Source organism: Trachypithecus francoisi, unplaced genomic scaffold, assembly GCF_009764315.1.
Source record: "Trachypithecus francoisi isolate TF-2019V2 unplaced genomic scaffold, Tfra_2.0 Lachesis_group5, whole genome shotgun sequence".
NCBI lineage: Eukaryota > Metazoa > Chordata > Mammalia > Primates > Cercopithecidae > Trachypithecus > Trachypithecus francoisi.
This window is the reverse complement of record NW_022681470.1, coordinates 131,904,791-131,974,179: the sequence shown is the minus strand read 5'-3', so window position 1 is coordinate 131,974,179 and position 69,389 is coordinate 131,904,791. Positions and strand designations below refer to the sequence as shown.

General features: G+C 54.5%; 3 protein-coding genes across 6 annotated transcripts; all 3 read right to left on the bottom strand.

The window, feature by feature from the left end:
• Positions 1-13,236: 13,236 nt before the first annotated feature.
• Positions 13,237-19,736, bottom strand: LOC117076516 (platelet glycoprotein Ib alpha chain-like). 4 transcript variants are annotated; one of them, XM_033200107.1, is made up of 4 exons: positions 19,492-19,736; positions 15,421-15,831; positions 13,656-13,821; positions 13,237-13,484 (listed from the first exon to the last, which is right to left on the bottom strand). In XM_033200107.1, exons 1-4 carry the CDS (start codon positions 19,583-19,585, stop codon positions 13,472-13,474), a joined length of 684 nt encoding a protein of 227 aa, XP_033055998.1. In that variant the 5' UTR covers positions 19,586-19,736; the 3' UTR covers positions 13,237-13,471. The 4 variants fall into 4 exon arrangements, with proteins under 4 accessions (XP_033055998.1, XP_033055999.1, XP_033056000.1 ...); XM_033200108.1 differs by having other exon boundaries at positions 13,239-13,526; positions 19,492-19,734; XM_033200109.1 differs by having other exon boundaries at positions 13,388-13,484; positions 13,661-13,821.
• A 1,642-nt stretch (positions 19,737-21,378) lies between these two features.
• Positions 21,379-43,192, bottom strand: IQCN (IQ motif containing N). The gene is given in 6 exon segments (XM_033200105.1): positions 21,379-22,411; positions 28,814-29,361; positions 29,364-31,848; positions 31,850-31,956; positions 35,352-35,484; positions 42,235-43,192. Coding segments are annotated over 5 exon segments (4,104 nt in total). The 5' UTR covers positions 35,365-35,484; positions 42,235-43,192; the 3' UTR covers positions 21,379-21,460.
• Positions 43,193-46,280: 3,088 nt separating this feature from the next.
• JUND (JunD proto-oncogene, AP-1 transcription factor subunit) lies at positions 46,281-48,176 on the bottom strand. The gene has a single exon (XM_033200104.1). It carries the CDS (start codon positions 48,013-48,015, stop codon positions 46,969-46,971), a length of 1,047 nt encoding a protein of 348 aa, XP_033055995.1. The 5' UTR covers positions 48,016-48,176; the 3' UTR covers positions 46,281-46,968.
• Between the last annotated feature and the right edge of the window lie 21,213 nt (positions 48,177-69,389).

Sequence of the window (69,389 nt, the reverse complement as noted above, 5' to 3'; positions counted from 1 at the left end):
GCGCGGTGGCTCATGCCTGTAATTCCAGCACTTTGGGAGGCCGAGGCACGCAGATCACGAGGTCAGGAGATCGAGACCATCCTGGCTAACACAGTGAAACACATCTCTACTAAAAATAGAAAAAAATTAGCCGGGCGTGGTGGCGGGCACCTGTAGTCCTAGCAACTCGAGAGGCTGAGGCAGGAGAATGGCGTGAATCCGGGAGGTGGAGCTTGTAGTGAGCCGACATCGGACCACTGCACTCCAGCCTGGGTAAAAAGTAAAACAGTAAAACAGTAAAACATGCAGTAAATAAAACAGTAAAACAGTAAAAAAGTAAAACACTAAAACATGCAGTAAATAAGCACATGAATAATAACGATAGTACTAATGGCTAACATTTTCTGCACAATCACTCTCTATGAATGCGGTTCCAATAGTACGTGGATGGGCTCATGAAGGCATAATAAAGCCATTTAGCACCATTATTTCCATTTAACGAAGGAGGAAATGAAGGCTCAGAGGTTAAGTAACTAGAGCCCAAGGTTGCAATTCATAAATAAATGCAATTCTGAGCTACAGTGCTGAGTTCCTTGAAGGAAGGACTGAATGAGAAATTAAATGAGATGCTGTTTCCCAGCAGGCTCTGGATAAATGCTGGGTACATTTTAAGAACAGGCAGAATCAGGCTGAACAGATGCTTTGGGAGTGAGCTCTTCAGCGCGGCAGATCTGGGTTCAATCCAGGCCACGTGGTCTAGGGCAAGGGGGCCTCAGTTTGAGCATCTGGGAAATGGAGATGAAAGGGGTACAATACCTCAGAGGTGTTGATGATAGAACAATGGGACCCACGTGTGCCAGACACAGGCTGCGTGCTGTCCGCGGTGCTGACCCCAGAATGGGGTACGAAACTGGAACTCACAGCTTTGGGGTAAGGGAATCAGAGAAGACAAGTGTGGAGATGGGAGAGTTGGGGTTCAAAGAGATGGCCCAGCCTTCCCCTGCTGTACTCCTGAACCTCACCAATGAGCCTATCTCCACCACCAGACTGAGCATTAAAACTGGGAAACTGGCCAGGCGCGGTGGCTCACGCCTGTAATCCTAGCACTTTGGGAGGCTGAGGCAGGCGGATTGCTTAAGGTCAGGAGTTCAAGACCAGCCTGACCAACATGGCACAACCCTGTCTCTACTAAAAATACAAAAATTAGCCGAGCATGGCGCTTTGCACCTGTAATCCCAGCTACTTGGTAGGCTGAGGAAGAATTGTTTGAACCCAGGAGGTGGAGGTTGTAGTAGAACTATCTGGGCACCAGATCTGGGCAACAGCACTCAGGCTGGAGTGCAATGGTGTGGTCTCCACTCACTGCAACCTCTGCCTACTGGGTTCAAGTGATTCTCCTGCCTCAGCCTCCCGAGTAGCTGTGACTACAGGCACGTAGTCCTCATCTCAAAAAATAAAAAAGTAAAAATAAAAATTAAAAAGCTGAGAAACTGCCAGGCATGGTGGCTAACATCTCTAGTCCCAGCACTTTGTGAGACTCAGGCCAAAAGTGAGTTCAAAAACCAGCCTGGGCACCCTGTCCCTACAAAACATTTTAAAAATTAGCCAGGTGTAGTGGTACATGTGCCTGTAGTTCCAGCTCCCAAGGAGGCTGAAGCAGGAGGATCACTTGAGCCCAGGAGGTTGAGACTGCAGTGAGATATGATTGCGCCACTGCTCTTCAGCCTGGGTTACAGAGGGAAACTCTGTCAAAAAAAAAAAAAAAAAATGGGGCTGGGCACAGTGGTTCACGCCTATAATCCCAGAACTTCAGCACTTTGGGAGGCTGAGGTGGGTGGATCACGAGGTCAAGAGATCGAGACCAGCCAACATGCTGAAACCCCATCTCTACTGAAAATACAAAAATTAGCTGGAATGGTGGTACACACCTGTAGTCCCAGCTATTCGGGAGGCTGAGGCAGGAGAATTGCTTGAAACCGGGAGGTAGAGGTTGCAGTGAGCCGAGATCATGCCACTGCACTCCAGCCTAGTGACGGAGTGAGACTATGTCTCAAAAAAAAATGGGGAAACTGAGGTCCAAGACCATACCACTAATCAGGACCAGAGCCAGGGCAAAGCAGGGTGGGAGGAAGAGGGTGAGGAGAATGGATGTGAGTTGAACTTGAACTTCTGTGTATGTAGGGGATGCAGCATAACTCATTTCCTTGCCTGTGAGTAGGGGATCCTCTGACTCTTGTGTTGCAGAGGAAGACATCAAAGCTTGGAGAGACAATGACCTGCTTGCTGGGAGTTACACAGCTTGGGGCTTGAGCCCCACTCAGACCTAATCCTTCTAGGACTGGTCCCCATATCTGAGCACAATTCTTCCCCACCCTCTCCCAGGGGCACCTGAATTTGAAGGCAGAAATGTAAGTGTTCTACAAGAGGTCTCCCTCGGGAGAGTTCCTGGTAGCTGGGAGGGTGTGTCGGGAAGGAAGAGGGTGGAGTGTGTGGGAACAGTGAGCACCTCCCAGATGGGAGGCCCCGAGATGTCAGCTGCTCATTTTCTTTTTTCTTTCTTTCTTTCTTTCTTTCTTTCTTTCTTTCTTTCTTTCTTTCTTTCCTTCCTTCCTTCCTTCCTTCCTTCCTTCCTTCCTTCCTTCCTTCCTTCCTTCAGATGGAGTCTCTCTGTCTCCCAGGCTGGAGGGCAGTGGCGCAGTCTCAGTCACTGTAAGCTCCACCTCCTGGGTTCACGCCATTCTCCTGCCTCAGCCTCCCGAGAAGCTGGGACTACAGGCGCCCGCCACCACACCCAGCTAATTTTTTTGTATTTTTAGTAGAGACAGGGTTTCACCGTGTTAGCCAGGATGGTCTCGATCTACTAACCTCATGATCCGCCTGCCTCCCAAAGTGCTGGGATTACAGGCGTGAGCCACCGCACCCAGCCAAGACAGGGTCTTTCTCTGTCACCCAGGCTGGAGTATGCAGTGGTGCAGTCTTAACTCACTGCAGCTTCGACCTCCCAAGCTCAAGGATCCTCCAACCTCAGCCTCCCAAGTAACTGGAACTACAGGCACACACCACAACTCCCAGGTAATTTTTGTATTTTTTGTAGAGACAGGATCTCACTATGCTGCCCAGGCTGGTCTTGAAACCCTGGGCTCAAGTGATCCACAAGCCTCAGCCTCCCAAAGTGCTGGGATTCCAGGCTTCAGCCATGGAAGCCAGGCTTGTCTGCCCATTTTCCTGCTGGGAAAACAAGGTTCCAGATGGGAGAACTCCCTGCACACATTTCTATTTGTTCATGTATTCATTGAACAAATGTAAAAAAATAATTCACCTCGTGTTAGAAAGAAAAGAAAACTGGACAACGGCCCGGGAATGAGGGAGTGGATAATGTTGCTGGCGTGAGTTAGGGAATTTTCTGAGGAAGTGACTTTGAGGTAAGACCTGAAAGAGGAGAATGAGCCGGCCAGGAGAAAGTTAGGGGAACAGCACAACAGGCAGAAGGAACAGCACTTGCGAAGGCCCGGAAGTGGCAGAAAGTTGGTAGGTTTAAGGAACGGGAGTTGGTAAGCCAGGTGCAGTGGCTCACACCTGTAATCCCAGCACTTTGGGAGGCTGAGGCGGGCAGATTGCCTGAGGTCAGGAGTTCGAGACCAACCTGGCTAGCATGGTGAAGCCCTGTCTCTACTAAAAATACAAAGTAGCCAGGTGTGGTGGCATGGTGCTGTAATCCCAGCTACTTGGGAGGCTGATGGAGGGGAATTGCTTGAATCAGGGAGGTAGAGGTTGCAGTGAGCTGAGATTGCACCGCTGCACTCCAGCCTGGGCCACAGAGCAAGACTTTCATCTCAAAAAAAAAAAAAAAAAAAAAAAGAATGGCAGTTGGGAGCCAAGGGCCAGAGTGGAGGGAAGTTCGTTGCTTCAGGTGCTGGGTGAGGACTTGGGATTTGATTCTGGGAGAATGTTGAGGCTTTGAGGAATGTGATCTACTTGGGGATTATAGGAAACCTCCTGTGGCCCACTTGGGGAGCAGGGCCTATCCCCTGGGGCAGAGGCTAGAACAGTGTCCAGGTGAGATATGGACCAGAGCGGGGCCTGTGAGTGGATCTGAGGTATGTTTTGGGAGCTGAAGGACAGGTCATAGCCACAGGGTGTGAGAAACAGAAGATTCAAGGGTGCCTGGTGATTTTTTTTTTTTTTTTTTTTTTTTTTTTTGAGACAGAGTTTCGCTGTTGTCCAGGCTGGAGAGTAATGGCGCAATCTCACTGCAACCTCTGCCTCTCATTTTCAAGCAATTCTCCTGCCTCAGTCTCCCAAGTAGCTGGGATTACAGGCGCCCACCACCATGCCCAATTAATTTTTTTCTTTTTTTTTTTTTTTTTGAGGCGGAGTCTCGCTCTGTCACCCGGACTGGAGTGCAGTGGCCGGATCTCAGCTCACTGCAAGCTCCGCCTCCCGGTTCACGCCATTCTCCTGCCTCAGCCTCCCGAGTAGCTGGGACTACAGGCGCCCGCCACTTCGCCCGGCTAGTTTTTGTATTTTTAGTAGAGATGGGGTTTCACCGTGTTAGCCAGGATGGTCTCGATCTCCTGACCTCGTGATCCGCCCGTCTCGGCCTCCCAAAGTGCTGGGATTACAGGCTTGAGCCACTGCGCCCGGCCCTAATTTTTGTATTTTTAGTAGAGATGGGATTTTGCCATGTTAGCCAGGCTGGTCTCAAACTCCTGACATTGGGTGATCCACCCACCTAGGCCTCCCAAAGTGCTAGGATTACAGGCGTAAGCCACCACACCTAGCCGTGACTGGTGATCATTAAGCATGATTATTCGTTTTTTAGAAAGCCAGGAGTCACACAGTTACCTGGGGAATGAGGCTGCCATTACTTGCATGGGGAAAATTGAGGGAAAGCACCAGGCTGTGGGTGGGTTCCAATTTCGCTGGAGCATCACGAGTCCCAGAGGGAGCCAGTGGAGGCGGCTGAATGTTTGGATCTGGAATTATGGGGGACCTGGCTCATTTGAAGGTGAAACAGACCTAACAGGTCTGGGGGCAGTTGCCAGCATCTGGCTGTTGGTCAGATGAGGGGCTGCTCCCGAGAGCCCTGATTCCTGGGACCCAGCTGGCTATCCCTCCCCCATCTGGAGTGGGGTGGGGGTAAGGATGGGTCTCCCAGGAACTAGGGATGGGGAATAGGGGTTTGTCCTCTGGTCTTGGCTGCAGCACACATCAACCTGCCACTCCTGATTTTTCATTTTTTATTTTTGAGACAAAGTCTCACTCTGTCACCCAGGCTGGAGTGCAGTGGCGCAGTCAGAGCTCACTGCAGCCTCGGCCCCCTGGGCTCAAGCAGTCCTCCCACCTCAGCCTCCCAAACTTCTGAGATTATAGGTGGGCACCACCACACCCAGCCGAGAGCTCCCTTTTGTTGTTGTTTTTTGTCGTCGTTGTTTTGGTTTTTTGTTTGTTTGTTTTGTTTTGTTTTTTGAGACAGAGTTTCTCTCTTGTCACCCAGGCTGGAGTACAATGACGCAATCTTGGCTCACCACAACCTCCACCTCCTGGATTCAAGCGATCCTCCTGCCTCAGCGTCCCAAATAGCTGGGATTACAGTCATGCACTACCACACCCAGGTAAGTTTGTATTGTTAGTAGAGATGGGGTTTCTCCATGTTGGTCAGGCTGGTCTCAAACTCACGACCTCAGGTGATCCACCTGCCTCAGCCTCCCACACTGCTGGGATTACAGGCATGAGCCACGGTGACCAGCCTTTTTTTTTCTTTTTCTTTTTCTGTTGAGATGGAGTCTCGCTCTGTTGCCCAGGCTGGAGTGCAGTGGCGCGATATTGGCTCAATGCAACCTCTGCCTCCCGGGTTCAGGTGACCTTCCTGCCTCAGCCTCCAGAGTAGCTGGGACTGCAGGCATACGCCACCATGCACTGCTAAATTTTTGTATTTGTAGTAGAGACAGGGTTTCACCATGTTGGCCAGGATGGTCTCGATCTCTTGACCTCATGATCCACCTGCCTCGGCCTCCCAAAGTGCTGGGATTACAGGCGTGAGCCACCGCGCCCAGCCTGTTGTTGTTTGTTTGTTTGTTTGTTTGAGACAGAGTCTAGCTCTGTTGCCCAGGCTGGAGTGCAATGGCCCAATCTCGGCTCACCGCCACCTCCACCTCCTGGGTTCAAGCAATTCTCCTGCCTCGGCCTCCCAAGTAGCTAGGATTACAGGTGCCTGTCACAACACCCAGCTTATTTTTTGTATTTTTAGTAGAGAGAGAGTTTCTCCATGTTGGTGAGGCTGGTCTCTAACTGCTGTCCTCAGGTGATCCATCCACCTCAGCCTCCCAAAGTGCTGGGATTCCATGTGTGAGCCACTGTGCCTGGCTTCTTTGCTGTTTCCTAAACCTGCCTTGGGGCCTTTGCACGTGCTGCGCCATCTGCCGGGAACGCCCTTCCCCCAGCTGTTGAAATGGCTAACTGCTTGTTTTGATTCATACTTCAGCTAAAATGTCAACTCCCCAGAGAAGGCCCTCCTGCCCAGCTCGAGCAGTCTCATGAGCGCTCACCCACCCCCACATTTTCTTCTTTTCTTGCCTCATGAGCCATGTCATTTCGGAACCTGTCACTTCAGTTCTGTGTCCTACACACTCAGCATGGGGCCTGGCACACAGCGGGTGCCATGTGCAGGCGAAACGACTGATGCTGTGAGCTGAGTGTGGGAGAGGCCATCGGAAGGTCCTCACTTTATTTTATTATTTTCATTATTTTTTGAGACGGAGTCTCGCTCTGTCGCCCAGGCTGGAGTGCAGTGGCGCAATTTCAGCTCACTGCAACCTTCACCTGCCAGGTTCAAACGATTCCACTGCCTCAGCCTCCCGAGTAGGTGGGATTACAGGCACTCACCACCATGCCCAGCTAATTTCTTTTCTTTTCTTTTTTTTTGAGACAGAGTCTTACTCTGTCATCAGGCTGGAGTGCAGTGGTACGATCTTGGCTCACTGCAACCTCCACCTCCCGGATTCAAGTGATCCTCCTGCCTCAGCCTCCCAAGTAGCTGGGATTACAGGCACCCGCCACCATGCCAGGCTAATTTTTGTATTTTTAGTAGAGATGGGGTTCCACCACGTTGGCCAGGCTGGTCTTGAACTCCTGATCTCAGATGATCCACTCGACTCAGCCTTCCAAAGTGCTGGGATTACAAGCGTGAGCCATGGCACATGGCCTAGAGCTCCCTTTTGATTTGTTCACCGTCAGCGGGACTCCGCAGTATGCTGGCCCTGGCCTTGACCCCAAGTCCCTGCTCTAAGAAACGCCCTAAATCTGTCCCTTGCCTGTTCCCAACCCTCCTGTAGCTCCTAGCACCCCTAGAACAAAATCCACACCCCCTTCGCTCAACCCCCAGGACCCAGTGTGTCCTGGCCCCTGCCCACTGCCAACTCTCACCTCCCTCCATTTCCCTTGGCTCACCGTGCCTCACCCAGCAGTCTCCTTCACAGTTCTTTAAACCTGCCTCAGGGCCTTTGCATGTGCTGTACCCTCTGCCAGGAACATCCTTCCCCCAGTTCTCGAAATGGCTGGTTGCTTGCTTTTATCCATTCTTCAGCTAAAATGTCAACTCCCCAGAGAAGTCCTTCCTGCCCAGCCTGGGCAGTCTCATGAGCCCTCACCCACCCCCACATTTTCTCTTTTTTCTTGGCTTAACATCTGTCACGTGAGCCCTGCCATTTTTGGGGCCTGTCACTTCCTCTGCCTCCCAGGTTCAAGCAATTCTCCTGCCTCAGCCTCCTGAGTAGCTGGGATTGCAGGCACCTGCTACCACACCTGGCTAAGTTTTGTACTTTTAGTAGAGATGGGGTTTTGCTATGTTGGCCAGGCTGGTCTCAAACTCCTGACCTCAAGAAGTCTGCCAATCCGCCTGCCTCGGCCTCCCAAAGTGCTGGGATTACAGTCATGAGCCACTCCGTCTGGCCTTTTTTTTTTTTTTTTTTTTTTTTGAGACAGGATCTCATGTAGTCTCCCAGGCTGGAGTGCAGTGGCATGATCACAGTTCACTGCAGCCTCGACCTCCCATGTTCAAACAGTCCTCCTACCTCAGCCTCCCAAGTAACTGGGACCTCAGGCATACACCACCATGCCTGGCTAATTTTTTTTCTTTTTCTTTTCCTTTTTTTTTTTTTTTTTTTTTGTAGAGATACGGGCTTACTGTGTTACCTAGGATGGTCTTGAACTTCTGGGCTCAAGTGATCTGCCTGCCTCAGCCTCCCAAAGCACTGAGATTACAGGTGTGAGCCACTGCGCCCAGACTACCCTTTTCCTCTCCTCTTCTACAGATGGCTGGAGTGTGGATAAATAAACTTTAAGGCATATGCAGCCTTGCCTGCCCTACCCGAGGCTCACCCTGAGCACCCTCATTCCACACAATGTTAGCCCAGTTTTTTAACACAAAAAAGCACTGGGTTCTGGCCAGGTGTGGTGGCTCATGCCTGTAATCCCAGCAGTTTGGGAGGCCGAGGCGGGTGAATCACTTAAGGTCAGGGGTTCAAGACTAGCCTGGCCAACATGGAGAAACCCGTCTCTACTAAAACTACAAAAATCAGCTGGGCGTGGAGACTTGTGCCTGTAACTCCAGCTACTCAGGAAGCTGAGGGAGGAGAATCACTTAAACCCGGGAGGCGGAGGTTGCAGAGAGCAGAGATCACATCACTGCACTCCAGCCTGGGCGACAGAGTGAGACCCTGTCTAAAAAAACAAAACAACAACAACAGAAACCACTGAGTCCTAGAGAGGTTACCAGCCACTCAGGTGACAGACCTGGAATTTGAATCCAGCCCCTGCAGGGTTTTCCTCTTGGCTCAGTTTCCCAGAATAGGGACATCGGCTGTGATACGAAGTTGTGGCCTCATAACCCACTGCCCTGGCCTGGGGGTAGCCAGGTCCCCTTTTCTTGGGTGAGTCAAAACCTTGTGTCTAGGCACAAGGGGTCTCCTGCTCCCAAAAGCAGTGGCCACAGCGCTGGGCTGGACACTTGGATCAGGTCCCCAATTCCCTGGTGGCCTCTCTGGGCTTCATGGGCCCCTGTGAGTTGGCCCCCAAGCAGCTCTACGTGTTTCCTTTTTTGGTGGGGTGGGGGTGGTGGGACGGAGTCTTGCTCTGTCTCCCAGGCTGGAGTGCAGTGGCACGACCTTGGTTCACTGCAACCTCCGCCTCCCAGGTTCACGCGATTCTCCGGCCTCAGCCTCCCAGTATCTGGACTACAGGCGTGAGCCACCACGCCCGTCTAATCTTTTTGTATGTCTAGTAGAGATGGGGGTTTCTCCATGTTGGTCAGGTTGGTCTTGAACTCTTGACCTCAAGTTATCTGCCTGCCTCGGTCTCCCAAAGTGCTAGGATTGCAGGCGTGCGCCACCGCGCCTGGCGAGCTCTGGGTGTTTCTGAGTAGGGGGTCTCTGGGATCTCCTCCCCTATGGCCTGGGGCCACCCCTATCCCCTACTCACCTTGCTCAGCAGGAAGGAGAGTGCCGTCCCGCTGTGCCTCATGCTGCCGGCATCTCTGGCCCTGCGGAGATGGTTGTGAGCCCTCCAGACCCCTGGGAGCCCAGGTACGGCCCTGTGGGACATCCCCTAGCCTAGACAGGAGCTCACTCCCACACGCTCTGCACCCTCCCTTCAGTCCTAAGGACATTCAATCAAGGCGGCATGGATCACACCACAGGCACCAGCGTGAGGAACCCACCCGGACCTTGCAGCGATCCCTATCCAGGGACAGCAGCCAGGTACCCAAAGCCCCTCCCCACACCCGTCCAGGTTCAGCAGCCTGGGTGGGGGCATCAGGACCGGCGAAACCAAGTCTCCTGGCCCCAGACCCATGGGAGACACATTCAGCTCCCAGAGCGGCTCTGATGGTTTCAGGGGAATGACAAGACCCCAGTCCCTCTCCTGAGACCCCCTCAAGCTCACGTAAGCTTGCTCCACGAGGCCCGGGCAGGTCTGGCACTCACCACCACTGCGGAGTCCCAGGACCTCCCGGGGAGTGAGGGAAGGAGAAGAGAACCTGACCTGGCCAAGAGGGAGGTCCAGGGCTCCCCCAACACCCACTCAGCAGAGCCCCTTAACTGGGCACCAGGCCAGGACATAACCCACACACTTTCCTTGGGTGAGGCTCCCAGTGGGTGGAGGGCAGAGTGTCCAAGAGGGCCTGATGGGGCAGGAGAGAGTGGCCAAGGGGGTGACCGGGTGTAGAGGGGGAGGGGTGGGAGAGGGCAGAGGAAGGAGGCGGGAAAGGAGGGAAGAGAGGCGTAGGAGTGAGGAGGCTGGGTGAGAGGTGTTTATTTATTTATTTATTTTGAGACAGAGTCTCACTCTGTCACCCAGGCTGGAGTACAGTGGCATGATCTTGGCTGACTGCAAGCTCTGCCTCCCAGGTTCATGCGATTCTCCTGCCTCAGCCTCCTGAGTAGCTGAGATGACAGGTGCCTGCCACCCTGCCCAGTTAATTTTTGTTTTTTTTTTTTCTTTTAGTAGAGATGGGGTTTCACCATGTTGGTCAGGCTGGTCTCGAACTCCTGACCTTGTGATCTACCCGTCTCAGCCTCCCAAAGTGCTAGGATTACAGGTGTGAGCCACTGCGCCCCGCCTGAGAGGTGTTAAGTTTAATTGTTCATGTGTTTGCATATGATGGCGGGGTGCACAAAGGAAGACAGTGGTAGGGGACCAGCAGCTCTGGGAATGGGGGGATTTTATCAACTTAGGGTCTAGTATATGTGCTTCCAAGCAGAGCCCATGGAGTGTAGCCTAGGGAGCTTGGGGGCTCCAGGAAAACTGCCCACTGCGCTGTGCCGCCCAAGGCAGACCAAAGACCCTCTCTGGTTGGCCCCCTATCCACAAACTGTTGGGGCTACAGATGCAGCTAGAAATGGGGCCCCCAGGAGGGTGATGGGTGGGGTGGGAGGTGGGAGGGGCTGTGGCCAGGGGAGAGGGGCTGATGTGTGGGACTGTTGGCCTCCAGACCTGCTGTGAGTTAATGTTTCCCCAGCATCGCCAGCTGCTCAGGAGGCCCCAACAGCGTCTCCCCTCCAAAGATATCAAAGCATGACCCAGCGTCAAGCCAGCGTTTGCCCCTCTGTGGTGGGTGACCTTGACCCCGTGGCCTCTCTGAATGTCCATTTAGGGGCAGCTCCAGGCTGGAGTCGGGGAGACGGCTTGGGGGCACCTCCCAGGACAAGGCACACAACTGACACCCAGCACCGAGCCTCGGTGTCCCCCTTCTGATAAAAACGTCTGGACAGGGGGTGGGCACAGTGGCTCATGCCTGTAATCTCAACATTTTGGGAGGCTGAGATGGGTGAATCACTTGAGGCCAGGAGTTCAAGACCACGTTACCATATTAGCCTGGCTAATATGGTAAAAATACAAAAATTAACTGGGCATGGTGGCGCATACCTGTAGTCCCAGCTACTCAGGAGGCGGAGGCACAAGAATGGCTTGGGGCCAGGCGCTATGGCTCATGCCTGTAATCCCAGCACTTTGGGAGGCCAACGCGGGTGGGTCACCTGAGGTCTGGAGTTTGAGAACAGCCTGACCAACATGGTAAAACCCCGTCTCTACTAAAAATACAAAAAATTAGCTGGGCGTGGTGGCAGGCACCTGCAATCCCAGCTACTTGGGAGGCTGAGGCAGGAGAATCGTTTGAACCCGGGAGGCAGAGGTTGCAGTGAGCCGAGATCGCGCCACTACACTCCAGCATGGGCAACAAGAGCGAAACTCTGTCTCATAAAAAAAAAAAAAAAAAAAAAAAAAGAATGGCTTGAACCCAGGAGTCCGAGGCTGCAGTGAGCCAAGATTGCACTACTGCACTCCAGCCTAGGTGACAGAGGGAGACTGTCTCAAAAAAGAAAAAAAGAGGCCGGGCGCGGTGGCTCACACCTGTAATCCCAGCACTTTGGGAGGCCGAGGCAGGCAGATCACGAGGTCAGGAGATCGAGACCATCCTGGCTAACACGGTGAAACCCCATCTCTACTAAAAATACAAAAAATTAGCCGGGCGTGGTGGCGGGTGCCTGTAGTCCCAGCTACTCGGGAGGCTGAGGCAGGAGAATGGCGTGAACCCGGGAGGCGGAGCTTGCAGTGAGCTGAGATCGCGGCACTGTACTCCAGCCTGGGCGAGACAGCGAGACTCCATCTCAAAAAAAAAAAAAAGGAAAAAAGAGAAAGAGATGAGGTTCTGCCACGTTGCCCCATCTGGTCTCAAACTACCAAGGTCAAGCAATTCGCCCACCGCAGCTTCTCAAAGTACTGAGATTACAGTGGTAAGCCGCCATGCCCAGCCCCCAAGTTTTGTTTGTTTGTTTTGAGACAGAGTCTCACTCTGTCGCCTCGACTGGAGGGCAGTGGTGCAATCTCGGCTCACCGCAACCTCTGCCTCCCAGGCTCAAGCAATTCTCCTGCCTCATCCTCCCTAGTAGCTGGGATTACAGGCGCCCACCACCACACCAGCCAATTTTTGTATTTTTAGTAGAGATGGGGTTTCACCATGTTGGCCAGGCTGGTCTTGAACTCCTGACCTCAAATGATCCACCTACCTTGGCCTTCCAAAGTACTAGAATTACAGGCATAAGCCACCATGCCTGGCCGCCAATTTTTTTTTTTTTTTTAAATTAGCCAGGCATACTATCCCCCTGTAGTCCCAGCTACTCAGGAGGTTGAGGCAGGAGGATCACTTGAGCCTGGGAGGTTGAGGCTGCAGTGAGCCGAGAGTGCACCATTGCACTCCAGCCTGGGCAACACAGCAAGATCCTATCTCAAAGAAAAAAAAAGTTACATCCTCAAAGAGGCCTCCCTACCTTCTCAGCAAACCTGGACACCACAACTCTTGTGGTTTGGCCACTGCAGCCCTTGTGGTTTGGCCACAGTCTCAGTCTGTGACTCCATGGCCTTCCGTGCCACCTGCAAATATCTCATGTGATCTCCTGATTCTTTTTCTTTTTATTTTTTTAGATGGAGTCTTGCTCTGTTGCCCAGGCTGGAGTACAGTGGGGTGATCTCAGCTCACTGCAACCTCTGCCTCCTGGGTTGAAGAGATTCTCTGCCTCAGCCTCCTGAGTAGCTGAGATTACAGGCACCTGCCACCATGCTCAGCTAATTTTTGTATTTTTAGTAGAGACAGAGTTTCGCCATGTTAGCCCGGCTGGTCTCAAACTCCTGAGGTCAGGAGATCTGCCCGCCTCAGCCTCCCAAAGTGCTGGGATACAGGTGGAACCACCATGCCCAGCCAAGTGATCTCCTGATTCTTATCTGTCCCCGCCTTGAGTCTGTGGCTCCCCTGAGAGTAAAGACATGGTCCCCACTGTGACTCCAGCACAGAGCCCAGCACATAGTAGGTGCTCAGCTAATGTTTGTCACACGAATCCATAACTCAGGAGGCCTTGGATGAATGGTAGAGGGTTTATTTCCTCAGGTTCTGCTCCTCCCCAGGCACCCCAGCCCCATCCACGCCCGCATCTCTGTTGGCTCCTCAGGGCTCACTCCTGGAGGTGGTGGGCAAAGGACAATCTGTCATTCATGGATCCCTGAGGAAGGAACACACAGGGAGGCATTCAGACCCAACGGGCTCTGCAGCCCAGGCTGGTCCTGCTTGGGAGGGTGGCTCCCCCAACCCTGCCTTGGCCCCAGGGCTGAGCCCCCAGCCAAGCTCCTACCTTACCATGGACACCTCATCCAGTTTCTCAAATGTGGACTCATCCCGGTGACAGAACCTCACAGCCATGACCACAGACCCGATGAGCAAAAGAGACACCAGCAAACACACGACCACCACCACAGCCGGGTTCCTGTGTAACTCAGGGGGCCCAGTGTCACCTGGAGCTGCGGGAAGGAGCTCAGAGTCAGCCCTGGGCCCTATTGCCCCCAAGCCTAAGACACCCACCAGGGCCCAGAGCCTTTTAAAATCTGTTCTCAGGAAGCTGAACTCTCTTCCCTCTCCAGTTGAGGCTGCCACATTTTAATCATTTATTTTAGAGACAGGGTCTCACTCTGTCACCCAGGTTGGAGTGCAGTAGTATGATCACAGCTCACTGCAGCCTCGATCTCCTGGGCTCAAGCGATACTCCCACCTCAGCCTCCCGAGTAGCAAGGATTACAGGCATGCACCACCATGCCTGACCAATTTTTTTTTTTTTTTAATTGAGACAGGCTCTTGCTCTGTCACACAGGCTGGAGTGCAGTGGTGTTATCTCAGCGTACTGCAACCTCCATCTCCCAGGATCTAGTGATCCTCCTACCTCAGCCTCCCAGGAGCTGAGACTACAAGTGTGTGCCACCACACCCAGCTAATTTTTGTATATTTAGTAGAGATGAGGTTTTGCCATGTTGCCCAGGCTGGTCTCGAACTCATTGACTCAGGTGATCCATCCGCCTCGGCCTCCCAAAGTGCTGGGATTACATGTGTGAGCCACTGAGCCCAGCCTAATTTTTAAATTTTATTTATTTATTTATTTATTTATTTATTTATTTATTTTTGAGACGGAGTTTGCTTGTTTGTTTTTTCCCTCCAAGACGGAGTCTTGCTCTGTCTCCCAGGATGGAGTGCAGTGGTGCAATGTCGGCTCACTCCAACCTCCATCTCCTGGGTTCAAACAATTTTCCTGCCTCAGCCTCCCAAGTAGCCTGGATTACAGGCACCCGCCACCATGCATGGCTAATTTTTGTATTTTTAGTAGAAATGGGGTTTCACCATGTTGGCCAGGCTGGTCTTGAAATCCTGACCTCAGGTGATCCGCCCACCTTGGTCTCCCAAAGTGCTGGGATTACAGATGTGAGCCACCACGCCAAGCCATTTATTTATTTGTTTGTTGTTTGTTTGTTTGTTTGTTTATTGAGACGGAGTCTCACTCTGCAGCCCAGGCTAGAGTGCAGTGGTGCGATTTCAGCTCACTGCAACCTCTGCCGCCCGAATTCAAACGATTCTCCTGCCTCAACCTCCCAAGTAGCTGAGATTACAGGCGTCTGCCACTGCGCCTGGCTAATTTTTGTAGTTTTAGTAGAGACGGGATTTCACCAAGCCAGGCTGGTCTTGAACTCTTGACCTCGTGATATACCCCCCCTTGGCCTCTCAAAGTGTTGGGATTACGGGCGTAAGCCACCGCGCCCGGCCATTGTTAGATTTTTTTGTAGAGACAAAGTCCTGCTATTTTGTCCAGGCCCAAAAACATAATGTATAACCTGTCTCCCCACCACAGCAAGTATTAGTTTCTCTCTTTGCCCATCGCTGCGTGCCCAGCCCCGACATACACTAGGCACTTAATAAATGCGCATAGCATGAAGGGCTTTAGACAATGGAGCAGAGACAGCAAGCCCTTCCTAGAGCATTCTCGGAGCTGTACCTCCCCCTAGTGGTCAGTTCTGAAACTGCAGTCTGTTACTCCCGCCACCTCCCTACAAACACCCAAATCTCTTAATACTTACCTGGGCCAGGGGGCTCCAAGGTCTGGTCAGTGGAGGTCAAGGGCTCCGTTCTGGGGCTGTGGGAAGTGGGACTCCAGTGCGGGGTCAGGGATTCGGAACTGGGGAGGGTGGAATGGGAAGAGGAGGTGAGCTCTCCATTGGGGGAACCAGAACTAGGGTGCGTGGTTGTCTCTGGTTGTGGGGACGAGGGAATCATCCTTGACTCTGTGGAGCTGGGGCTAGGCTGCATGGTAGGGGTTGCTCCTGAGCTTGAGGGGCTGAGGTGGGTCATGGAGCCTGTCTCCAAACTCAGGGGGCTGGAGTAGGTTTTGGGGGGTTCCCCTGAACTGAGGGTGTTGTGGGTGAAGGAAGAAGAAATCAGAGAGCTGAGAGATGATGTCTCCATACTGTTGTACTCTGAGGTCGTAATACCTGAAAAGAAAAACATCATTGGAAGCTGGGCTCGGTGGCTCACGCCTGTAATTCCATCACTTTGAGACGTCAAGTTGAGAGCATCACTTGAACCCAGGAATTAGAGACCAGCCTGGGCAGCATAGCGAGTCTCTCTCTCTCTCTCTTTTTTTTTTTCTTTTTTGAGATGGAGTCTTGCTCTGTCACCCAGACTGGAGAGCAGTGGCGCGATCTCGGCTCACTGCAACTTCCACCTCCTGGGTACAGGCAATGCTCCTGCCTCAGCCTCCCAAGTAGCTGGAATTACAGGCGTGCATCACCACGCCTGGCTAACTTTTGCATTTTTAGTTTCACTGTGCTGGCCAGATTGGTCTCGAACTCCTGAACTCAGGTGATTCACCCGCCTTGGCCTCCCTAAGTGCTGGGATTACAGGCATAAGCCATCGTGCCCCGTCTTTTTATTTTTATTTTTATTTATTTATTTTTTTTTGAGACGGAGTCTCGCTCTGTCGCCCAGGCTGGAGTGCAGTGGCCGGATCTCAGCTCACTGCAAGCTCCGCCTCCCAGGTTTACGCCATTCTCCTGCCTTAGCCTCCCGAGTAGCTGGGACTACAGGCGCCCGCCACCTCGCCCGGCTAGTTTTTGGTAATTTTTAGTAGAGACGGGGTTTCACCGTGTTAGCCAGGATGGTCTCGATCTCCTGACCTCGTGATCCACCCGTCTCGGCCTCCCAAAGTGCTGGGATTACAGGCTTGAGCCACCGCGCCCGGCCTATTTTTATTTTTATTTATTTTATTTATTTATTTTTTTTTTTTTTTTGAGACGGAGTCTCGCTTTGTCGCCCGGGCTGGAGTGCAGTGGCGTGATCTCGGCTCACTGCAAACTCCGCCTCCCGGGTTCCCGCCATTCTTCCGCCTCAGCCTCCGAGTAGCTGGGACTACAGGCGCCCGCCACCACGCCCGGCTAGTTTTTTGTATTTTTAGTAGAGACGGGGTTTCACCGTGTTAGCCAGGAGGGTCTCGATCTCCTGACCTCGTGATCCACCCGCCTCGGCCTCCCAAAGTGCTGGGATTACAGGCTTGAGCCACTGCGCCCGGCCTATTTTTAATTAATTTATTTGCCCAGGTCATAGGGAGACCCGAAAGATTTAGGACACCATATGAGCAATCAGTGGGAAACTGAGGCTCCCCCTCAAATTCATGCTCCTTGTCTGAAGTCCTACAGCCCGGTTTCAAGTGCAGATCAGCGTTCCTCTTGGCTCAGAGCTCTAGAAGCCCTTTGGATATGGGGAGTGACTGCATTCCAGGCAGCGCTGGGCAGCTCCTTTAAATTTTCTGGGACTCAGTTTTCTTTTCTGTAAAATGGAAATCACGTGGAGTTCGTGCCTCTGACAGTTCATCAGTGAGGTTCGTAGTGGGTGTACACAAGCCAGGTGCTCCCAGCTACTGGGGAGGCTGAGGCGGGAGGATCTCCTGACCCCAGGAATTCAAGGCTGTAGTGCACCATGACTGCACCACTGCACTCCCGCCTGGGAGACATAACGAGACCCTGTCTCTACAAAAAAATAAAACAAAAATTAGCCAGGCATGGTAGTACATGCCTAGTCCCAGCTACTCAGGAGGTTGAGGTAGGAGGATCGCTTGACTTCGGGAGTTCAAGGCTGCAGTAAGCCATGATCATGCCACTGAATTCCAGCCTGGGCAACAGAGCAAGACCCCGTCTCTAAAAAAAAAAAAAAAAAAAAAGCCAGGCGCAGTGGCTCAAGTCTGTAATCCCAGCACTTTGGGAGGCCAAGGCAGGCAGATCATGAAGTCAGGAGATTGAGACCATCCTGGATAACAAGGTGAAACCCCGTCTCTACTAAAAATACAAAAAATTAGCCGGGCGTGGTGGCGGGCGCCTGTAGTCCCAGCTACTCGGGAGGCTGAGGCAGGAGAATGGAGTGAACTCGGGAGGTGGAACTTGCAGTGAGCGGAGATGGCACCACTGCACTCCAGCCTGGGCGACAGAGCAAGACTCCGTCTCAAAAAAAAAAACAAAACACAATAGAATAGAAACATAGTGGGTGTACAGTGACACTCAACTATAAAGATCCACCTATGAGCTCAGAGAGGATCAGCCCTAATTTTCCCCAGGTACCCCTAGGCTAACCTCAACTTTGATGGAAGACACAAAGACACAGGCCCTGGGAACACGTCTCTGGAACACACCCTCCCGTACGGTAGTCCAACCACTTCCTGGCTCCCATCCCATCCCAGGCATGGAGTCCAGGGACCAGGCTGAGGGCGGGTAAATAGTTCATGAGCCACCTCCCACAATGACTTCGCACCCAGTTCCAGGTGTCTAGGCCTCTTAGGTGCTTACAAGTTCATTCATCAACTCTCTGCCCCACCCATCCACTCTGCTCTGGGCCAAACTTCGTGCTTCCTCCTTGACTCACCCCAGGCAGCAGAAACGCGGAAATAACACTGAACACTGGCCCTGAGAGGGGGCTGGGTCCATATGCTGCCCTCCCGGGATCTCTATGTAGCCCCCCAGTCCCTGTGGGGATGACAGCTGAGCCTAGAAGAGGCATGGAACTCGGGCTGGACTTCATTCCCATTTGACAGATGAGAAACTGAGGCCCAGAATAGTAGAGGGTCTGGCCTGAGGTGACTGGGGAGATGGGCAGAAGGCCCTTCAAGGAACTTTGTCCTCTGTTTCTGCTGAAATGAAGAAGATTCAGAGGCCATAGTGGACCCCAAGCCAAGTCAGAATTCTGGGGAGCTGAGTACTTAGTGAACTGAGGAAAAGCTGTGGACTTGAAAAAGGAAGAGTTGGAGGACACAAGCCCTGCTGAGTAGGGACTGAGTAGGCACTGGTGAGCTGCTGAAGAGTTGACCAGAAGGTAAAAATAAAGCTGTTTCTAGGCACTGTGTTGGGTGTTTGCTTTTCCCAGAGACTCCTAGACTGGGAGGCTCACATGAGCCAAGTCAACCAGTTCTAATCTGAGTCTGGGACAAGCTGGACTGAGCCTCAGTTTCCTGAGCTGTGAAATGGGAATACAAGTGGTGCCTTCTGAATGAAACCCTTCCCTGCAATGAGCATTTCAGCCATGGTGGCCTCTGCTCTGCTATTACAGGTCTGGGGGGTAGGACACCAGTCAGAGAGAGCGACGACACAGTGGCAGGTAAAGGGCAGAAGAAGGGAATGCAAGAAGTTCAAGGCTCCTCCCCTCCACCCTAGGCACTGTCTTATAGGAGAGCAAGAGGGAATTAAGTCAGACGCACAGAAGAAATTCTCATGGGAACCACAGATGTTTGATGACCAGGAAGTGAGTCCCTGTTCCCTGGAACACCCATGGCCCTGAGGTCTTCGCCATTCTCCCTTTGCGGATAGGCTAAAAGGAATAGATTTGAAAAGGAGCCTCAAAGTAGGTGTGAGGCTGTCTGTAGCCTCCAGCCGGTTCAGGGCTCACTGGAGTTGCAGAACCCACAGCCCAAGGGCTGGGGAGCAGCGGTGCCTCATCTGTCCTCACAGCTGCTCTGTTTCTAGGGGAAAGGCCAGCCTTCCCCAGAGCGCTGGCGGACCAGCGTGGCCTGAGGGAGGGGTCCAGAAGCCAGGTGTGTGACTGGGCTGTGCGTCCCCCACCCCCACCCTTCTGCTTTCTGGAAGCTGAGACTCCCTTTTACCAGCTCTTACCTGTGTAGGGAGTACTGTTAGTGTCACTCTCATTAGCTTTTAGTGGCAGCACCAGCACCAAAAGCAGAAGTGGCGGCAGCGGGGGGTGCGCCATTCCTGTGCCGGGAGGGCCTGCCACCGGCTCTGCACAGGTGTGTGGCCAGGCGTGTGCCCAGGTACCAGCTCCCTGCACCTGGGCGTGCGCTCCCTGCTGGCGGAGTGCGGGGCTGTGCAGGGGCGAGGCGTAGGTGGGGCTTCAGGGTGTGGGACCTCCCTGGGGAGCTCCTATTCCCCTGGGGTGTGGTTCTCACCCTCTTCACCTGGACTCCACCCCTTCTAAACATGACCCAGAAGCTCTCAAAGCCAGTCATCCACTAAAGACCCCTGCCCCTGACATCCCCTTTCCCCCTGCTTCTGGCTCCACAGCAGCCCGAACCCCTGCTGTCACTCCCTCTGCCCTCCTCCTGCCAGGCTGCCCCCTCTGGGAGCCCCTATTGCCCCCACCTCCCTCCTGTCCCTGAAACCGCAGGGCTGGGGATGCCCTTGTCCTCCTCTGTCCTCTGTCTCACCCAGACTGGGGCCTTTTGGGGACATGACTGAAACCTTCTAACCTTCTAGCATTTCTATTATGGATTTCTTTTTCTTTCTTTTCTCTCTTTTTTTTTTTTTGAGACAGAGTCTTGCTCTGTCACCCAGACTGGAGTGCAGTGATGCAATCTCGACTCACTGCAACCTCTGCCTCCCGGGTTCAAGTAATTCTCCTGCCTCAGCCTCCTGAGTAGTTGGCATTACAGGTGCCCACCACCACGCCCTGCTAGTTTTTGTATTTTTTAGTAGAGACGGGGTTTCATCATTTTCGTTGGCCAGGTTGGTCTCGAACTCTTGACCTCAAGTGTGATCCACCCACCTCAGCCTCCCTCCCAAACTGCTGGGATTACAGGCATGAGCCATGGGCCACTGTGCCCCCTTTTTTTTTTTTTTTTTTTTTAGAGACAGGGTCTCACTTCATTGCCCAGGCTGTAGTGCAGTGGCACAATCACAGCTCACTGCATCCTCGAACTCCCGGATTCAAGGGACCTCCCGCCTCAGCCTCCCAAGTAGCTGCGATTACAGGCGTGCACCCCCGTGCCTGGCTAATTTTTTTTTTTTTTTTGAGACTGAGTTTAGCTCTTGTTGTCCAGGCTGGAGTGCAATGGCACGATCTTGGCTTACCACAACCTCTGCCTCCTGGGTCCAAGTGATTCTCCTGCCTCAGCCTCCTGAGTAGCTGGGATTACAGGCAGGTGCCATCACGACTGGCTAATTTTGTATTTTTAGTAGAGATGGGGTTTCTCCATGTTGGTCAGACTGGTCTTGAACTTCTGACCTCAGGTGATCCGCCCGCCTCGGCCTCCCAAAGTGATGGGATTACCGGCGTGAGCCACCGTGCCTGGCCTTTTTTTGTTGTATTTTTTTTAGTAGAGATGGGGTTTTACCATGTTGGCCAGGCTGATCTCTAACTCCTGACCTCAGGTGACCCACTCGTCTTGGTTTCCCAATGTGCTGGGATTACAAGCATGAGCCACGGCACCCAGCAATCCCGTAGGATTTTTTAGGGGTGAGGGACTCGAGGTGGATGCTCTGGGCCAGGTCCCCGACACATTTCTAGAGTGCACTGGGGACAGTTTCCATCTGGGACGGGCTGGACACCAGCCCACTACCTGTAGGTGGATATGGCAGGGGCACAGCTGAGACCACATTGGTGGCCCCTGACCTCCAGGAAAGACTTGAGGTCCTCATCCTGGCCACAGACCCCAGATGCATATTGCATGGTTGGAGACTTCAGAGTTCTCTTCCCTCTGGGATGCTCCAGATTCCCCCACTATACCCAAGCCACTTCCATTAACCCAGAACACATCACCCAAGATGTAGGCTGTGGAGGACTTTATTCATCAGACCCAGAGAGCCACGAGTGCCTCCCATAAAGTCCCCACTGCAGGGAGCCGGGGTCCTAGATGCTGGGCCAATGCATGTGCTGTGAACTGGCCCAATGCATGTGCTGTGAGCTGGACCAGGGGTCTGCTGGTCCCAAGAGCGCCTCTGTGCTCTTCAGACAGCTCCGGGTATGGTGGCCTCGCCAGGTGGCTTGAACCATCTTCGCTGCCATTTGCTGCTGCCTCATCTGCTGGCGGATCTTAAAACCTCTCCAGGCGGACTGAATGGCTATGGCCGCTTTGTCCCGGCGACGTGGCTGCCTGGGACTCGGGGCAGCCCGCTGGTAGGCGGAGGCCCGAGACACTGCCCCGGGACCCCCAGCACCCCGGCCCATGCCCTGCACCACGCGGGTGGGCTGGGTGCGTCCGCAGGTATGACAGGTGCGAGGGCTGGAGCCCACTAGCATCACCACGCTGGGCGGGCTCCCGATCCTGGAGCTCAGGGAGTGGCAGACGCTGCAAGCTTTTGCCTGGCAGGACTGGAAGCAGCGATGGTCTGATACTGTCCTGGCTCTGCCATCCCGGACCCAGCTTCGGTCAGACATGACCCTGGCCCGGCCGCCCAGCTCCACCCACGTGACGGGGTGGAGCATCTGCCGGTGCCGGGCTTGGTCCCGGCGGGTGCTGTAGCCGCGCCAGGCGGCCTGGATGATTGTGGTGGCTCTGCAGAGGTGTGCCAGGTTCCGCCGCATGCGGTAGCCGCGCCAAGTAGCTTGGATGACCGTGGCCCGCCGGTGCCACACCCGAATCCTGCGACGCACCAGGTAGCCACGGACGCCTGCCTGGATAGTGGTCACTGCGAGGATGCGAATCTCCTCTGCAGCCTGCATGGACACCATCGGCTCCCTGGACCACCTGGGATGCACCACTGCCTTGTTGCGCCGGGTCTCCCAGGACGCAGCACCCCTGGCTGGCTCCCACACGCGTTTCCACGATTGGCTACTAGCCACACCAGCGTCCACGGGGCCCTGGAGTATAGTGGAGTTTAGGGATGCCTTGTGACTAATGGCAGGATTCTGGGGCTATAGGAGTCCTGCGATCCCCACGATGACTCCTGGTTAACAAGGGGCAGCAGGGAACCACTCCGGGAAGACTGGTAGCCTAGAGACACCCTCCGAACTCCCAGGGCCAGGGGAGGAAGGGCCGAGGAGTGCGCTATCTCCCCAGTGCGGATGACGGGCCTTACCTCTGCAGAGGGCATACCAGTGAAGTTTGTACCACCTCGGGCTGAGGCCTGGGATGGTTGTCTTTGCACATACTGAAAGGGACTAACCCTGGCCATAGAACTTTCTAGCAGTTCAGGAACAATACTACCGTGCACGGATCTGTAGGAGTTTTTCGGGTCCATGGAGTCCCAGCGGCTGCTCTGAGCCAGGTTTCCAGACACTGTTTTCTGGAGTGGATTGGGGACAGCTTCTGTCCGGAAGGGACTGGACGATGCCCTTCTAGCCGAGGACAGATATGGTGGCACATGTGAGACCATGCTGGAGGTCCCTGACTTCTGAGGAAGACTAAGATTCCCCACCCTGTCCACAGACCCTGAAAGCAATCTGAAAGCCTCAGTACTGCCACGGGCCAGCTGGGGTGATCCTGAGAATACATTAGAAGCCACTGTACCCCAAGAGTGATTTGGGGGTATGACATGAGCAACAGACTCCTGTTGATAAATGGAGAGGGTCTTAGTGGCTAAACCCGGGGCCTGGAAAGGGACAGGGACCGTGCCACTAGCATGGCTGGGGGCCACCTCCCTGAACAATGGTGTATGGCCTTGGGGAAGAGTCCCTTTCTCAGACGGGGACCTATGATCGCCGCCCCCATCAGCTCCCAGAGGACTGGGGTACATCCACGGGGTTGCGCCAGTGACCCCAGCTTTGCTGATCAGGTCATTGGATCTGCTTGATCCTGACACTTGGGACAGAGGCCCATCCAATTCTCCCAGCTCGGCTTGGTCCCCTGTGGCCTCAGATAGCATTATCCCAGCATCTTGGCTCCATTGTAAGGCTCTTGACAGAACCGTGGGCACTCGGTGTAGACTCCTGACTGTGTCACTAGCTGCCGGGGCTGAGGAGTGACCTGGAGCCAGGCTGGTGGTGTGGGGAATCTGCAAGGGGGCTATAGGCCTCTCCCCAGCCAGGGCTTTGTGGCAAGGAGGGGCAGTGATGCCAATCACCACGGACCCCTTGGAGCAGCTCTGAGCCACACTAGAGGCCCCCATCATTGGCACAGATCCAGGAGAGACACCTGGGTTCACCCCACTCATTACTGAACCTAGGAGCAAGTTTGGAGCAGCTAAGCTAGCGGAGGGTCTTACAGATAGACTCAGCTTCTTGCTGTCTGCCATCGGGCTGGGAGCCACCCAACTGGACACAGAGCCTGCGGGAAGGCTCTGACCCATGCCTCAGACGGTGGACCCTGGGGGAAGGCTGGAGGTCATGCCACCAGGCAGAGTGCCTGGGACTGCGCCCGTGCTCATCCTACTGGCTACGAAATCCCCTGCCGCACCAAGACCAGCCGGGCTCCTCAGGGAGTCCTGAGGAATCACATCTCTCTGATGGTAACTGGGTGGGACCATGGGTGCCTCAGAAGGGTGCCAGCGGTCTACGTTTTTTGGAATAACCACAGTGATCTGGGAGCTGCTGGGGCCCACGCTTTTCAGGGAAAGATGAGACGGAGTCACAGCCACTCTGTTGGGCACTGAAGCCAGAGAGGGGCTAGGGGCCATCCCTGTGGTTCCGAGAGATGTGTCAAAGGGACACCTACCTCTAAGACCTGGGATGCAAGGGAAGCCGCCTGACACTGACTTTGGCCCATGCCACTTGCTATGGTTCTCCAGGGGAGACTCCCAGCTAGGCCAGGAGACGTGGTCCCCTGAGACCCACTAAGGAACACAGCATCAACAAAGGGCCCCTGGGGGTGTCTTGTAGCCACACCCCTGAACAGAGGCGTGATTTGCTGGCCTATACGACAGACCTCCTCATCAGCATGGGAGAGATTTGGTGTTGAAACGCTAACCACAGAGGGTTGACACACATGCCTCCCACCAACCCTGGGTGGATGATGGAACCCAAGGGACAAGTCATTGAACTTGAAGTCTAGGGGGCTGGATACCATCTCACTAACCATCAGAGGCTCTTCACACAGGTTCGCCCCAGTACCCAGGGATGGCTGGTTCGGACCCTGGTCCATACTTCCAGCCACAGGGGGATGTGGTCCACCCGGGCTAACTGAAACAAACGCTGATGGGTGACACAGGCACGGGGCTACAGAGTTCACCCTTGAACGCTGCAGGTTTGAATCCAGGCTAGAGCCCCAGCATGGCTCATTGAGGCCATGACACATACCACTGACCACAGATGGCTGGGATCGGCTTGGGGCCAACCTAGAGTCCGGGGGTGACTGAGCCAGGCTTAGGGCTTCCCTGTGGGCCACAGATGGTGGGAATAGGCCAGGGGCTATGACTGGCTCGGCTAGGCTGGGGGCTAGGGTACAGGATGACTATGCCTTGCCTGGGCTGGAGACCACAAATGGTTGGGCTTGCCTTGGGGATACTGCAGTGGTCTGAGATAGGTGGACTAGGCGGGGGGCCACCCCACTGGCCCCATATGGATGAGCTAGGCTTGGAGACAACCCACGGGGTCCTGATGGGTGGGCTAGGCTTGCGGACACATCAATGGCTTGAGATGGCTGGGCTGGGCTTAAGGACCCCACACAGGTCATAGGTCGGTGGGCTAGACTCGAAGACATCCCTGTGGCTTGAGACGGCTGGGCTAGGCTTGGGGACACTCCAATGGTGTAAGATGGCATGGCTAGGCTTGGGGGCACTCCAACAGTCTGAGATGACATGGCTGGGCTTGGGGACATCTCAGTGGCCATAGATAGGCAGCCTGGGTTTGGGGACATCTCAGTGGGTTGATATGGGCAGCCTGGGTTTGGGGACACCTCAGTGGGCTGATATGGGTAGTCTGGGCTTGGGGACACTCCAATGGTCTGAGATGGCTGGGCTAGGCTTGGGGAAACCCTACTGGCCACAGATTGGTGGGCTACACTTGGGGACACCCCAGTGACCTAAGATGGCCAGGTCAACCTTGGTGATTCCCCAGTGGCCTGAGGAGTCTGGGCCAGGATTAGAGACTCCTGAATGGCCATAGATGGATGAGCTAGGCTTGGGGACACTCCAATGGTCTGAGATGGCATGGCTAGGCTTGGGGACACTCCAATGGTGTAAGATGGCATGGCTAGGCTTGGGGGCACTCCAACAGTCTGAGATGACATGGCTGGGCTTGGGGACACTCTGATGGTTGGAGATGGCTGGGCCAGGCTTGGAGACTCCCCATTGGGCTGAGATGGGTAGGCTGGGCTTGGGGACATCTCAGTGGGCTGATATGGCTGGGCCAGGCTTGGGGACTCCCCAGTGACCATAGATGGGTAGGTTGAGCTTGGGGACACCTCAGTAGGCTGACATGGCTGGGCCAGGCTAGGGGACTCCACAGTGGCCACACATGGGTAGCCTGGGCTTGGGGACACCTCAGTGGCCACAGATAAATAGCCTGGGCTTGGGGACATCTCAGTGGGTTGATATGGGCAGCCTGGGTTTGGGGACATCTCAGTGGGCTGATGTGGGTAGCCTGGGCTTGGGGACATCTCAGTGGGCTGATGTGGGTAGCCTGGGCTTGGGGACATCTCAGTGACCATAGATAGGAAGGCTGGGCTTGGGGATATCTCAGAGGGCTGAGATGGGTAGCCTGGGCTTGGGGACATCTCAGTGGCCATAGATAGGCAGCCTGGGTTTGGGGACACCTCAGTGGGCTGATATGGGTAGTCTGGGCTTGGGGACACCTCACTGGGCTGAGATCACTGAGCCAGAGTTGGGCACTCCCCAATGGCCTGAGATGGGTAGGCTGGACTTGGGGATACCCCAAAGGCTTGAAATGGTTGGGTTAGGTTTGAGGTTACCCCAAGGGCTTGAGATGGCTGAATTAGGCTTGAGGACTCCCCACTGTCCATAGATGACTGGGCTAAGTTTTGGGACCCCCAGTTAGCCACTGATTGGTGACCTTGGTCTGAGGCCACTCCAAAGGTCCTTGATGGGTGTCCTCGGCTTAGGGACCATCTAGTCACCATAGATGGCTGTGCTGGTCTTGGTGTCACTCTATTAGGCATAGAGGAGTGTGGTAGTCTTGGTGTCACCCAATTACCCATAGATGGGCAGGTTAGCCTTGGGGACACCTTACTGGATGCTATATGCTCGGATAGGCTTGGGGCCAGCCTACTGAACCCTGATGCCTGGCCTAGATTTGGGGCTACCCTACTGGCCAGTGTAGCCTGGGACACACTTGGGGCCAAGCTCTTGGCCACAAATGGTGGCTTATATGCAGTGGAGACCACAGTACCTAAAGACAGAGTCCTCCTCAGCTCTGTCTTGATGGTTGCCTGGGACATCTCAATCAGATTCACAGAGCTCCTGTCTAAGGAGAACTTGTGGATCTCAGCCTCTGAGCCCCAGTGAACATGCAAGGTCAAGCAGTTAGGCACTGAGCTGTGTTGGAAAATGGGTACTTTCTCCGAGGCTGGAGTGGGCCGGTAGGGGAAGTGTAGGGTCATAGATGTATAAGCAGTTTCAGTCTCTTGCGTATCCTTAAACCTCTGGAGGCCGGGCGCGGTGGCTCAAGCCTGTAATCCCAGCACTTTGGGAGGCCGAGACGGGCGGATCACAAGGTCAGGAGATCGAGACCATCCTGGCTAACACGGTGAAACCCCATCTCTACTAAAAAGTACAAAAAACTAGCCGGGCGAGGTGGCGGGCGCCTGTAGTCCCAGCTACTCGGGAGGCTGAGGCAGGAGAATGGCGTGAACCCGGGAGGCAGAGCTTGCAGTGAGCTAAGATCCAGCCACTGCACTCCAGCTTGGGCGACAGAGCGAGACTCCGTCTCAAAAAAAAAAAAAAAAAAAAAAAAAAACCTCTGGAGTGTCCTCACGGACTCCGGAGGAAAAAGGGACTTCACCGCAAGGTCCCCTTCTAAATTGCCTTCCCATGACTCATCTGTCTTGTTGACAGCAGGCAGGCTGGCCACAGACATGGTGGAAAGGCTGAGGGAGCTAGAGCTTTGCAGGGAGGTTTTGGAATTGCTCTCCTGACTGTAAGTCACAGAGCCCTGGGAGAAGCTCCTGGCCAGGTCACTGTCTCGATCCTGTGGCAAACCACCTACCAGCTCACCGAGGATGGACACCTGGTGGTCGGTTGCCAGCTTCTGGGGGCAGAGCAGGGCAGACACAGAATCCTGTGTTCGATTCCTCCCCTGTCCACAGACAGATGTCTTGGGACGAACTTGAGCCAATGCACTGCCGGGGGAAGCTTGAAACAGACCACGAGTCTTGGATGCCTGAGTTTTGGTCACCATGGTGACCTGCAAGGGACTTAGGGCCCCCTTGTCTATCACCTCCCTAGTACCCGGGGATGCCTGTTTGCGATTTGGGGGCTCAGCCCTCCTCCCCCGGCTTTCCTTGGAAGCCCTGGATGCCTGCTGCTGGCCTCTGGCCACTGAGGGTTGGTAGAGACCAGGATGTGCCCTGCTAACCCCTGAGGACTGACACCAAGTCAGGCCCCCACAGGTGGGGTAAGGCTGGTGAGCATGGGCAGCCCTCCCACCACCCACGCTGCATGGAAGCCTACCCGAGGCCACCCTGCCCTCCCCAGTCGATGAGTGAGAGGCCACTCTGCTGACCACATGTGGCTTGTGGCAGCTCGGGGCCGTGCCACAGGTCATGGAGGGCTGGTTCATGCTTGGGCCCACACCACTGGCAATGAGAGGCTGCCACAGACTCGGGATTGGCTGCACGTGGGACGGCTTGAGCAAACCGGGACCCTCCCCACTCCCCTCGGGATTAAAATCTGATGCCAATGTGCCAGGCTCTAGGGTCAGGTGTGCATTTTCCTTTTGGAACTTGGGGCTCAAATCCAGGTTTGAGGAGAAGTCCCTGCTGGGCTCCATCTCCCAGGACAGCATGGGGTACAGGCCAGCGGTCAGGGAGCCCTCGTGAATGCCGGTGATGCCAGGACAGCATGGGGTACAGGCCAGTGGTCAGGGAGCCCTCGTGAATGTTGGTGATGCCAGGACAGCATGGGGTACAGGCCAGCGGTCAGGGAGCCCTGGGGAATGCCGGTGATGCCAGGACAGCATGGGGTACAGGCCAGCGGTCAGGGAGCCCTCGTGAATGCGGGTGATGCCGCTACCCATCACAGAGGCTCCCACAGTGACCACAGATAAGCAGGGTGACCCCCACAAGATGGCCCCATCCCCCATCTCCTCCAAGGGCCCGGCAGGTTGGCCCATGGTGAAGCATCCCCAGATCCCAACCTGGGAATCCCTGACCTTGCTGGTCTGTGGTCTCACAGGGCCCAGGGAGGGCCCCCATGCGGCCGACGGACTCTTCCTGCAGGCCACCTCCGCCGGGGCCAGCGTCTTAGTCACCCCGCTTCCTGTTGATTTCGAGGTGGCCTTGGGGAGGGTAGTTCCAGTCCTCAGGGCCACCCGACACCAAGACTGGCTCAGGAGAGCGCCCAACTCGCCCTGACACAAGGCCTGGCTCAGAGCTGCCTGCTCCTCCTCCCTCAAAGCCTTGCTAATAAGCACCTCGGCCAATTTACCCTGCATGACCTTGGTGAGTTCCGCCCGCAGCTCGCCCTGGGACAGGGCTCGGGACAGGGTCAGGCGCAGCTCACTCCAGGACAGCGCCTTCACCAGCGCCATGCTCAGCATGCTCTGGGGCAGGGCTCTGGCGACAGTGGCACCCAGGACCTCCTTGGACAGGGCCTGGTTCAGAGCTGCCCGGACTTCTCCCTGGGAGAGGGCTTTGGCCAACAGAGTGCGGAGATCCTCCTGGGATGCCAGCACACCAGCTACTTCAGCACACAGGGAGCCAGCAGGGAGCCTACCGTGTCCTCCTGGCAGGGCACCGCCTGGCTGGGCATTGATGGCTGGGCACGCGTGGCTCCGTTGTCTCCCCAGGACTCAACATTGCATGTGGAATGTCCAGTGGGTGCCATCAGTGGCACCAGCGTACCCTGGACCTCACAGGCTGCCGGGCAGGGTCCCCCCTGAGTGGTCTTCCCCGGCACGTGTCCGTGGAGCTGTGGCTGAGTCCGTCTGTCCTCTGGCTTGGCCCAGGGTGGGGCACTCAGGCCACCGAGGTGCTGGCAGGCCTGGTTGGACACCTTGGACCCTGTTAGGAGCACCTGGGAATGGGTGTTGCTGCTGAGATCAGCAGCCTGGTGAGCTGGGATGAGGTGCTTGGTTATGATCGGCTGCCCCCGGGACTGCGTCTTGGTCAGACAGGTGGCCAGAGGCGCTTGGGACTGGACCTTCATGGCATCTGTGGCCAGATGTGCCTGGGAATGCATCTTGCTCAGACAGGTGACCAGATGGGCCAGGGATGGGGTCTTGGTCAGCTCGACGGGCAGATGTCCCTGAGATAAGGCCTTGGTCAGTGGGGTGGCCGGTGGTCTCTGGGACAGGCAAGGTAGATGCCTCTGGGATGAGGTGTTGGTCAGTGGGGCAGCTGGCTGTCCCTGGGGCAGGGTGACAGCCATGTCTACAGGCACATACAGGTGAGATGGCTTGTCCCCTTCCTCAGCAACTTTTGTCCAGGATGGAGCTCCAGCCACTTCCACTGCCACACTGGTCTTAAATGCCATGTCTGTTTTCACCTGTTTCTGGGGGCCAGTCTTGATTTTCTCAGCTTCCAAAGGAAGCTTAGCTGGAGCCCTGGGGACCCCAGTTCCCAGACGTGATTGGGTCAGGCACCTGATCTTCCCCTCAGCCAAACAGGAGGGGGATGAGGCTTTCACCGCCTCTGCAGCCTGCTTCATATTCATGGTGGCCTCGGCCTTGGGTGGGTTCTCATGGATGGAGCCTGGTACCGCCGCTTGGGGTGGAGCCTTGACATTTGCCACTGTCGGAGAGGCCAGACACAGGGTCTTGAGGATGGTGGCCACTGAGCGTAACTGGGCTGGGGTCTTGGTTATCATGGCTGCCAGGCGAGTCTGGGGTGAGGGCTTGGTCAACCCAACTGGGCTCATCTGGGATGAAGTCTTGGACATGGTGGCTGCCAGACACGTTTGCAGTGAGTTTTTGGCTGGGGTGGCGACCCGGTGCGTCTGGGGTGGGGTCTTTGCCATCGCAGGCCCTGGGCACGCCTGGGGTGAGCTCTTCATGATGGATGCCAGAAGGGAAACCTGAGCTTGGTGCTTTGCCGTGATGGTTGCACGGCATGTCTGCCTTGGGGTGCCAGTTCTGGAAGCTGTGGAGTGCACCTGGACCTTGGTCATCGTGGGCATGGGCCATGTGTGAGCTGCAGTTTTGGTCATCACTGTGGCTCCCGGATACATCTGGGCTGGGGTCTTGGTTATTGTTATTTTGGGAACAGGGCTAGTCTTGTGTGGGGTGGTGGTCGTCATGGACGCTGGATATGTCTGCGGCAGGGTCATGGAGACCACTGGATATGTCTGGAGTAGGGTCTTGGTGATCACAGGCCCTGGGCATATCTGGAAGGGGGCTTTAGGGGTCTCTGCTTCCACAGGGCCCTGGGTTTGGGCTCTGGATGGTCCCATAACTGCCTTGTCGTACCTTCTGGACAATGGTGTCTCCGGAACCCCAGCTTTCTTGGTCCGGGCAGTTACACGTTTGGTTTTCACTGAGTCACCCTCTATGTGGACGAGGCAGGTGCTTCTGATGGTTCTGGTCAGCAAGCATGACTGGCATTTTGCATCCAGACTCACTGGGCAGGGAAATCTGATGGTGACCGTCTGGTGTGGCAGGAAGGCCACCCCCCGGACTCCAGCAGCGTGAGGAGCCTGCACGCAGGGCTCTGGGGTACCCTGAGCTGCTGGGGGCTGCAGGAGGGGGGATGACTGGGGGCTGCAGAGGACCAGATTGTCATAGGAAGGGAACTGGGTCTCCTTGTTCACCATGACGGGCGGGGACAGAAGGCGGTTCTCTTCCAGATGCTGGAAGCGCACTTGCTGCGGGGCGTGATAAGGGATGTTCCTGTCCTCCGCCCTCACTTTCTTCACCAACAACTTGCTGGAGTGCAGGATGTGTCTCTTGTTGAAGCGCCGCCATGCGTCCTGGATGGCCTTGGCCGCTGTCATCTGGGAAATCAGCTTCTGCCGGAGCCGATAGCCCCTCCAGTTGGCTTGGATGAGTGTGGCTGCGCGGGCGTGCATCATGTCCATCTCATCTACCAGGATGTTCTTGAAGGCCTGGCTCTCCACCACAGCCCGGAGGCGTGGGATGTGGCGGGACGCTGTCTTGGCTTCAGCAGGCTGTTGCGGAAGATGCTCCTTGGACTTGAGGCCCTCGTGCTGGGGCTGTGGAGGCGTTTTCTCCATTTTGTCCGGAAGACTAGGGGTGGGCGGGGGCTGGAGGATGCACTGCCCACTGGGTGACAAGTGGTTCGTGAACTGTAGCTGGGTGGCCGGCTGCATTGCCTTGATTACTGGACAGGTCAGCTCTGCCTGTGGGGGCGGCAGGGGGTGGTCAGGGTGTAGCAGGTCCTGCAGACAAGAGGTCATCCTACGGCCACTTCATCCTGGCACACAGTGCATGACACCTGAATGCTGGACCACTTAACTGCTTTTCTTTTTTCTTTCTTTTAGTTTTTTGTTTGTTTTTGAGACACAGTTTCGCTCTTGTTGCCCAGGCTGGAGTGCAATGGTGTGATCTTGGCTCACCGCAACCTCCGCCTCCTGGTTTCAAGTGATTCTCCTGCCTCAGCCTCCCGAGTAGCTGGAATTACAGGTATGTGCCACCATGCCTGGCTACTTTTCTGTATTTTTAGTAGAGACGGAGTTTCACCATGTTGGCCAGGCTGGTCTCAAACTCCTGACCTTAGGTGATCCACCTGCTTCGGCCTCCCAAAGTGCTGGGATTACAGGTGTGAGCCACCACGCCTAGCCTGCTTTTCAAACTTTATCTTGGATGTACCCTGGGTTTAGCACTGATCACAATATTTTGGAAATTTCCTGTTTGCCTCTGTGTATGTGTGTGTGTGTGTGTGTGTGCGTGTGTGAAAAGGATAGAGAAGTGTGGTGGGGGAGATTATTTGCCTCTCCCCATTGACTGTGAATCCCAGAAGACAGAGTCATTTTTGTGTCCCATCTCAGTCATAGGGCTTGGTTCTAAGCTGTGAATGGGTAGGTATTGGGTGGGCGGGCATCTTGACTGATAAATGGTGAGAGGACTGGAAGTTGGATGGACAGATAGATACAGGACTAGATACTGAAAGGATGAATCAGTCGATGAGTGAATGGTAGATGGGTTAGAGAGACAGATGAAGGTTTGGATGAACAGGTAAATTAAGTTGATGAATAAAGTCTTAAAGGCAAATTGGCCGGGGGGGTGGCTCATGTCTGTCATTCCAGCACTTTGGGAGGCCAAGGTGGGCAGATTGCTTGGGGTCAGGAGTTTGAGGCCAGCTGGGCCAACATGGTGAAACCCTGTCTCTACTAAAAATACAGAAAAGTAGGCCGGGCACAGTGGCTCACGCCTGTAATCCCAACACTTTGGGAGGTCCAGGCGAGTGGATCACAAGCTCAGGAGTTCGAGACCAGCCTGGCCAACATGGTGAAATCCCGTCTCTACTGAAAATACAAAAATCAGCTCAGCATGGTGGCGCGTGCCTGTAATCCCAGTTACTCAGGAGGCTGAGGGAGGAGAATTGTTTGAACCTGGTAGGTGGAGGTTGCAGTGAGCCGAGATCACGCCACCTCGCTCCAGCCTGGGTGACAGAGCAAGACTCTGTCTCAAAAAAAAAAAAAAAAAAGAAAACAAAAGGAGCCAGGTATGGTGGCAGGTGCCTGTAGTCCCAGCTACTCGGAAGACTAAGGCAGGAGAATCGCTTGAAGCCGGGAGGAGGAGGTTGCAGTGAGCCAAGATCATGGCATTACACTCCAGCCTGGGCAACAAGATCAAGACTCTGTCTCAAAAAAAAAAAAAAAAAAAAGACTGGGCGTGCTGGCTTATGCCTGTAATCCCAGCACTTTGGGAGGCCGAGGTGGGTGGATCACGAGGTCAGGAGATCGAGACCATCCTGGCTAACATGGTAAAACCCCATCTCTTCTTTTTTTTTTTTTTTGAGACCTAGTGTCTTGCTCTGTCGCCCAGGCTGGAGTACAGTGGTACCTTCTTGGCTCACTGCAAGCTCCGCCTCCCCGGGTTCATGCCATTCTCCTGCCTCAGCCTCCCAAGCAGCTGGGACTACAGGCGCCCACCACCACACCTGGCTAATTTTTTGTGTTTTTAGTAGAGACGGGGTTTCCCCGTGTTAGCCAGGATGGTCTTGATCTCCTGACCTTGTGATCCATCCGCCTTGGCCTCCCAAAGTGCTAGGATTACAGGCGTGAGCCACCACACCTAGCCCTAGCTCTTCTAAAAATACAAAAAATTAGCCAGGTGTAGTGGGAGGTGCCTGTAGTCCCAGCTACTTGGGAGGCTGAGGCCGAGATCATGCCACTGCACTCTAGCCTGGATGACAGAGCGAGACTCCGTCCCAAAAAAAAAAAAAAAAAAAAGGCAGATTAACAGAAAAATGGACACATACATGGTGGGTGGGTGGGTGGGTGGATGGATGGATGGATGAGCAGATGAGTGAATGAGCAGATGAATGGATGGAGGGATAGGCGAATCAATTGATGAATAGATGGGTGGATGGATAAACGGATAGAGGGAGGGAGGGAAGAATAGGTAAGTAGATGGATGGAGAGAGGGAGGAATAGATAAGGGAGGAATAGGTGGCTGGATGGATAGATGGATGGCTAGATGGAATGATAGTTGGATGGAGGGATGGACGGACACATAGATGAATGGATGGATGCGGGGGTGCTGGATGAATGGATGGATGGATGGGCAGATGGGTGGATAGATATGTAAATGGACTGGTGAATAGATAGGTGGATGGATGGGTAGATGGATGGATTGATTGATAAATGGATAGAGGGAGGGAGGACTATGTGGATGGATGAACAGATGAATGGGTGGATGGATGAGAGGATGGATGGATGCTTGCATGGATGGATGGGTAGATGGGTAGGTAGATGGGTAGATGGAAAGATGGAATGATGGGTGGGTGGATGAATGGATACATAGATGACTGGATGAATGATGGATGGTGGATGGGTAGGGGGAGAGACAAATGTATGGAAGGATGAATGAATGAATGAATGAGTGCGTGGGTAGATAGATAGATGTAAGATGAGTAGATAAATGAATGTGAAATTAAAGAAGGCCAGGCGCAGTGGCTCACGCCTGTAATCCCAACACTTTGGAAGGCCAAGGCAGGTGGATTACCTGAGGTCAGGAGTTCAAGACCAGCCTGACCAACATGGCGAAACCCCATCTCTACAAAAAAATACAAAAAAGTAGCCAGGCGTGACAGCGCATGCCTGTAATCCCAGCTACTCAGGAGGCTGAGGCAGGAGGATCGCTTGAACCTGGGAGACAGAGGTTGCAGTGAGCCAAGATCGCGCCATCACACTCCAGCCTGGGCAACAAGAGTGAAACTCCGTCTCAAATAAAAGGAAGGAGGGAGGGAGGGAGGGAGGAAGGGAGGGAGGGAAGGAAATTAAAGAGAGCTTGAGAGACTGGTGAAGAGAGAACCCAGTAGGAGGTAGACTGATGGGTGGATGGGTGGGTGGGTGGATTAGGGGATGGCTAGGTAAATGGCATATGGAAGGATGGAAAGAGGAAGAAAAAGTGGTGACTGTGGCTTTCAGAGGTAATAGGATGCAGAGAGAGCTGGGACACTGTCAAGTCACCCTGATGCATAGCCTGGAGCACAGCATACTTGTTTGGCAGAAGCCCCTTTCTTCAGGTTGGACTAGCCAGACCCCTTGCCCGTGAACCATCTTCTTACCTTGAAGGGTCATAGATTTGGAGGAGTAGCAGGAGAAGAAGGTGCAATCTCAGAAGCCAGACTGCAAGAGGAGGCAGCCTTCAGCCTTTCATCCATGCAATATGCAGCAACACTGCCCTGGGCTGGCTCTGTCCTCAAGACGAACACAGAAAGAAATGTTAAAAGCAAAAACGCTAAATTCTAAAAAAAAAAAAAAAAGAAGAAGAAGAAAAGAAAAAAGAAAAAAACCCTGCAAGGATGAGGAAATTTATTCCAGTGTTATTTTGTAGCTAGAAATCAAACAAAACAACTGGAAATAACCAAAACAGTGATTAGCAGAGGTTCAGCTACAAACACATACAGAAGTATGCTCAAGCATGTTTTATTTTATTATTATTATTTTTTTTTGAGACGGAGTCTGGCTCTGTCTCCCAGGCTGGAGTGCAGTGGCTGGATCTCAGCTCACTGCAAGCTCGGCCTCCCGGGTTTACGCCATTCTCCTGCCTCAGCCTCCGGAGTAGCTGGGACTACAGGCGCCTGCCACTTCGCCCGGCTAGTTTTTTGTATCTTTTAGTAGAGACGGGGTTTCACCGTGTTAGCCAGGATGGTCTCGATCTCCTGACCTTGTGATCCGCCCGTCTCGGCCTCCCAAAGTGCTGGGATTACAGGCTTGAGCCACCGCGCCCGGCCAAGCATGTTTAACACTGTATTGTTTAGCAGAGGAAAAACTGGAAGAAACCAAAATTATCAATGGAGAAAGGCTTAAATTAATCATACTAGGGCATGATATCCAGGCATCAGAAATGGTGTTCAGGCTGAGCACAGTGGTTCTTGCCTGCAATCCCAGCACTTTGGGAGGCCAAGATGGGAGGATCACTTGAGGACAGGAGTTTGAGACTAGCCTGGGAAACTAAGCAAGAACTGTCTCTTAAAAAAAAACAAACAAAAACAACAACAACAACAATAAAAACACTGGCCGGGTGCGGCTCATGCCTGTAATTCCAGCACTTTGGGAGGCCAAGGAGGGTGGATTACCTGCGGTCAGGAGTTTGAGACCAGCCTGGCCAACATGGTGAAACCCCATCTCTACTAAAAATACAAGAAATTAGCCAGGCGTAGTGGTTGACGCCTGCAATTCCAGCTACTCAAGAGGCTGAGGCAGGAGAATATCTTGAACCCTGGAGGCAGAGATTTCAGTGAGCCGAGATCGTGCCATTGAATTCCATCTGGGGCAACAAGAGCAAACCCCTGTCTCAAAAAAAAAAAGGCCGGGCACAGTGGCTCACTTCTGTAACCCCAGCAATTTGGAAGGCTGAGGTGGGTGGATCACTTGAGGCCAGGAGTTCTAGACCAGCCCGGGCAACATGGTAAAACCCATCTCTACTAAAAATATAAAAATTAGCTAGGCATTGTGACATGCACCTGTAGTCCCAGCTACTCGGGAGGCTGAGACAGGAGGATCATTTGAGGCCAGGAGACTGAGACTGCAATAAGCTACGATGGCACCACCACACTCGAGCCTGAGTGACAGGATAAGACTCTATCTCTTTTTTTTTGAAAAAGAGTCCCACTCTTTTGCCCAGGTTGGAGTGCAATGTCACAGTCTCGGCTCACTGCAACCTCTGCTTCCTGGGTTCAAGCGATTCTTGTGCCTCAGCCTCCAAAGTAGCTGGGATGACAAGTGTGAGCCACAGTGCCTGGCTGAGACCCTGCCTCAAAAAAAAAAAAGACTGTGATTAAAGAGTAAGTATAAGATAAAAGGTAGCCGGGGAGGCCAGGCACAGTGGCTCACACCTATAATCCCAGCACTTTGGGAGGCCGAGGCGGGCAGATCACAAGGTCAGGAGTTCGAGAACAGCCTGGCCAACATGGTGAAACCCTGCCTCTACTAAAAATACAAAAATTGGCCGGGCGCGGTGGCTCAAGCCTGTAATCCCAGCACTTTGGGAGGCCGAGGCGGGCGGATCACGAGGTCAGGAGATTGAGACCATCCTGGCTAATACGGTGAAATCCCGTCTCTACTAAAAAATACAAAAAACTAGCCGGGCGAGTTGGCGGGCGCCTGTAGTCCCAGCTACTCCGGAGGCTGAGGCAGGAGAATGGTGTGAACCTGGGAGGCGGAGCTTGCAGTGAGCTGAGATCCAGCCACTGCACTCCAGCCTGGGCGGCAGAGCGAGACTCCGTCTCAAAAAAAAAAAATAAAAAAAAATAATAAAAATACAAAAATTACCGGGCACGGTGGCATGCACCTGTAATCCCAGCTACTTGAGAGGCTGAAGTAGGAGAATCACTTGAACCTGAGAGATGAAGATTGCAGTGAGCCAAGATGGTGCAACTGCACTCCAGCCTGGGCGACAGAGTGAGACTCCATCTCAAAAAAAAAAAAAAAAAAAACAGGCGCGGTGATTCATGCCTGTAATCCCAGCACTTTGGGAGGCCAAGGCGAGTGGATCACAGGAGGTCAGCAGTTCAAGACCAGCCTGGCCAACATGATAAAACTCCATCTCTACCAAAAATACAAAAATTGGGCCGGGCGCGGTGGCTCAAGCCTGTAATCCCAGCACTTTGGGAGGCCGAGGCGGGCGGATCACGAGGTCAGGAGATTGAGACCATCCTGGCTAATACGGTGAAATCCCGTCTCTACTAAAAAAATACAAAAAACTAGCCGGGCGAGTTGGCGGGCGCCTGTAGTCCCAGCTACTCCGGAGGCTGAGGCAGGAGAATGGTGTGAACCTGGGAGGCGGAGCTTGCAGTGAGCTGAGATCCAGCCACTGCACTCCAGCCTGGGCGGCAGAGCGAGACTCCGTCTCAAAAAAAAAAATAAAAAAATAATAATAAAAATACAAAAATTACCCGGGCACGGTGGCATGCACCTGTAATCCCAGCTACTTGAGAGGCTGAAGTAGGAGAATCACTTGAACCTGAGAGATGAAGATTGCAGTGAGCCAAGATGGTGCAACTGCACTCCAGCCTGGGCGACAGAGTGAGACTCCATCTCAAAAAAAAAAAAAAAAAACAGGCGCGGTGATTCATGCCTGTAATCCCAGCACTTTGGGAGGCCAAGGCGAGTGGATCACAGGAGGTCAGCAGTTCAAGACCAGCCTGGCCAACATGATAAAACTCCATCTCTACCAAAAATACAAAAATTGGGCCAGGCACAGTGACTCACGCCTGTAATCCCAGCACTTTGGGAGGCCGAGACGGGTGGATCACGAGGTCAGGAGATCGAGACCATCCTGGCGAACACGGTGAAACCCCGTCTCTACTAAAAATACAAAAAAAATAGCCAGGCGTGGTGGTGGGCGCTTGTAGTTCCATCTACTTGGGAGGCTGAGGCAGGAGAACGGCATGAACCCAGGAGGCGGAGCTTCCAGTGAGCCGAGATCGCACCACTGCACTCCAGCCTGCGGGACAGAGTGAGACTCCATCTCAAAAAAAATAAATTGGCCGGGCGCGGTGGCTCAAGCCTGTAATCCCAGTACTTTGGGAGGCCGAGGCGGGCGGATCACGAGGTCAGGAGATCGAGACCATCCTGGCTAACCCGGTGAAACCCCGTCTCTACTAAAAAAAATACAAAAAACTAGCCGGGCGAGGTGGCGGGCGCCTGTAGTCCCAGCTACTTGGGAGGCTGAGGCAGGAGAATGGCGTAAACCCGGGAGGCGGAGCTTGCAGTGAGCTGAGATCCGGCCACTGCACTCCGGCCCTGGCGACAAAGCGAGACTCCGTCTCAAAAAAAAAATTAATTAATTAATTTTTTAAAAAATTAAAAAAAAAAATTAGCCAGGCATGACGTCAAGTGCCTGTAATCCCAGCTACTTAGCAGGCTGAAGCAGGAGAATCTGTTGAACCTGGTAGGCAGAGGGTACAGTGAGCTGAGATCACACCACTGCACTCCAGCCTGGGCGACAGAGCGAGACTCCGTCTCAAAAAAAAAAAAAAAAAAAAAAAAAGGAAACTCTATGTGGTACTTTAGGGCTGAGGGAGAATCCCCAAAAAAGGGGCAAATTTGGAGAGAATTTAGACTTCCTTGGAGAAAGGATGGTCCCGCCTAACATGTAACAGAGATAATTGCTGGATCAACCAAGCCAGAGCTGGTCTGGAGTTGCAGAACAAGCAAAAGGCCCACCCGTCAGGGTGCAGATGTGAGAACAGGTTATCAACAGTTGGTGCCGTGGATGTGCACTGGAAACCTTCAATGTGTATGGGCCACCATGGGGGCTCTGTTCTTTTATTATTATTTATTATTTTTTAGACAGAGTCTCACTCTGTCACCCAGGCTGGAGTGCGGTGGCATGCACGATGTTGGCTCACTGCAACCTCTGCCTCCCAGGTTCAAGCGATTCTCCTGCCTTAGCCTCCCAAGTAGCTGGGATTACAGGCATGAACTACCACACCCAGCTAATTTTTTTTTTTTTTTTTTTTTGGAGGGACAGGGTTTCACATGTTGGCCAGGCTGGTCTCAAACTCCTGATCTCAGGCGATTTGCCTGCCTCGGCCTCCCAAAGTGCTGGGATTACAGGTGCTCATGAGCCACTGCACCCGGCCTTTTTTTTTTTTTTCTTTTGAGTTTCATTCTTGTCGCCCAGGCTGGAGTGCTGTGGTGCAATCTCCGTTTACTGCAACCTCCTACTCCCGGGTACAAACGATTCTCCTGCTTCAACCTCCTGGGTAGCTGGGATTACAGGCACCCACCACCATGCCCAGCTAATTTTTGTATTTTTAGTACAGATGGGGTTTCATCACATTGGTCAGGCTGGTCTCAAATTCCTGACCTCAGGTGATCCACCCACTTTGGCCTCCCAAAGTGCTGGGATTACAGGCGTGAGCCACCGCGCCTGGCCTTGGGGCCTCTGTTTTTTGTGTGTGTTGAGAGGGCTGTAGAAAGGTTTTCACCAGGTCAAGACTGCGAAGTTGCAGGACCACGTTCTGGACCCAGGGCTCTGGCCGGCTTCACGGGTGTCTTCACACCTCTATCCCTAATGCCTCACCACTGCCCTCTATTGAGAATTCTTGGCATTGTGCTCTTTTTTTTTTTTTTTTTGAGACGAAGTCTTGCTCTGTCGCCCAGGCTGGAGTGCACTGGCACCATCTCGGCTCACTGCAAGCTCCGCTTCCCGGGTTCATGTCATTCTCCTGCCTCAGCCTCCTGAGTAGCTGGGACTACAGGCACCCATCACCATGCCCGACTAATTTTTTGTTTTTTTAGTAGAGATGGGGTTTCACCATGTTAGCCAGGACGGTCTCGATCTCCTGACCTCGTGATCCGCCCACCTCAGCCTCCCAAAGTGCTGGGATTACAGGCATGAGCCACCGCACACGGCCGAGCATTGTGCTTGCTTTAAAGGAGACATAACGAAAGAAATTCCTTTATCACATATTGAAAGGGTCCATTCGGAGACAAGAGGCAACGCATGGATAATTGACACACATATCTTTATTTATTATTATTTTTATTTTTTTGAGATGGAATCTTGCTCTGTTGCCCAAGCTGAGGTGCAGTGTCACCATCTTGGCTCACTGCAACCTCCACCTCCCCGGTTCAAAGTGACTCCTGAGTAGCTGGGATTACAGGCACCCGCCACCACACTTGGCTAACTTTTGTATTTTTAATAGAGACGGGGTTTTGCCATGTTTGACCAGACAGGTCTCGAACCCCTGACCTCAAGTGATCCGCCCGCCTCGGCCTCCCAAAGTGCTAGTATTACAGGCATGAGCCACCACACCTGGCCTAATTATTATTAATAATATTATCATTTTTGAGATGGAGTTTCGCTTTTGTTGTCCAGGCTGGAGTGTAATGGCACCATCTTGGCTCTCTGCAACCTCTGCCTCTGGGTTGAAGCGATTCTTTTGCCTCAGCCTCCTGAGTAGCTGGGATTACAGGCATGCACCACCACGCCTGGCTAACTTTGTATTTTTAGTAGAGACAGGGTTTCTCCATGTTGGTCAGGCTGGTCTCGAACTCCTGACCACAGGTGATCTGCCCGCCTCGGCCATCTGCCCGCCTCGGCCTCCCAAAGTGCTGGGATTACAGGTGTGAGCCACCGCGCCCGGCCTAATTTTTGTATTTTTAGTAGAGATGGGGTTTGATCATATTGGTCAGGCTGGTCTCGACCTCCTGACTGAGGCAGGAGAATCACTTGAACCTGGGAGGACAGAGTTACAGTGAGCCAAGATCGTGCTACTGCACTCCAGCCTGGGTGACAGAGCAAGACTCCATCTCAAAAAAAAAAAAAAAAAGAACTTGGAGACAGCAGCTTTGGGAGCTGAATGGGCCCATTCCAGGGGCTGAGGTTTCATCAACCAAACGGTACAGCTCTTCAGAGGAACTCAACCAGAAGGGGTGAGAAACGAGATTGTGGGGGATGAGAAGAAGGAAGAGGGGCCCCCTGGACACAGAAGCCAACTGGCTTCTCTAATTTTGGCTCTCTAATTTTGAGTGAACCCCTCTGAGCCTCAATTTCTCTATCTGTCACAAGAGGTAAGATCACCATCCTCAGGTTCCCAAAGAGATACAACAGGCTTGACTGGGCACAGTGGCTCCTGCCTGTGATCCAAGCACTGTGTGGGGCCAAGGTGGGAGGATCGCTGGAGCCCAAGAGTTTGAAGACAGCCTGGGCAACATGTCTCTATTTAAAAAAAATAATAAAGAGACATAACAGTCTCTCCAGGATGTCCCCCATCACAGGTGAACAAATCCACCATCAAGGCTTTGGAGGTCCCTAGAGCCCCTGATCTGAGGGGCCCAGGAGCTGATCCATCGTTTGGAGTCACCCAGAAGGCCCAGAAGGGCTCCAAAGGCACTGGGGGCCAGAGGAGAATGACAGGGTCCCCCACGAACCCTCGCACACAAGCCCTCCACCAGCCCCACTCACCCGCTCCCAAAGCCACCAGCCCTACTCACCTGCCCCTGAAGCTGAACCCAGCAGTCTGAAAGGCCAGTCTTGGAGCCCTGGTGCCGCAGCAGCTTTGTGACTCAAAGCCAAGTTCTGGCCAATCCCTGCCACCTCTTGGGGGGAGGGGATTCTAGAAGGCACAGCCAGAGGTTGGGGAACAGGACGCAGGGCAGCGCCAAAGGTCATGGTAGTTGCTACCTACACCTGCTCATCCTGAGTAGAAAGGGTTCTCAGCACAGAGGAAACCCCAAATCTCCCCCGCCATGTACCTAGAGGCAGCTTTGGTCTTTCATCCCATGGGCATTTTCTGAGCGCCTACTATATGCTAGAATTTGCCCCAGGCCTGGGGATACAAACAACTCAAAGAATTTGGGGGTATAAAATGGTTAGATGGGAAGGAACCAAAAAGGAGGTACAACGGGCCAGTCAGGGTTCTGACCGATGTCTTGGGTCTGGCTCTGAGACTGCGGGCTCCTTGGGGTGGGACTGGACTTGATGTCTCTTGGGATCACCACCAGGCCTGGCAAAAGTGGGCACTGACCCTGAGCCACAGCCCTGTAAGGGGAAGTCAGGCCGCTGTCCTGGGTCACCTCCTGGGGCTGGGCTGGGGCCCAGCATGAGTCACCGCTGGCTGGGCCGAGGCTGACACGCACCTTGGACTCAGTGCAGCTGGCTCCAGCCAAAGCCAGCCTGGCCCAGAAGCCTCCGCCTGGCTTCCCTGGGGAGCCGCTGGGGGTTGCCAGGACAAGAACCAGCAGGGGTGCCTGGCCTCCCCCTGCAGAGACCACCCTCTCCAAAATCTTCTCTATACTGTGGGTGTGACTTTGGACAAAATCAGGGACATGTCAGATGGCAGTTGGATGGGGTTTAAATCCTTTGTCTGTTTTTTGTTTTTTGAGATGGAGTCTCGCTCTGTTGCCCAGGCTGAAGTGCAGTGGTGCGATCTTGGCTCACCGCAACTTCCACCTCTCCAGGTTCAAGCGATTCTTGTGCCTCAGCCTCCTGAGTAGCTGGGACTACAGGTGCATGCTACCACGCCCAGCTGATTTTTATAGTTTTAGTAGTGACAGGATTTCACCATGTTGGCCAGGCTGGTCTCAAACTCCTGACCTCAAGTGATCCGTGGACTGCAGCCTCCCAAAGTACTGGGATTACAGGCGTGAGCCACTGCGCCCGGCTCATCCTTTGGATGTTTCATCAGAACAGTTCCCTTCTGTGCTGTCAACGAGCTAAACACAAACAGAGTTCTCAGTGCAACTGGAGGCTGTGGGAGCCCAGAAAGGTGCTGGCCCAGCCTGAGGGCTACTAGGGACAGGTTTCCGAGGACTGTGCAAGCTGAGGCTGGGAGGTGGCACTCAGCTGGATGACTGGGGGAAGAGTAGCTGGCACAGAACTACAGCTGCAGCCATGCAAAGACCCTGAGGTCAGCAGGGCAGGATATTGGGAATTTGGGTAGAGAAGTTCCTGAAAGGAGACACTGGCCAGCCCAGGGACTGGTGCAGTCAAGACTTTTCCCAGAAAGTTTTCAAGTAGGGAGTCAGATCTGTGATTCAGAAAAAGCCCTTCACATCACAGCTCATGCCTGCCTGACTCCCCTATCAGACTGGAGTGTTGGCCTCCAGGGAGTACGCATCAACTAGGTGTCAATAAATGCTGGGGAGGCTGGGCGCGGTGGCTCACATCTATAATCCTAGCACTTTGGGAGGCCAAGGTGGGCAGATCGCTTGAGCCCAGGAGTTCAAGACCAGCCTGACCAATATGGCAAAACCCTGTCTCTACTAATAATTCAAAAACTAGCCAGGCATGATGGCAAATGCCTGTAATCCCAGCTACTTTGGTGGCTGAGGCAGAAGAGTCGCTTGAACTCAGGAGGCGGAGGCCACAGTGAGCCAAGATTGCACCACTGCACTCCAGCCTGAGTGACAGAGTGAGACCCTGTCTCAAAAAAAAAAAAAAAAAAAAAGAGCAGTGGCTCACACCTATAGTCCCAGCATTTGGGAGACCGAGGTTGGAGGATCACTTGAGCACAGGAGTTCAAAACCAGCCTGGGCAACATAGATCCCATCTCTACAAAAAAAATTATTTAAAAATTAGCAGGGCATGGTGGCATGTACCTGTGGTCCCACCTACTTGGGAGGCTGGGGTGAGGCAGGAGGATCAGTTGAGCCTGGGAGATCAAGGCTGCAGTGAGCTGTGGTCTTGCCACTGCACTCTGGCTGGGGCAACAGAGCAAGACCTCATCTCGTAAAGAAGAAAAAAAAAAAACAAAAAATCTTGTAGGGCACAGTGGCTCACGCCTGTAATCCCAGCACTTTGGGAAGCTGAGGTGGGTGGATCATCTGAGGTCAGGAGTTCGAGACCAGCCTGGGCAACATGGTGAAACCCTGTCTCTACTAAAAATACAAAAAAAAAAATTTAGCTGGGCGTGGTGGCGGGCGCCTGTCATCCCAGCTAATCAAGAGGCTGAAGCAAAAGAATCGCTTGAACCTGGGAGGCAGAGGTTGTGGTTAGCCAAGATCAGGCTATCTCCAGCCTGGGCGAAACAGAGGAAGACTCAGTCTCAACAACAAAAAAAAAAAAGAAAAGAAAAAGAAAGTACCTCTCTGCAGGGCTCCTCAGAGGCCTCTTGCCTTAGACCACTTGCGGGCAGGCAGGCAGGCAAGACGTCTGGGTTTGAATCTCTGCTCTGCCATTTAACAGGGGTGTTGGCCTGGCACGGTAGCTCACGCCTGAAATTCCAGCACTTAGGGAGGCCAAGGCAGCGGATCACGAGGTCAGGAGATCGAGACCATCCTGGCTAAGAGACCATCCTGGCTAACACGGTGTAACCGCGTCTCTACTAAAAATACAAAAAATTAGCCAGGCATGGTGGCGGGCACCTGTAGTCCCAGCTACTTGGGAGGCTGAGGCGGGAGAATGGCATGAATCCAGGAGGCGGAGCTTGCAGTGAGCCTAGATGGCGCCACTGCACTCCAGTATGGGTGACAGCGAGACTCTGTCTCAAGCAAACCAACCCCAACCTAACTTGGTGGCAAGGCCTTTCTTCATGACCAAGGGACAGTGGCCATTCTCTCCAAGTTTCTTCATCTGTAAAATGGGTACATTTCAGTGGCCCTCCCTAACAGGGCTGGCTAGGTACACATGGCCACCAGCCCTACTTGCTGTGTGACCTCGGCCACTAATATTCACATCCCTCAGGGCCCCCAATGAGTCGGAAGCCCAAGGGGTAGGGTCTTAACAACAAAGGGCAGAGCAGGCAGGAGAAGCAGGAAGCCTGGATCAAGGCTCTGGAAGTGAGGAGTCCAAGGCTGGAGTGTCTCTGCACAGTCTCCTTAAAAGGCTGTCTGGTGTCAAGCCAGTTGCTCAACCTCTCTGAACCTTAGGTTTCCTCAAAGTGGGGAGTAGGATGTTGGGAGGAGGAGGAGGAGCGAACTTCAGGGAGATACTTGGAAAATCCCAGTCCTGGAGGCAGACCTCTTGGGTCAGTCAAATCCCACCTGTGCCACCTTCCTCCTGGTACTGCGTCCATCAGCTTGTCCTGGGCCTCAGCATCCCCTGATCCACCAAACGAGAATAAAAGCTTACACTGTAAGCCAAGCACTGCTCTGTAAACATAAACTCTCTTAATCTTCACAACTTTACTGTTTTTTTACTGTTTTTTTACTGTTCTCCCCCTTTTACAGACAGGCAAGTTCAGTAAGTATCTGCCTCTTCCTTCCTGCCTTGGGCTGGGGCTGTGCCCTTTCCACCTCGAAATCTCTCCTTCCCAAAAGGCAAGGGGGCATTAGCTAGTTCCAAACGCAGGTCAAAGACGCCAAGACCCTTCCCCAACCTGGACATCAGCCGGTCCCGCGCCCAGGCGCGTCTAGAGGGCGCTCGCTGCGCGCCAGATGTGCTGGCCCGTCTCGGACGTCCGCTCTCTGCTCGCTCCCAACAAGGGGAGGAGCTGGGGGCAGAGAGAGGAGAGTAAGGCGGGGGTGTGGGGGGGAAGCGGGCCAGGCCCCGCCCAGCCCGCCAGGCCCCGGCGGGGGAAGAAGGAGGCGGAGAGCCGAGCTGGCGTAACGAGACTTTACTCAAAACAGAAAACCGGGCGAACCAAGGATTACAAACAGGAATGTGGACTCGTAGCAAAACAAAACAAAACAGAAAAGGGAGGGGGTACCGGTCGAAAGAACCGAAGAGGGAAGCGAGATCGAGGAAAGGGGCGGAGAATTTTTTTTCTTCTTCCCATTTCTTTAAAAAACCAACACAAGAAAACACACACACACAACCAACGTTTGTTCCCGAGTAGAAACATAAATAGGGCAGAATCGAACACTCTGTTCTTCTCTCTTCCAAAGGAAAAAAAAAAAGTAAAAGGAAAGGAAAGGCAGGGTTTGAGGCTGCGCCCCCTCGGAGCCCCCTTCCGCTGCGCGGTGTACAAGGTGGCAGCCGAGACGCGCGGGTTTGTGCAACACAGGGCGGCCGCGCGGGGGACAGAGGCAGCGCGAGGGCGGGGGGTCATGCGCTCGCCCCCCCGGGAGCAGGGGGTCCAGCTTGTCGAGTCCGGGGCGCCCCTTCCGAGTCCTGGGCACCCTCGGGGGGGGATCCCAGGGGGCCGCGCCCTCTCTGAGGTCCTGGGTACACTCGGGGGAAGGGGGGTCCCCAGGGCGGCACCCTCTCCAAGTCCGGGGCGCCCACGACACCCCCCCGCGAGCCCGCCCCTCGGGGAGGGTGGCCACGCATGCGCCCCGCGCGCGGACTCAGTACGCGGGCACCTGGTGCTGGGGCAGCAGCTGGCAGCCGCTGTTGACGTGGCTGAGGACTTTCTGCTTGAGCTGCGCCACCTGCTCGCGCAGCAGGCTCGCCGTGGACGCCAGCTCCGTGTTCTGGCTCTTAAGGGTCTTCACTTTCTCCTCCAGGCGCGAGATGCGCTCCAGCTTGCGCTTGCGGCACTTGGAGGCGGCGATGCGGTTGCGCAGCCGCTTGCGCTCCGCCTTGATGCGCTCCTGCGTGTCCATGTCGATGGGCGACAGCGGCGGGCTCTCGCCGAAGCTCGGCACGTCGGGCACCGTCTGTGGTTCGTCCTTGAGCGCAGCCAGGCGCGGCGGCCCCAACGCGCCCGGGGGTGGCGGCGGCGGGAAGGGCACGGGTTCGGCGGCGAAGGCGACCGTCCCGGCGCCCCCCGCGCCCCCGGCGCCGCCCGCGTAGCTACTCAGGTTCGCGTAGACGGGCGCCTCGGGGGCGGCCGCCGCCGGGGCCAGCTCGCCGGGGGGCGCGGAGCCCGTGGCCGTGCCCGAGGGCCCCCCGGCGGCGGCGGCGGCAGCGGCAGCGGCGGCCGCGCCCGCACCAAGCTGGTTCTGCTTGTGTAAATCCTCCAGGGCCTTGACGAAGCCCTCGGCGAACTCCTGCTCCTCGCTGGCCGCCACCTTCGGGTAGATGAACTGTGTGCTCGTCGGCGTGGTGGTGACCAGCCCGTTGGACTGGATGATGAGGCGCTCGAGCTCGGGGGAGGCCAGCTTCAGCAGCCCCAGGTCGGGAGAGGCGAGCAGGCCGTCGGGGGGTGCCGCGCTGGGGGCGCCGTCGGCGCGCAGGGGGGTTGGAGGCGGTGCGGCCGCAGGCTTTAGCGCCGCCGCCACCTGCTCACTCAAGCTCAGCGTCAGCGCGTCCTTCTTCATCATGCTGCCGGCCGCGGCCGTCGGGGGCGCCCCGGAGAACAGGCGGCCCGGGGACGCGAAGCTGCCGCCGCTGCCACTGGCGCCGCCGCCCAGGCCGCTCAGCGCCTCATCGCCGTAGAAGGGTGTTTCCATCCTCCGCCTCCCCCGCCGCGCCGGCCCGGGGGGGAGTGGCCGCGGCCTCCCGGGGGGCCCGCGCCCCCCCGTCCGCTCGGCCCTGCGCCCGCCGCGGCCGCTGCGCCCGGCCCTCCGCTGGCGGCGGCTCCTGCGCCGCGCCGCTCGTGCGCCCTCTTATAGCCTCGGCTCGGCGCGATGAGCTCACCGCCCCCGTTCGCCATTGGGTGCGGGTGACGTCGCTCATTTGCATGGAGGGGCGGGGCCAAGCCACCGACGCCCGCCCCGCAGCCGTTGCCGCGGCGACGCGCGGTAAACGGCACAACAGCGCGCTGCCTTGTGGGTTGACGTCATGGGGGCGGGCCGCGCGCCCGGGCCGGGTCACCCCGCCTCGGGACCGCTGTGTACGACCGATCTCCCCGGCGCCGCCTCCGCCAAGGCACGTCCCGGGTGGCGTGATGGGCCCGGGCCACCAGGCGCCTGCCCGCCCCGAAGCCCCGCCCCGTGTCCGCGCGTGGGGCCCCGGCCGGGCGGGGGCGGGGGCGGTGCCGGCCTTCGGGGACTGGAGGGGGATGGGGTCCCGCATGGATAAGTAACTCCTTGGCGCCGCCTGCTCTGCTGTGTCGCCAGCGCCTCCCCTAGCGCGCCTTCTGGAGAGGCTTTGTGCGGACTCGGGGCTGGAGGCCTGGTGGGGCTGTGTCCGGGGGCTCGCCGGGGGTGTGGGGCAGGTCTGCGTTCCCCACCCTCTCTTCTTCCCTCCCTCCCTCCACCCCGCGTGTGATTGCTCAGGGAGAGACGGGGAGGGGAGAGGAGGGTCGCCAGAAGTTGCTGGAAGCGCTTGGATCCTGATCATTTTCACTGAGTGCGTTGTAGAGTCAGGAGTCCGACTTACTGCCTTTACAGATGGGAAACTGGGCTCAGAGATGTGGAGTGACCATCCCCCGAGAGTTAGCTGGGAGTCACAGCAGGGCCAGGGTTGTGACTAGGCCTGAGCTGTCATCCACCCTTAGAACCCTAGAACCTGGGAGTGCAGGCCCCTGCGTAGCCCCTTCTTTCCGCCGCCTACGTTTTAATCCCAGGTCTGCCAGGGCTGTGATGTCCTGGGCGAGGGTGCCCAACTCCAGGGACTGGGCTGATGAGGCAGGAATGCCGGCTATAATTATTACTTGCTTGTTACCACTATCATGGCTGTTAGGGCTTAATGGGCCACTATTAAGACTGGCTGGGAAGGGGGTGTGAGGGAGGAGAGACGGACCCATCCCACCAATACTCACAAGGGATCCTTAGGACTTCTGGATCTGACCTACAGCCTCTGCATGCACCCCTCCAGCTCCCCACCTCTGTCTGGATGGAGCTCACACCCTCCTTTCCCTGACCTTCCTCTCACTCTCTCTGATCCTTGGCCTCCCAGTTGCAGGACTAATCCTACCTCTGGGCCTTTGCACGTGCTATGCCCTCTGCGTGGTACTCCCTTCCCCCAGTGCAAAGACTTCAGGAAGTGCCCCACCCCTAGACTTTATTCTTTTATTGTAGACTCTGAATCTACCAGAATGATGGAGTGGACCATAGACCCTTAAGGTCAGGGACATTGCCTATGCTGAGCCTGCTGACATAGCCTAATATAGAATGGATACTCGGTATTAAAGGTGAATGCCAGGCTGGGTGTGGTGGCTCATGCGTGTAATCCCAGCACTTTGGGAGGCCGAGGCAGGCAGCTCACTTGAGGTCAGGAGTTCAAGACCAGCCTGGCCGAAATGGTGAAACCCCCGTCTGTACCAAAAATACAAAAATTAACCGGGTGTGGTGGTGTGCACCTGTAATCTCAGCTACTCAGGAGGCTGAGACATGAGAATCGCTTGAACCCAGGAGGCAGAGGTTGCAGTGAGCTGAGATTGTGCCACTGCACTCCAGCCTGGGAGACAGAGTGAGACTCCAGTCTCAAAAAATAAAAATAAAAAATAAAGGCGAATGCAACAAAAGGTTGCTTGTGTGGGTGGTCTCTAGCCTCAGTTTGTCTGCCTGGCCAGTGGGCATGCGTTACTCCTTTTCTACCCTCATTACTCATCTGGCTCTGCCTCCAACTGGGCCCTGGGGCATGAGGGCCATAGGGGAGGCTGTCCTCATCGCCAAGAGAGGTGGCCTGTTGGTCGCGCTGTGGCTCTTGCCTGTAATCCCAGCACCTTGGAAGGCTGAAGCAGGCATTTGAGGTCAGGAGTTTGAGACCAGCCTGACCAACATGGTGAAACCCCGTCTCTACTGAAAATGAATTAGGCCAGGCACGGTGGCTCACGCCTGTAATCCCAGCACTTTGGGAGGCCGAGATGGGTGGATCACGAGGTCAGGAGATCGAGACCATCCTGGTTAACACGGTGAAACCGTGTCTCTACTGAAAAATACAAAAAAAAAAAAAAAATTAGCCGGGCACGGTGGCTCACGCCTGTAATCCCAGCTCTCAGGGAGGCAGAGGCGGGAGGATAGCTTGAGCCCAGGAGTTCGAGACCTGCCTGGGTAATACAGCGAGACCCCGTTCTCCACAAAAAGGAAAAAAAAAAAAAAGACAAAAAATAATTAGCTGGGTGTGAGGCTGAGGCAGGAGAATGGCATGAACCCAGGAGGCGGAGCTTGCAGTGATCGGAGATGGTGCCACTGCACTCCAGCCTGGGCAACAGAGCGAGACTCCATCTCAAAAAAAGAGAAAAAAACAATTAGCCGCACATGGTGGTAGGTGCCTGTAATCCCAGCTACTCGGGAGGCTAAGGCAGGAGAATCGCTTGAACCTGGGAGGCAGAGGTTGCAGTGAGCAGAGATTGCGCCATTGCGCTCCAGCCCGGGCAACAGAGTGAGACTCCATCTCAAAAAAAAAAAAAAGAAAAGAAAAAGAAAAAAATACGCCAGGCGCGGTGGCTCAAGCCTGTAATCCCAGCACTTTGGGAGGCCGAGACGGGCGGATCACAAGGTCAGGAGATCGAGACCATCCTGGCTAACACAGTGAAACCCCGTCTCTACTAAAAAATACAAAAAAAAAAAAAACTAGCTGGGCGAGGTGGTGGGCGCCTGTAGTCCCAGCTACTTGGGAGGCTGAGGCAGGAGAATGGCATGAACCCAGGAGGTGGAGCTTGCAGTGAGCTGAGATCCGGCCACTGCACTCCAGCCTGAGCAACAGAGCAAGACTCCATCTCAAAAAAAATAATAGGCTGGGCGAGGTGGCTCACACCTGTAATCAGCACTTTGGGAGGCCGAGGCGGGCAAATCATCTGAGGTCAGGAGTTCAAGACTAGCCTGGCCAATATGGCAAAACCCTGTCTCTACTAAAAATACAAAAATTAGCCAGGCGTGGGGAGCACACCTGTGATCCCAGCTGCTCTGGAGAAAGTCAGGAGAATCACTTGAACCCAGGAGATGGAGGTTGCAGTGAGCTGAAATCTTGCCACTGCACTCCAGCCTGGGCAACAGAGCAAGACTCTGTCTCAAAATAATAATAATAAAGACCTGGCCGGGTGTGGTGGCTCACTCCTGTAATCCCAGCACTTTGAGAGGCCAAGGTGGTGGGTCATGAGGTCAGGAGATCAAGACCATCCTATCCAACATGGTGAAACTCCATCTCTACTAAAAATACAAAAATTAGCTGGGCATGGCGGCGCACACCTGTAGTCCCTACTGCTGGGGAGGCTGAGGCAGGGGAATTGCTTGAACCCGGGAGATGGAGGCTGCAGTAAGCCAAGATTATGCTACTGCACTCCAGCCTGGGCAACAGAGTGAGAATCCATCTCAATAATAATAATAATAATAGGCCGGGCTCGGTGGCTCACGCCTGTAATCCCAGCACTTGGGGAGGCCAAGGTGGGCGGATCACCTGAGGTAAGGAGTTCAAGACCAGCCTGACTAACATGGAAAACCCCCATCTTTACTAAAAATACAAAATTAAGGCCGGGCGCGGTGGCTCAAGCCTGTAATCCCAGCACTTTGGGAGGCCGAGACGGGCGGATCATGAGGTCAGGAGATCGAGACCATCCTGGCTAACACGGTGAAACCCCGTCTCTACTAAAAACTACAAAAAAAAAACGAGCCGGGCGAGGTGGCGGCACCTGTAGTCCCAGCTACCTGGGAGGCTGAGGCAGGAGAATGGCATGAACCCGGGAGGCGGAGCTTGCAGTGAGCTGAGATCCGGCCACAGCACTCCAGCCTGGGTGACAGAGCAAGACTCTGTCTCAAAAAAAATAAAAAAATAAAAATAAATAAATAAATAAATAAAAATACAAAATTAGCCAGACATGGTGGCGCATGCCTGTAATCCCAGCTACTTGGGAGGCTGAGGCAGGAGAATCGCTTGAACCCAGGAGTTGGAGGCTGTGATGAGCCGAGACTGCGCCATTGCACTCCAGCCTGGGCAACAAGAGCGAAACTCTGCCTAAATCATCATAATAATAATAAAGACCTGGCCTGGCAGGCCTGGGATCCGAATTGCCAGGGCAGGGAACTGGGGCTGTGGGTTTGTTCTGTCTCTAGATAGGTTAGGAAGGTATCTGTCTGCCTATTGGAGTGTATGTCTGTGTGTGTACCTGTGTGTGTCCATATTTGTGTTGTATGGACAGACACAGGTACAAACACATAGATACATACTTAGATCCGTGGGTCTCTGTGCTCTCTAGCCCAGGTTCTACCCTGGACAAAGAGATTCCTAATGGGACAAGATCCAGCCCCCAGACCTGTAGCCAGCCCTGCCCTGGGAACCCCTCTCTGGGCCCCGTGCAGTGGGGCCAGAGTGGAGGAGATGGGGTCATGCCTCTCCCTGAGGCAGGAGGGTGAGTGGGCAGCCTACAGAGGCCCTGCCCTGACCTTGGGCCTCAGCCTTGGCAGCTGGGGGGATGGTCTGGTTAATTGTAGGCTGAGACAGCCTGAGCTGAGTGGAGCACTTTCCAAAGGCAGGTGAGATGCAGAGGCCTGTTACCTCTCGGAGCCTGTTTTTCCTTCATGAAAATTGAGCAAATAAGCCTACCTACTTTGTGGAGTATTGCGATTTTTATTGGATTTGAAGAAATAGTAAGGGGTCAGGCCGGGTGCAGTGGCTCATGCCTGTAATCTCAGCACTTTGGGAGGCTGAGGCGGGCGGATCACGAGGTCAGGAGTTCGAGACCAGCCTGGCCAACATAGTGAAACCCTGTCTGTACTAAAAATACAAAAATTAGCTAGGCATGGTGGCGCGGGCCTGTAGTCCCAGCTACTCGGGAAGCTGAGGCAGGAGAATCACTTGAACCCAGGAGTAGGAGGTTGTGATGAGCCGAGATCATGCCACTGCACTCCAGCCTGGGCAACGGAGTGAGACTCCATCTCAAAAAAAAAAAAAAAAAAGACAGAAAGAAAAAAACAGTAAGGGGTCAATAAATACTTTCTATGATTGTATTATTTGGCCAAACGTAACTTCAGTTCTTTGGTTTTGAGTTCTCTCATCTTGGAATACCCTTACACTCTTGGCGAACTCCTTATTCATCATTCAAAACCCACCACCAGTGCCCCCTTCTCCAAGAAACCCTTCCTGACCATGTCCCCTAGGACTGACATCGATCCTTTCCATCTGGCTAAGACCTGTCTGTCCCCCATCTGTGTCTTGTTCTGTCTCCTCCATAGAAGGGGATGGAGAGGTCTTCAGGGCAGGATGGGGAAGGCCTCTCCTGGCCCCTAAGTGTGGGAAGCTGCCTTTGCCACCCCCAATGGCTCCTTTTTTTTTTTTTTTTTTTGAGATGGAGTCTCACTCTGTCGCCCAGGCTGGAGTGCAGTGGTTTGATCTTGGCTCACTTCAACCTCCCCCTCCTGGGTTCAAGCAATTTTCCTGCCTCAGCCTCCCTAAGTAGCTGGGATTACAGGCAGACGCCAACACGCCCGTCTACTTTTTCTGTATTTTTTGGTAGAGACAGGGTTTCACGATGTTGGTCAGGCTGGTCTTGAATGCCTGACCTCATGATCGGCCTGCCTCAGCCTCCCGAAGTGCTGGGATTACAGGCTTGAGCCACTGCACCCAGCCTCCCTTTTTCTTTTTCTTTTTCTTTACATTTTCTGTTGCTCCGCCTCAATTCCCTTTCCCACCCTCTCCTTCCTTCTCCCAGCCAGAGAGCTCTCCCAGACACCCCATTCCTGTCCTTCCGTTGGTCCCAGCCCTGAACCTACAGCACCTGTTGGTCCAGCTCTGACCTCCCAGAATGGGAGTTCCTCAGGGGCAGATCTGAAGCCACTTTGGACATATGGGCATAGAGTGTCTCTAACTCCATCAGCTAGTCCCACGCAATTAACTAGAGAGAACTTTCATTCATTCACTCCACATACACTGATTGAGCACCTACCGTAAGCCAGGGGAAAGGGCACACATGAATGAGACCAACATCTGCACCTTTGTAGGCCCCCACACCAAGGGAGAGCCAGACCAGTGCAGTTTTCAGGAGAATCAACGGTGTCCCCACCATAGATGGTAATGGAGGGGGCTGATATTTTAGAGTTGGGTAATCTGGAAGGGGTGGCCCAGGATGTAACACCAAATGACAGACAAGCTGGACCTAATTGCCAAATACTGGGGGATCAGAGTGTTCCGGTAGTAGGAAGAGCCGGTTCAAAGGCCCCAGGGCAGGAACCAGTTGGACACATTTCTAGAAGGTGGGGAGGCAGGTGAGACTGGATTGGGAAGCCAGTGAGTGCCAAAGGAAGAGAAGGGGAGTGCCGAGGCGTCCACCTCTGCCCCGGAGGGATTTGTCCCCAAGGCAGTGAAAGTTGCAGATGCGATTGGGGCAACAATAGGGCTTGGTACGGGACTCTGCATTTTCACCTTTATCCCAGCAGCAGCTCCACGAGTGGCGAGGGACGTTATCCCACTTCTCAGGACGGTGTCTGGAGGGGGCACGCGACATGCCCAGCGTCGTACAGGCCAGGCCAGAGAGAACCCTGCGCTCCAAACAGAAACGGAACTTGACGCTCCGCTGCCACCGGGGTTTGAATCGCTGCGGCTGTAGTCCTTCCACAGCGCAAAGAGATTTCTTGTTTATAGCAACCTGCAGGCCGGGCACAGTGGCTCACGCCAGTAATCCCAGCACATTGGGAGGCCGAGGCGGGAGGGTTGCTTGAGCCCAGGAGTTTGAGACCAGCCTGAGCAATGTAGAGAGACCTCTTCTCTACAAAAATAAAAAAGTTAGCTGGGCATGGTGGTACATGCCTGTGGTCCCAGCTACTTGGGAGGGTGAGGTGGGAGGATCACTTGGGCCCGGTAAGTTGAGGCTGCAGTTTAATTTTTAGTCTTTATTTGAACACCCAAAAAAAAAATCACCTTGATAAATCGGAAAGCCCCAAAGAAAAACGAGTTAAGCAGGCAGCCGCAGGGATGAGGTGGAGCCAGGCACTCAAGACCCCGCAGCGGGGAGGTGGGGCTTGTGAGGACTCTAAGCCGGCGCTTAGGACCCTTAGGCTGGTAGGGGCGGGGCTTGCAGGGAAAGTGCCCCGATGGGGACCCCGGGAGGGCGGTCGGGGGCAGGGCGCCAGACTCAGGCTGGGGGCGCTGTCTGGCTCATACATTCCTGAGGATCAAGTTACCCGAGAAGGCTGAGGCCTCTCTGTTCCCCTCCTGCCAGGCTTCCGCCCTCTCCAGGAGCAGGAACCACAGTCTGTCCCCAGTCCAGCGCAGGTGTCTGCCCAGCCTCTTGGAGGGGACCTAGGCCCTGCCCTCTGGACTGGCACCGGATCCATCCTGCCTCACAAAACCATTTTACAGATGAGGAAACTGAGGCACAGTCAGCCTCCCTTCAGCATTGATGGAACCAGATTGAACATGGCTCTGCCAGCTTTATGACCATTTTTACTAACTGGGCAGGCCTAGAAGAATGGTTCAGTCAAGTGTTTGTTGATTGACTGACCATCTAGAATCAGTCTCCAAAGCCTCTTATAGCACAAGGAGAAAAGAACTTCCCATACCACTTACCCTCCTACCCCACCCTAGGACAGGCAGGACCCCTGCACTTATCCAGCATGCATTTAATGAGCACTTCCTGTATGCCTAGGCCTGGGTTAGGCCATTTCACAGGTAGATATTGGAGAACCAGAGGGTTTGGGGATCAGAGGGTGGTGAATTTGCTTTCTTTAGCCCAACTTCAGAAATTGGTTTGTGCCAGGCAAAGTGGTTCATCCCTGTAATCTTAGCACTTTGGGAGGCTGAGGCAGGAGGATTGCTTGAGGCCAAGCATTCAAGACCAACCTGGTCAACGTAACAATACCCCTGTCTCTTAAAAAAAAAAAAAAAAGAGGCTGGACGCGGTGGCTCTCGCCTGTAATCCCAGCACTTTGGGAGGCCCAGGCGGGCTGATCACAAAGTCAGGAGATCAAGACCACAGTGAAACCCCGTCTCTACTAAAAATACAAAAAATTAGCCGGGCGCGGTGGCGGGCGCCTGTAGTCCCAGCTACTTAGGAGGCTGAGGCAGGAGAATGGTGTGAACCTGGGAGGCGGAGCTTGCAGTGAGCCGAGATCGTGCCACTGGGCGACAGAGCAAGACTCGGTCTCAAAAAAAAAAAAAAAAAGAGGCTGGACGCGGTGGCTCTCGCCTGTAATCCCAGCACTTTGGGAGGCCCAGGCGGGCTGATCACAAAGTCAGGAGATCAAGACCACAGTGAAACCCCGTCTCTACTAAAAATACAAAAAATTAGCCGGGCGCGGTGGCGGGCGCCTGTAGTCCCAGCTACTTAGGAGGCTGAGGCAGGAGAATGGTGTGAACCTGGGAGGCGGAGCTTGCAGTGAGCCGAGATCGTGCCACTGGGCGACAGAGCAAGACTCGGTCTCAAAAAAAAAAAAAAAAAGAGGCCGGCCTGTAATCCCACCACTTTGGGATGGGAGGCCCGGGCAGGCGGATCACGAGGTCAGGAGATCGAGACCATCCTGGCTAACACGATGAAAACCCCGTCTCTACTAAAAATACAAAAAAAAAAAAAAAAAAAAGCCAGGCGTGGTGGCGGTCACCTGTAGTCCCAGCTACTCGGGAGGCTGAGGCAAGAGAATGGTGTGAACCCAGGAGGCAGAGCTTGCAGTGAGCCGAGATCGCGCCACTGCACTCCAGCCTGGGCGACAGAGCGAGATTCCGTCTCAAAAAAAAAAAAAAAAAGATAAATTGGTTTGTAGTCTGAGCAGGGTGGCTCATGTTTGTAATCCCAGCCCTTTGGGAGGCAGAGACAGATGGATCTCATGAGCCCAGAAGTTCAAGAGCAGCCTGGGCAACACAGCAAGAACCCATCTCTACAAAAAGATATAAAAATTAGATGGTTGGGAGGCCAAAGCGGGTGGATCACAAGGTGAGGAGATCAATACCAGCCTGGCCAACATGGTGAAACCCCATCTCTACTAAAGATACAAAAATTAGCTGGGTGTGGTGGTGCGTGCCTGTAATCCTACTACTTGGGAGGCCAAGGCGGGAGAATCACTTGAACCTGGGAGGTGGAGGTTGCAGTAAGCTGAGATCATGCCACTGCACTCCAGCCTGGGCAACAGAGTGAGACCCTGTCTCCAAAAAAAAAAAAAAAAAAAAGTTGGTTTGGTTTTTTTTCTCTTTCTTGGTTGTTTTGGACCAAACTCACATACCATCATTCATCGATTCAACAATGCTTTTTTTTTTTTTTTGGACACAGTGTTACTCTGTCTCCCAGGCTGGTGTGCAGTGGTGCGTTCTCAGCTCACTGCAACCTCTGCCTCCCAGGTTCAAGCGATTCTTGTGCCTCAGCCACCAGAGTAGCTGGGATTACAGGCACCTGCCACCACACCGACTAATTTTTGTAGTTTTAGTAGAGACGGGGTTTCTCCATGTTGGCCAGGCTGGTCTCAAACTCCTGACCTCAAGTGATCCGCCTGCCTCGACCTCTGAAAGTTCTGGGGTTATAGATGTGAGCCACTGCGCCTGGTGACCGTGCTCTACTGGGTGCCCGCTGTGTGCTGGGCAGGTGGGTCCTCACCGCCCGGAGGTGATGTTCTGGGGGACTGGAAGCAAGGTCATTATACAGAAGCATGCTGCAGGTTGGTCTCACGATTTTCCTTTAAGTTGGCCCCCTTTTCTGTTTTTACTTCAGTAAATATATTTCAAAGGGGAACCTTCATGTCACCACCAAGAATGGAAAACCAGTTTCTCTTGCTATAAATAGAAGGAAACCAAAAAACTATGAAATGAGAGCAAAGTCAGGCATTCCCGCCTCAGGAACATTCAGGGCTGGCACTGGACCTCGAATGTCTGAGTCTTATCAAAGGCAGGGAAGCCCCAAGCAGAAGGGCATGAGGGGCCACAGGCACCCACTTGGGGGATGCTCCAGTCCCGTGGGGCCCAGCACACAGTAGACGCTTGAGGAATGCGTGTTGATTTGTTAACATGGAACCCATTATTTTAGGTGCCCCCCGCCCCCCACCATGATGTGTGGGTTTCGCCTGCATCCGACCACACACTCGTGGCTTTTCTAGGTACTGAGCCATTTCCCCGCTGACAGACTGAGGGTAGGGTAGTGCCTGAATGGGGAGGGGGAGGGGAGGTGGCAGGCAGCTGCCTCTTGGGCAGGGGACCCCACGGGGGCCTCTCTGGGGAGGCTTCGGTTTGGTTTGGTGACATGCCAGGATGCAGCTCGGGACAAACGTTTATTTGCAGCCTTGGGGCTGTCCCCACCCACGGTCCTGTGGGCCCCTGACGTCTGTCCACACTGAGATGTGGGCCCCTGTGGCCTGCCGCCCTCCCAGGCTGTCTGTGGTGTTTGAATCAATGAATGAGTGAATGAGTAAAGGAATGAATGCAATACATATGTAACAAACCTGCACGTTATGCACATGTACCCTAGAACTTAAACAATAAAAAAAAAAAAAGGAATGAATGCAATAAGTAGCATGATGGATGAGTTCGTGAAATAATGAATGGATGAATTAACGAATGAGCAGAAGTATTCATGCTGCCAAGATGAGAAACCCATTTTCCAGGTATTCTTTTTTTTTTTTTTTTTTTAAGACGGAGTCTTGCTCTGTTGCCCAGGTTGGAGTGCAATGGTGCCATCTCGGCTCACTGCAGCCTCCACCTCCTGGATTCAAGTGATTCTCCTGCCTCAGCCTCCTGAGTAGCTGGGATTACAGGCATGGGCCACCACGCCCGGCTAATTTTTGTATTTTTGTAGAGATGGGATTTCACCATGTTGGCCAGGCTGGTCTGGAACTCCTGACCTCAAGTAATCCGTCCGTCTCCGCCTCCCAAAGTGCTGGGATTACAGGCCTGAGCCATGTAGATATGCTTTGTCCCCTTTTTTCGGATGGACAAACTGAGGCTGTCAGCCAAGAAAGGCTTCAGTATGTGGAAGGCAGATTCGAAGCCAGTTGGCCCTGCACACCTGGGCTGCATTTCTGTACCAAGACTGGGGACTCCCGGAGCGAGTTTAGGGGTCCGGACTGGTGCAGAGGGGCGCTAGACCTGGCCCCCAGCCAGCGGAAGGGATCTGGGCCCCTAGCTGGGGAGTAGGTGGAATTGGGGGCAAGGCAGGCGGCAGAGGGGGTGGAGAGGAGACGGCTGCCGCATGCTGCGGGGATGGGAAGACACCGGCAGGGTCTGCGTTGATTCAGAAGGGACCCCAAGGAAGGAGCAACTTTGGGGGACCCCAAAGTTGTCAGAGTGGTACCAAAGGCCGTGCACATGGGGCCCTTAAGTGCTACATAAGGGATAATAATGGAGAGACCCCCCGCCTGCTGCACCCGAGGCCGACTCCCTCAACTCCCACGCCTTCCCGCCTCCCGCTGCCCCCGCATCCCCTTCCTCCCGCCACCCCCCTGCTCCTCGCCTCTAGCTCTCCCGGGGAGGAAGTGGCGAGAATGCGGGGGTGGGCGCCCTATTCTCACTTCCCCTGGGGCAGGGCGGGGCCTGCGGGGTCCTCTCCGCCGCCGGGAGACTGGGCAACCCCCTCCGTACAGGAGTGGGGGCGGGGAGCCCCAGGAGCTGGGCCGGCGCCGCTCAGTTCCTGGCCAGGTGACGTCCATAAGTTCCCTGGTCTTCGATGGTTCTCAAATGAAAAATGGGGGGAAAGACACTGAGTTGGAAACAGCGAGTTGCTGGGGAGAGAGGACCCCACCCCGGGCCGGGACTAGCAGCCAGACACGGACACGCCCTGCCCCGGAGGGGTCAGGGCCAGGCCGAAGGGAGGGAAGTCGCAGTAAACACGGGGTTGGGTAGGGGCGGGAGGCGCATTCCAGGCGGTGGGAACGGCGCGGGCAGAGGCCTGGAGGCTGGTTGAGGCCTCCGGCCTCGCCCAGCTGCGGGGTCCTCGGCGTGTGGCCCCTCCCCGAATAGGAGGGGGAGGAAGAATCCAGGGGGAGGGGCGCTGTCCTTAGCAGTGGAAGAGTTAATTTCCCGGGGCTGCCGGACCCCGCCGCGAGCTGGCGGGTGGCGTCAGCGACGACGTCAGGGCTAGGTGGTGCCGCGTAGACGCGGAGGCTTCGGCCGTCCGGCCCCCACCCCACGCGGCGCTGGAGGCCGCGGGGATGGGGGCGGGGGCGGCCGGCCCTGCAAGCAGTTTACTGGGAGCTGTGCAGAGAGGGAAACTGAGGCACGGGAACGGGCGTGGCCTGGCTGGCGCTAAGCCCGCTAGCGCGCGTCCCACACTGCCGCCCCCTCCCGGCTCCTCCTGGTCGCCCGACGACCCGGTGCTGGTTTGGGCTTGTTTTCCATTGCGCAAATACCTGCGAATAAACGTTTGCCCCGAGCTGCGACCTGGCACATCACCACCTCTGCATGGCCTCAGTTTCCTCAACCGGATAATGGGAAGAGTTGACATTTAGTGTAGGCGCTGGGCTCGGCCTTGAAAAGGGGGTGTGGGAGGGGACTCCACCCCAAGAAAGAGGCTGGCGCGGGGGCACCTGCGAGGCGGGCTGTGATTCCCGGGCTGGTTCCCCCGCCCCCTCCTCTCCTCCCGTCCCTCACTCCCCTCCTCTCTCTTCCCCTCCTGCTTCAGCTTCCCCTCCCCTCTTCCATCCCCTTCTCCTCCCTCCCGTCTGCCCCGATCTCCTCTCCACCCGCTCCCTCCCTTTCCCCCACCCGCCCGGCGAGGCCGCCCCACCGGACTGCTAATTAAATGCAGAGCTGGGGGGAAGGGACGGCGCGTGCTTAACTCCTTCCCCGCCGGGGCCCTGAACCGGGAATGGGGAAGGGTGTCCGCCACCGGAATTCCCCTTACTCCCAGGGGTAGGCCTTAAGCTCTAGGACAAGCCCATTTGTTGAGTGGGTATATCGAGGCCAAGGGAACGGCCCCAACGTTCTGGGTGAGGCTGTACTAAATCGGGCCTCCTGATGGGAGGGCCAAAGATTCGAGATAGCGGAAGAGAAAAGCAATATCGTGGCTTGGAAATAAACCAAGAGAAAAAAAAGTGAGTTGGAGGGAGGGACTGCGGGAGAGGGAGGGAGGAAAAAAGTCTAGGAGCAAGACAGACAGAGAAACAACCAGGTAAGAAAGGTGGGGCCACGGGTGTGGCCTGGAGGCACCTAGGCAGGCTCCCAGGAGAAGGCGGCTTCCTGGAAGAGCCTGTGGTGGGATAACTCCTGGCCCTGATCTTAGCCTCCAGGCCGGGCTCACCCACTGACTGCTGACTTCTGACAAGGCCCTGTGGCCTGAAAGGAAGGTCATCCCTGCCTTTGGAGCCATCCGTCAACCCAAGTCCCCGCCCTGTCCCTGAAACTTCACAGAGGGGCCCAGCGAAGCGAGGTGTGGGCCATGTGCTGTGAGGTGACTCAGTGGCCCCTCATTCTTGGGACGGGAACAACTGAAAGGAATGATATAAAGTCAGGTGATGAGGGCCGGGCGCGGTGGCTCATGCCTGTAATCCCAGCACTTTGGGAGGCCGAGGCAGGCAGATCACGAGGTCAGGAGATCGAGACCACAGTGAAACCCCGTCTCTACTAAAAATACAAAAAAATTAGCCGGGCATGGTAGTGGGCGCCTGTAGTCCCAGCTACTCGGGAGGCTGAGGCAGGAGAATGGTGTGAACCCAGGAGGCAGAGCTTGCAGTGAGCCAATATCGCGCCACTGCACTCCATCCTGGGTGACAGAGCAAGACTCCATCTCAAAATAAATAAAAAATAAAGTCAGGTGGTGAGAAAGCAAATGACAGCAGGCTGGGGGAGTGTGGGGTCAGGGGGCCAGAGGACCCATGATACTAGCAGCCGGGCCACCATGAGGATGCACCAGGGAAGGGTGTTCCTGAAAACTGGAGTAGCACGTGCAAAGGCCTTGGGTAGGAATTTGAGGTATTTGTTTATTTGTTTTTTGAGAGGCAGTCTTTCGCTCCGTCACCCACCCTGGCTGGAGTATAGCGGTGCAATCTTGGCTCACTGCAACCTCCACCTACCAGGTTCAAGCGATTCTTCTGCCTCAGACTCCTGAGTAGCTGGGATTACAGGTGCACGCCACGATGCCTAGCTAATTTTGTATTTTTAGTAGACAGGGTTTCACCATATTGGCCAGGCTGGTCTCCACCTCTTGACCTCGTGATTCACCAGCCTCGGGCTCCTAAAGTGTTGGGATTACAGGTGTAAGCCACTGTGCCCAAGCTGAATTTGAGGTGTGTTAAGGGAACATCCAGGAGGAGGCATAGCGTGGGGTGAGGAGAGATGGGGGATTACAGGGGCCTCCAGATCCTAAGCAGGGAGGGTGGGGGGGTGGCTTGAGTCCTTGGCCAGCCCAGGTGGAGCCCGTGAGTGCTCTCCCTGCCTCTGTTTTCCCACCATTATTCATGCTCCGGAAGCGGCAGGGGAGGCTTTGGGGATGTAGAGGTTGCCCAGAGTCACAGGGATCCCTGTTGTGCCCTCTGTGAGTGCCCCTCTGGCCTCTGCACACCCTCTGTGGCTCCCTGCTGTGGCCAGTCTTCCCTGTCATTGCCCCCGGCTCTGTTCTCTCCTGCAGTCCAGCCACTCAGCCCTTGTACATGTCCCTCATCTGTTCTCACAATGCCCACCCCAGGTGACAACATCCCCCCAAATCTCCTTCAGGAGATGGTAGGGCTGACACGAACCAGGGAGGGGGTATAGGGAAGGTGAGCACCCTGGACCCTGAGTGCTGCACACAAACTGGGTAAAAATAGCTGCTCCCCCTGCCCCTACCCCCTGTGAGGAGGCGGCTGTGACGGTGGTGGCTGCAGTGACGGGGATGTGCCCAGAGAAGCATCCGGCAGGGCCAGTTGCCATGGTGATGCTGACTCAGCGGCAGAGGCAGGTAGCTGCATCTGGTACCCAGCCGGCCCGCCCCTGTTTGGCCTACGCTTCTAGCACCCTGTCCAGCCCCCACTTGGCGGCCTCCACCCTGGGGGTGTCTTCTGAGGCCGCAGAGGGGTGGGTAAGACCTCGGGAAGGGCTGGACAAGTTCCTCCACCAGACACCACTCAGTCATCTGCTGGAAGGTGGGAGATGCTGCTTCCATGGAGCCAACCTGAGTGTCAAGTCTTTCTCCCTCTATCTACTCAGCCATCCCCCCATCTACCCACTCACCCATCCATCCACCCATCCACCATCCACTCATCCCCCATCTACCCATCTACCATCCATCCATCCACCCACCCATCTATCTGCCCATCCACCATCCACTCATCCCCAATCCATCCATCAGTCCATCATCTATCCATCCATGCACCATCTACCCATCCACCATCTGCCCATCCACCATCCATCCATCTACCCACCCACCCATGCATCCACGATTCACCCATTCACCATCCACCCATCCATCTACCACCTACCCATCCACCATCCATCCATCCATCTACCCACCGACCCATCCATCCACCATCCACTCATCCACTCATCCACCCATCCACCCATCCATCCATCCATCCAACATACACCCATCCACCTATATACCCACCCACCCATCTACCCACCCACCCATGCATCCACCATCCACCCATTCACCATCCACTCATCCATCTACCATCTACCCATCCACCATCCACCCATCCTCCATCTACCCACCCGCCATCCATCCATCCACCTGTCTACCCACTGACCAATCCATCTACCATCCACTCATCCACCCATCCACCCATCCATCCATCCATCCACCATCCACCTATCTACCCACACAGCCATCTATCCACCATCCACTTATCCACCCATCCATCCACCTATCCATCCACCCATTCACCCACCCACCATCCACCCATCTACCATCCACTCATCCACCCATCCATCCACCATCCACCCTTCCACCCGCCCACTCATCCATCCACCAATCCACCTATTCATCCACCCACCCATCCCTCTACCATGCACCCACCCATCCATCCATTCCTGTGTTCATCCATTCACTCAACATTTTTGGAGCACTTACCATGTACTGACATCCTTCTGGGCACATGGTGGTTGCCACTGCCGATGCAGTCAAGGTATCAGAGAGCAGTCTGGGGTACAGGGACTTGGTGAGGACAAGGCCTCCTTGGCTACTTGGGGCCAGGCCTTGAAATGCTGAGGCCCTATCTCTTCCTTGTTCTCCCAGTCTCGCTACCTCTCTCTTCCTGCATCTCTCAATCTCTCTCTGTTATCCTATCTGAGTTCATCTTAGATCCTTCCCCATACCCCCAGGCCCCCCAGCAGCTGCCATCTATCCCCCTCTTCCTCTCCCCGCTCACTTGTTCCATGCCAGCTTTCCCTTGAGTACATCTATGTATTCCCACCTCGGGGCCTTTGCACATGCTGTTCCCACTGCCTGGGAGACTCACTTACCTGGAATTGACCATATTTAATTCTTGGCTCCCCTCCCCTCCCCTCCCTTCCCCTCCCTTCTCCTCCCTTCCCCTCCCCTCCCCTTCCCTTTCTGATGGAGTCTCACTCTGTTGCCCAGGATGGAGTGCAGTGACACAGTCACAGCTCACTGCCGCCTCCATCTCCTGGGTTCAAGCGATTCTCCTGCCTCAGCCTCCCGAGTAGCTGGGATTACAGGCACATGGCACCATACCCTGCTAATTTTTGTATTTTTAGTAGAAACAAGGTTTCACCACGTTGGCCAGGCTGGTCTTGAACTCCTGACCTCAGGTGATCTGCCCACCTTGGCCTCCCAAAGTGCTCTGGGATTACCGTATTTAATTCTTGCCTTTCTTAGTATCTGCCTCTATTTCCATCCCCAGAGTATAAAGGCCAAAGAGCTGACCTGTGGTTCTTTCAGGGACCTGTTTGTACCTTCATTTCTCCAACTACAAAATGGGTAAATGAGCATGGTGCTAAGAGGATGACCTCATAACTGGGGCAGGGGTTGAGAGGAAGCCCTTAGACCTGTGCCCACTACAGAGTAAACACTCAGTAAACTCCCTTCCTTGGAAACAGCGCAAATGTCCATCAGCTGATGAAGGATCAACAAAATATGGTTCACCCACACAATGGAATATGATGCAGCCATAAAAAGGCATGAAGCAGGCCAGGTACAGTGGCTCATGCCTGTAATCCCAGCACTTTGGGAGGCTGAGGCGGGCAGATCATGAGGTCAGGAGTTCAAGACCAACCTGACCAACATAGTGAAACCCCGTCTCTACTAAAAATACAAAAATTAGCAGGGTGTGGTGGCACACACCTGTAGTCCCAGCTACTCCGGAGGCTGAGGGAGGAGAATCGCTTGACCCGGGAGGCAGAGGTTGCAGTGAGCCTAGATCGCGCCATTGCACTCTAATGTGGGCGACAGGGTAACACGTAAGACTCCATCTCAAAAAAAAAAAAAAAAAGGCCTGAAGCACTGATCTGTGCTACCACGTGTGCACGAAACTCGAAAACATGATGCTGAGTGAGAGAAGCCAGGCATGAAAGGTCACACAGTGTGAGATTCCATTGATATGAAATGTCCAGGACAGGCAGATCCACAGAGACAGGAAGCAGCTTCCTGGTTGCCAGGGGCTGGAGAAGGGAATGGGGAGTGACTGCTGATGAGGACGAGGTCTCCTTTGGAAGGGATGAACATGTTCTAGAATTAGAGGCAATGGTTACACAACAGTGAGGGTGTATTAAATGCCCCTGAATTACCCACTTTAAAGTGGTTCATTTTATGTTATGTGACTTCTGCCTCCATTTATTTTAATTTTTTGAGACAGGGTCTCACTCTGTCACCCAGGCTGGAGTGCAGTGGTATGATCTTGGCTCACTGCAACCTCCGCCTCCTGGGATCAAGCAATTCTCCTGGCTCAGCCTCCTGAGTAGCTGGGATTACAGGCGTGCGCCACCACATACAGCTAACTTTTGTATTTTTAGTAGAGACGTGGTTTCACCATGCTGGCCAGGCTGGTCTTGAACTCCTGGCCTCAAGCTGTATGCCCACCTCAGCCTCCTAAAATGCTGGGATTACAGGCATGAGCCACCACGTCTGGCCTTCCATTTACTTTTTAGAGACAAGGTCTTCCTCTGTTGCTCAGGCTGGGGTGCAGTGATTTGATCTTTGTTCACTGCAGCCTAGATCTCTAGGGCTCAACCAATCCTCCCACCTCAGCCTCGTGAGCAACTGGGACTTACAGGGGCCATGCCACCATGCCAGGCCAATTTTGTTTATTTTTTGTAGAGATGAGGTTTCACTATGTTGCCCAGGCTGCTCTCGAACTCCTGGATTCAAGCGATTGTCCTGCCTTGGCCTCCCAAAGTGCTGGGATTACAGGCGTGAGCCACCACCATGCCAGGCACCTCAATTTTTTTTTTTTGAGACAGAGTTTCACTCTTGTTGCCCAGGCTGGAGTGCAATGGTACAATCTCAGCTCACTGCAACCTCCGCCTCCTGGGTTCAAGCAATTCTTCTTCCTCAGACTCCTGAGTAGCTGAGATTACAGGCGTGCACCACCACGCCCAGCTAATTTTGCATTTTCAGTAGAGACAGGGTTTCTCCATGTTGGTCAGGCTGGTCTCAAACTCCTGACCTCAGGTGATCCACCCGCCTCGGCCTCCCAAAATGCTGGGATTATAGGCTTGAGCCACCACACCTCAATTTTTTTTAAGTACATTAGATAAAAACCAAGGACATCTGAATAAAGTAGGGAATTTAATTATTACAAACAAAACAAAATTGCTTCTTAAGTGGTTCAGGGAGGTTGGCTTTCTGAAGGTGTCTCTAGGTTGACTCATCCTCTCTAAGGGAGAACAGAGGGCCAGGGAGGCCTTCACATCTACAGTGTGCCAGCCCTTGCCCGGTACCCTCGCCCTCACTTTTTGTTTTTTTGAGATGGAGTTTCACCCTGTCACTCAGGCTGGTGTGCAGTGACGTGATCTCAGCTGACTGCAACCTCTGCCTCCCGGGTTCAAGCAATTCTACTGCCTCAGCCTCCCAAGTGGCTTGGACTACAGGCATGCACGGCCACGCCCAGCTAATTTTTTGTATTTTCAGTAGAGACGGGGTTTCACCATGTTGTGGCCAGGCTGGTCTCCAACTCCTGACCTCAGGTGATTTGCCTGCCTCGGCCTCTCACAGTGCTGGGATTACAGGCATGAGCCACTGCGCCCTGCCCCCTCGCCCTCACTTTGCTCGCCAGCCAGCTGACTGCCTTTCCAACACACCCAGCACGGGCCTTCCCCAGGGCCTTGACACCTGCCATTCTCTAGTTGGAAGCCTCAGGTGATCGAGAACGCTAGATCCCACCCCAGCAGGAGGAACCGAGGTATAGTTCTGTGTGCTCTCTTTCCCCCACCTTCCTTAGGCCACCAGAAAGGTCAAGGTGCTTGGTGGTTAGGACAAAGTTGACCACACCTTGGGGCCACAGAGGGCGTTGAGTATGACCAAGGAGGCTGAGAGCCTGAGATGACAGCAGGGTGTGAGGGTATCTTGGAGGGCACAGGGCACACCTCTTTCCTACCCTGGAGGGAGAGGATCCTATAACCTAAGTGGGGTCTTGAAGCCAGTGGGAGGGTGAGGAGGTGGAATTCAGACCAGCTGGGGGCTCTGTCAAAAGGACCTGCTTCTGGCTGCCTCATCAATGCAAACAGCAAGAACTTTTTTTTTTTTTTTGGTGAGTGGGGGTCTTGCTCTGTCACCCAGGCTGGAGTGCAGTGGCGCAATCATGGCTCCCTGTAGCCTCGACCTCCCTACTCAAGTGATCCTCCCCCTTCAGCCTCGGCAGCAGCTGGGACTACAGGTGTGTACCGCCATGCCTGGCTAATTTCATTTGTTTTGTAGAGGTAGGGTCTCGCTATGTGCCCAGACTGGGATCCTGGGCTCAAGCCATCTGCCTGTCTTGATGTCCCAAAGTGCTGGGATTACAGGCCTGAGCTACTGTGCCCGGCCAAGAACTATTTTTTAATTTAATTAATTATTATTATTATTTTTTGAGACAGAGTTTTTCTCTTGTTGCCCAGGCTGGAGTGCAGTGGCGAGATCTCAGCTCACCGCAACCTCTGCCTCCCGGGTTAAAGCATTCTTGTGCCTCAGCCTCCTGAGTAGCTGGGATTACAGGCGCCTGCCACCACACCCAGCTAATTTTTGTTTTTTGTTTTGTTTTGCTTCTTTGAGACAGAGTCTCGCTCTGATGCCAGGCTGGAGTGCAGTGGTGTGATCTCGGCTCATTGCAACCTCTGCCTCCCAGATTCAAACAATTCTCCTGCCTCAGCCTCCCAAGTAGCTGGGACTACAGGTATGTGCCACCATGCCCAGCCAATTTTTGTAGTTTTAGCAGAGACAGGGTTTCACCGTTAACTAGGATGGTCCCAATCTCTTGACTTAATGATCCGCCCACCTCGGCCTCCCAAAATGCTGGAATTACTGGTGTGAGCCACCACGCCCGGCCAGTTTTTGCATTTTTTTACTAGAGACTGGATTTCTTTTTTTTTTTTTTTTTTTTGAGACGGAGCCTTGCTCTGTCGCCCGGGCTGGAGTGCAGTGGCCAGATCTCAGCTCACTGCAAGCTCCGCCTCCCGAGTTCACGCCATTCTCCTGCCTCAGCCTCCGGAGTAGCTGGGACTACAGGCGCCCGCCACCTCCCCCGGCTAGTTTTTTTTTTTTTGTATTTTTAGTAGAGACGGGTTTTCACCGTGTTAGCCAGGATGGTCTCGATCTCCTGACCTTGTGATCCGCCCGTCTCGGCCTCCCAAAGTGCTGGGATTACAGGCTTGAGCCATCGCGCCCGGCCTAGAGACGGGATTTCACCATGTTGCCCAGCCTGGTCTCAAACTCCTGATTTCAGGTGATCCGCCCACCTCAGTCTCCCAAAGCACTGGGATTATAGGCATAAGCCACTGTGCCTGGCCCATTTTTTAATTTTTTTCCAAGACATAGTCTTGCTCTGTCACCCAGGCTGGAGTGCAGTGGCATGATCTCAGCTCACTGCCATCCCCACTTCCCAGGTTAAAGCAATTCTCCTGCTTCAGCCTCCCGAGTAGATAGGATTACTGGCGCTCACCACCATGCCTGGCTAATTTCTGTATTTTT

What these genes read in the sequence shown, in the direction of transcription:
- LOC117076516 (XM_033200106.1), bottom strand. Translation starts at nt 19,585, where the DNA reads ATGGCGCACCCCCCGCTGCCGCCACTTCTGCTTTTGGTGCTGGTGCTG. An exon ending in CTTGGAGCCCCCTGGCCCAG is followed by an intron (nt 13,822 to 15,420) that starts GTAAGTATTAAG and finishes TCCTTCCCGCAG; the next exon opens with CTCCAGGTGACACTGGGCCC. An exon ending in AACTGGATGAGGTGTCCATG is followed by an intron (nt 13,527 to 13,660) that starts GTAAGGTAGGAG and finishes TTCCTTCCTCAG; the next exon opens with GGATCCATGAATGACAGATT.
- JUND (XM_033200104.1), bottom strand. Translation starts at nt 48,015, where the DNA reads ATGGAAACACCCTTCTACGGCGATGAGGCGCTGAGCGGCCTGGGCGGC.